The sequence below is a fragment of the Lethenteron reissneri genome, chromosome 69, assembly GCF_015708825.2.
Source record: "Lethenteron reissneri isolate LAM-NWPU_2019-01 chromosome 69, ASM1570882v1, whole genome shotgun sequence".
NCBI classification, from domain to species: domain Eukaryota; kingdom Metazoa; phylum Chordata; class Hyperoartia; order Petromyzontiformes; family Petromyzontidae; genus Lethenteron; species Lethenteron reissneri.
The window spans coordinates 6,653,153-6,722,998 of record NC_083847.1 but is presented as its reverse complement, the minus strand read 5'-3'; the positions used below and the strand labels follow the sequence as shown (position 1 = coordinate 6,722,998).

The 69,846-nt window shown below is 51.1% G+C and overlaps 2 protein-coding genes and 1 pseudogene across 3 annotated transcripts in view; 1 reads left to right on the top strand and 2 right to left on the bottom strand.

The window, feature by feature from the left end:
- Positions 1–32,050: 32,050 nt before the first annotated feature.
- LOC133360666 (craniofacial development protein 2-like) lies at positions 32,051–34,841 on the bottom strand (annotated as a pseudogene).
- A 3,938-nt stretch (positions 34,842–38,779) lies between these two features.
- On the bottom strand, positions 38,780–49,195 carry LOC133360491 (guanylate-binding protein 1-like). Its single transcript, XM_061579252.1, has 10 exons — positions 48,928–49,195; positions 48,243–48,370; positions 46,845–46,954; positions 45,548–45,800; positions 44,755–44,932; positions 44,029–44,309; positions 42,672–42,884; positions 40,556–40,658; positions 39,510–39,613; positions 38,780–38,869 (listed from the first exon to the last, which is right to left on the bottom strand). The coding sequence occupies exons 1-10, from the start codon at positions 49,193–49,195 to the stop codon at positions 38,780–38,782; spliced, it is 1,728 nt and encodes a 575-aa protein (XP_061435236.1).
- A 10,218-nt stretch (positions 49,196–59,413) lies between these two features.
- LOC133360542 (cysteine and histidine-rich domain-containing protein 1-like) overlaps positions 59,414–69,846 on the top strand; it is a 15,181-nt gene continuing 4,748 nt past the window's right edge. For both annotated transcript variants that reach the window (XM_061579331.1, XM_061579330.1), the window contains exons 1-7: positions 59,414–60,299; positions 61,952–62,001; positions 63,121–63,177; positions 63,554–63,726; positions 65,548–65,651; positions 66,898–66,956; positions 69,680–69,750. In XM_061579331.1, coding sequence (XP_061435315.1) covers positions 60,236–60,299; positions 61,952–62,001; positions 63,121–63,177; positions 63,554–63,726; positions 65,548–65,651; positions 66,898–66,956; positions 69,680–69,750 — 578 coding nt within the window. In that variant the 5' untranslated portion in view covers positions 59,414–60,235. The remainder of the gene's footprint in view (positions 60,300–61,951; positions 62,002–63,120; positions 63,178–63,553; positions 63,727–65,547; positions 65,652–66,897; positions 66,957–69,679; positions 69,751–69,846) is intronic.

Sequence of the window (69,846 nt, the reverse complement as noted above, 5' to 3'; positions counted from 1 at the left end):
GAGAAGGGAGGCAGCGTCGAGCTCGGCCTCCCCTCTGATTGCTCAACCCCTCATTAACTGTATGGGGCACGGGAAATAAGCACGTGCCTGTTACTATCTCAGTATGTCATCAATGTAATGTTTGTAAACCCCTTCATTGAAGTCCTTGCCTTCCACACTCCAGGTAACTTATTTCACGTATGTGTATAAAGATACTAACGATAAGTACCCGGCGTTGCCCGGGCGAAAAAGGCAGACACAAACATGGACTTACACACAGACATCGACCCACACACATAGAAACACATCGACTTAGACGAACACACACATATGGTTAAACCCAGGATGGATCGTTAGCAGGCCAGCCTAAATGTGTTTAACCTTTGAAGATGTTCCATTAGGGGAGTGCACGTTTCGCAAGTGTAGTGGTGATAACTACTCGCTGTTCGCAAGCTGTGAGAGAGCGTTTAGTAAACAAGGTTTTCCCGCTCAATCTAACTGTTAGGGTCAAATGGGGTGACGTAGGATCCAAACGCCAGATTGGGAAGGACCAATCGGAGGGGTCCACGAGGTGGCTGGGGATTGGTCAACCCGGCCACGAACAGGTATAAAAGCCGGAGCGCTGAGAGCTCTTGTTAAGTTCTGCTACACGAAGACCCAAGTCGGCTGAAGACAGCTAGGACCCTGGAACAAGCCTTCCAGCCCTTGTCAGGGCTGGGGTTCAGTGTAACCAGTGATCAGGGGAGATAGGTCCTGGATCGGACCCTGGCTCCCAGCCTTCCCGCCCTTGTGAGGGCGAAGGTAGCACAGGCCCTTTTTCCAGTGTTTGTACGGCAATTCGGAATGCGAAGCTGGTAAATGAGCGAAGATCTTAGCTCATATTTGTTTTCCGAAACAATAAGGAGATACATGAGGTAATCTGCGGATGTTTTTGTAAGTACATCGTCAATAAATAATATCTGATGCATAAGACGTCGATCATTAAGAGATGTTAAGTTTCACCCAATGTAGAAATCGCAGTGGTGCATGATCTGTGTCTTTGGTTATATGTGAAATTCTCTCCCCTCTGCCTGTCTCTTGCGAGATAATAAATAGAACAAAGGCCCTCTGTCACCGTTCTCCTCCCATGGCCGCAGCCTCCTGGTTGCCCCCCCCCCCTTTTTGACCTTTGACTGGCTGTTTTCCATCACAGATTAAGTTTTTGTTTGAATTATCTTCCCTTTCTTAGTAGTGTTTGTTTTCTCGAATAAAGACATCCTTCATAGGTATTTTATGGCTACAATGTGTTGTGTAAAAATTTAGGAAGACAAAGGCGGCCAGGGAGGCTCCGATTCTATGGAATACATATAATCTGGTAGCGGGTGGTTTGTGATAAACTCCCTCAGGGCGTGATGACCCTGCCATGCGCGAGTCCCAGGCACAGCTGGCCCGACTGTCAGCACCTGGTAAGGACCCCTGCCAGGGCCACGCGGTTTTCTCACTGCCTTGTGAGTGTCTCGGTAGGGGAGTCAATGCCTGAGGGAGTAAACCCCGACAGAAAATCACGAGTGTGGCCCCTCAGGTGGTTTTGTGATGCACAGCGGCACATTCCCCGCAGCCATTGCAGGCAAACTGGTACCAAACGTTGTGCTACGCACTCGTTTGGACATCACTGGCAAGGCCGAGGGGGGGGGGGATCCTGACACATGGGCAACCCAGGATTTACAGAATAACCTGCCCGGGCTTTGCGCCAACAAGAGGTGCAAAAATGGACACTCCTCGGCCACCTAATCGTGACCAAGAAACACGGATGGCAGCAGTCACGGGTTATAAGCTCATTTTAGATTGGCGTAAAAATGGGCGCCACGGGTTGCCATCGTCGGTGGGAGGGGTCATTGCACCCCAATGGATAGCTACTGCCCGCCTCAAGCTGGGCCAATAAGGTGCTTTCCCGCCACGGCTCACCTGCTCCAATAATGTATAGTAAAGTGATAGTGTATAGTAGTGTGGTAGTGTATAGTAGTGTAGTAGTGTGTAGTAATGTAGTAGTGTGGTAGTTTAGTAATGTATAGTAGAGTGGTAGTGTATAGTAGTGTAGTATTGTATAGAGTAGTAATGTGTAGTAGTGTGGTAGTCGTATAGTAGTGTGGTAGTGTATAGTCGTGTAATAATGTGTAGTAGTGTATAGTCGCGTAATAATGTGTAGTAGTGTATAGTAGAGTGGTAGTGTATAGTTGTGTTGTAGTGTAATACGAGAGTTCACCGACGATCGCCGATCAGTGTGATAGGCTCCGCCGCCTGGGCCATCACCCAATCAGAGGGACGAGCCGAAGTTAGGGGCGGGGCTTAAAGGCTCTGGGGAGTAACCATTTAGAAGGTTCATGAGGGAGAGTGGCTGTAGGCGGGGCTTGGTGACGTAGATCGGGAGATATAAGGGAAAGCGGAAGAGAGCTCGAGGTCAGTGTGTGGAGTCAGTGAGCGGGACCACGTCGCTCGCCTCCGTAACGCCAGCGGCCACGTGGCGGGCCGGAGGCTTCCTCCTTGCAAGCCACTGTCAGCAGAGGTCGCAACCGGGTACCCGATACCCGTACCCTATCGATACCCGTCTACCCGTACCCAGCCGGGTACGGGTACCCGTTTGCGACCCTGGTGCGGCCGGGTACGGGTAGGCCATGAGTCACTGGTGAGTAACCGTTTGTCACTCATTTCCCAACGTCTTGTTTCTTCTCACAATTCAAGTTCCTAGAATCAACCCACCCGCGCCTGCAACATGGCTTCATCCCAGAGGTCACAATCAGGTACCCGATACCCGTACCCTACCCGTACCCAGCCGGGTTTGCGGCCCTGGCGCGGCCGGGTACGGGTAAGGAATCAAAACCCGTTTGCGACCTCTGCCTGTCAGCGGCGGGCGGGAGCGGGAGAGGTCGTGAGCGATCCGGCGCGAACGACAACATCTAACCGCGCGGGAACGGGAGTGCAGCCGTGTCAGAGTGAAGAGCGCAGAGCTGTCCAGCTGTGAATGAATGAATAAACAATAAAGACACAATTTCGATTTAAAGCTTTCGTGACTGCAGGGATTCATCATTCAGACGCTGTCTTTCCGACAGACCTGTTCTTCACCTGAGGACGGCTGCTTGCGTTGTGGCCGAAACGTCGTGAGAATTATTTTATTATGTTTAATTTTTATTATTTTATTATTTCACTTCTACGTGACTTTACCGAAAGAAACAAGAAGAAGAAGACACAAGTTACAGATTGTCGCAGTGGTTTATTACACATTTACACACGATAAGCCACTTGGTGTGCCTCATTTGTGGTCAGGTAGCTTCTGACAAAGCAATACAGAGCTCGAATGGGCCTTACCTGATAATAAATCAGTTAGATATTAAAAATAGTTTTCACGCTTAACATAGGTTAGGTAAAAAAAACAAGTCTTTGAATACACACACTTTTATTTGCACTCTAAAGTGGAAAATACAAAAATTTCACCCGAGAAATTAATACAATTTGATGTGCTGAATAAAATGGCTGCCTTGCTATCGATGTTTACTTTGTGCAAATTAACCCACTTTTATTCAGCACATCAAATTTGATTAATTTCTGGGGTCAAAATAATTGATTTTCCACTAGTTATTTTACCCAGTTTATTTTCTTTACTTATAAATTAATGTTATGCCAATGTTCGATTTTTATCAAAGCCGCGATTCAGTTTGCATTCTTGCGGTGTCCTACTCTGTCTTCACCTTGACCCTGCGGGTGATGAACCACGTGGACATCCGAGGTTAAGCTAATTTCTGGAAGAAAACAAACGGAGTCGGCGCACTTTTTTTTATTTGGTCAACGGATCACGACGAGCCACTGCCAAAGCAACCAACGACGAGCACACAACAAGGAAGATGCGAGCAGCACCTCAAATAGTGTCACCTTCCCTCTGAGAAATACAATGTGCTTCAAAAAAATGTTAACGCTTATATGGGACTATCGTTTTTAATGGAAAAATAACGGACAATGATACACTGTATCGTGATAACAAATGTAATGTTAATCGCTTCAAAAAGTCAAAGTCTCCACTTGTTCGCCATCATTGTCAACAACACGTGCCTGGAATCTTCTCCAGGTGGTCTCCAGAGCCGAGAGGCGAATTTCTTGTGGGTATTGTTGCAAATTCTCAGAAGTGTTAACATTTTTTTGAAGCATCCTGCATAACATCCATATGCAGGTGGTGTCAAGTAAGAACTTGACTCGTGCCGATGGCTCTACACAATCCTTACACACACAGCCCACAGAGGCGTTGTCTGCACGGCAGATCTGCTGCACTGAACTTCAGCAGGGAGGTCAGGACAGAAGCTTCAGCTGGAAGTCTTGGAGAGGGTAGAGGCCTGGGCTGGATCCCCGCTCCTGTCCGCTCCCTCTGGTCCCGCCTACTCACCTACCTACCCACTCACCCACCTACTCAACCAGCCACTTATCTACTCACCCACCCACCTACCTACTCACCCACCCACCTACTCACCCACCTATCTACTTAGCCACCCACCTACCTACCCAAAACTATAGCTCTTTTTCAGAAGCAACCTGGCCACAAATGAGAGCTCAACGAAGTCGCTTATCATCATCAATTGGACATTTATGTCAGCCCAATACTCTAAACGTATGCCGTTTATTCTAAATGTGGAGAAAAAAACTGGTGGACCCGGAGAGAAATCGACGCGACCATGGGAAGTGAGAGAAAGAAAGCACACAAACTCTAGATATTGAGTAACAGGCGTCGTCAGGGTCGGGATCGAACCTACGACGTCCTGCGTACCAGGAGAGGGAGTCAACATCTCCCAGCCACCAGTCGTTGGACTTGTTTGCCATTTGGTCAACGGTTCACGACCTGCCACTGCCAAAGCAAACACCGCGGCGCCCTCTACTTACCCACCCACCCACCTACCCTCTACTTACCCACCCACCTACCCATCCATCGAAGCAGAATCAGATTTTTTTTTTTATTTATCCTTGAAAAGGTAAAGAGACATTTTGTTGTGATTTTGTCTTTGACCAAAATATTTCGAGAGAGCCACATTACACACAGAGCTACCTGTACACCACAAACACATAGCAGGTACCAGCAGACAACAACAACAGTTCCAGACCACACCAAAACAACAACAACAACAGTCCCAGACCACACCAAGACAACAACAATAACAACAGTCCCAGACCACACCAAGACAACAACAACAACAATCCCAGACCACACCAAGACAACAACAACAAGTCCTAGACCACACCAAGACAACAACACACAGCAGTAGTAGTTGCTCAATGCATGGAACATGAAACTGTCGACATTACGTGGGTAAGGATCAAAGAATTACAAATCGCATTTTGCAAATGCGGTTGTATCCTGCACCAAAGTTCCGCTTCAGGATAATAATTTCGTCGAAGGAAGATTTGGCGACATTTACGGATAAGGAATGAGGTCGACCTGATAAACCCTCGGTAGTCATTGCGATGGTCCCCAATTACTCTATGCACCAATTGACTGTAGAGGGATATTTGGGTCCTTGATGGAGTCGAGATGTCCGCTTTTGCCGTGGACGAACGCAAGGATGATGGAGGAGAGGGCGCCACCAATCGTCATCATGGACACTCCAGCGATCTGTGGAACAAAAGGTCCGTGTTCTCAAACTGCAAACTAACTTCAACATCTCCATCGCTGTGCCCAGACAGCACCGACAGACAGAGTTATGCAGACAAACGGAGTGATGCACACAGACACAGGTGATGCACACAGACACAGGTGATGCACACAGACACAGGTGATACACACAGACACAGGTGATGCACACAGAGAGACACAAGTGATGCACACAGAGAGACACAGGTGATGCACACAGACACAGGTGATACACACAGAGAGACACAGGTGATGGACACAGACACAGGTGATGCACAGACACAGGTGATGCACACAGAGAGACACATGTGATGGACACAGACACAGGTGATGCACAGACACAGGTGATGCACACAGAGAGACACAGGTGATGGACACAGACACAGGTGATGCACACAGACACAGGTGATGCACACAGACACAGGCAATGCACACAGACACAGGCGATGCACACACACACAGGTGATGTAGACACACAGACACAGGTGATGCACAGACACTGCAGGGATATCTCAGTTGGAGGAGCGGGGGGGAGGTTGATGATAGGAACGGAGGCGGTGTGTGTTGGGATCACCGTACCCAAGAGTCCGAGATGCACTTCTCGTATAGCAGCACGTTGTTGGTTGCGTTTCCTCCCGCGAGGCACGGCGAGTCGCTGGGGAAGCCGCCTTGGATGCAGCACAACGCCTCCGAGTTGAGCAGCGCCACGGACACCCACGCCATGGAGGCCACGAACGTGAGCGCGCCGTAGTACGCGAGACGCGCCTTCCTGTCGGGGTCACGTGGAGCTCTGCACATCGCGTAGATGGGGGTGGCGAGGGACACGACCAAGATGAAGATGGGACCCATGATGGTGAGCCAGCCGAACGGCACCCCAAAGTTGCAGGGGCAGTCGGTGATTTGGTTGAAGATCTCCTGAAGTCCGATCATGAGCAGAGTGGCCAAGCCGTTGCTCAGAGGAATGCTCTTCTCTATTTTTTCCCAAAATGTGCCCAGGTGCTGACCCATGGTGGACTGGCGAGGCTGTTTGGCCATTGTGGTGGTGGTAATCGTGACGATGCTGATGCTACAACCGATGCTGCTGATGATGGTGATGATGGCGAGTCACCAAGAGGGGTTGCGATGGAGTCCTTCCCGTTGGCGCGGGCTCTTAAATAACAGCCGGCATCATTAATGGTGGTTGGGACGCCCACCCCCCCCACATCGGATTTTCTAGTTCCTCTTTTGAGGTTACGTGGGGAATGCTCGCGGAGCGGCGGGGCGTCAACTGCCGTCACCTTGAACGGGGTCACCGCTCTCGCATGGAGAGCGGTGACCCCTGAAGTGGCCTGGAGATCGTGGGTTCGATACCGACCCAGATGACGCCTGTTGCTGCTGCTGTATATTTGGAGTATGCGTCTCTCTCCCCGTGGTCGCGTGGATTTTTTCTCCGGGTCATCCGTTTTTTCCTTCTCCCACATTTAGTCATCAACGCAGGGCCGTATTATACAATAGGCCACGGTAGGCAGTGTGACTAGGACCTACTCACTCCTCCACTCACCCAGCCACCCACTCACCCAGCCACCCACTCACCCAGCCACCCACTCACCCAGCCACCCACTCACTCCCCCACTCACCCAGCCACCCAGCCACCCACTCACTCAGCCACCCACTGTATATAGCAAGGATAAATACAAAGGGGCAGAGTCGTGCCAATGGTAATCGATTATTTTCATAAGTTGAAAGAGAAATTATCACTCGAGATGAACTTTGAGATTTTCTTTTCATTGCAAAGTTATCAATAACATCTTACAATTTCCTTTTCGCACAATTTCATCAATTATTTTTGCCACTTAATTTGCTGGCTGCTCGTTGCAATTTCTTTGCAGTGGTAGCAATGCGTTGACTCTGTGTGTGAAACATATTGCACCTAAAGAGTCAAATTAACTTTAAGTTTATTTGACGGTGACAGCGAGGTCCTCGGGCCGTAGGTTTTACATCAGAGTTTCCTTCTCCTAGGTAGACGGCCTTCCAAGGCTGAAGAGATCCACCTTCCCTGCTATTTCAAACCACGGCTGGTAGGCCACAGCCGCAGCCCACAGTAACGAAGTGGCGCGCCTTGGTCCCGAACACTTGGCCGTTGGGTCCTAACGAGACCCTTCCGCCCTGGCCGGTGACTCCGTCGTGGGAGTTCATTCGCCCAGTGATGCAGTGTTGACATGATGTCAACACTCACGTCGTTTAGCCCGCCAGCTGAAGCGGTTTACCGGGGTGTGACACTAGGAGCCAAACGTGAGAGATTTAGGAGATGGATGAGGACCAGTGTTTCCGTCCACTCAAAAATTGAGTGCAGCTACCAGAAAACAAAGGTACTACCTCTACCCAGAGCCCCCTACACCCCTAATAACCGGTAATGGAGCGGTATTATCTCAAGTTGTCAGCGGCGTGGAGCACGCGGCCGCTTATGGGAGCAGGGTGCTGTCGCCGGCCGAGCAGCGGTACTGCGTTACACGCCGGGAATTGTTGACCATTGTGGTTTTCGTGCAGCAATACCAGCTTTATCTGTACGGTAGACATTTTTGAGGTGCGCTCCCACCACGCAGCGGTCCAACACGCGCTGCGTGTGGATGAGCCCTCGGGCTAATTATCACGCTGACTTGAAATCCTGCAGGATTTTTTGTTCCGCGTTACGTATCGCAAAGGTTCTCGTCACACCAACTACGATGCCCTGTCGCGATTGCCCGCGGACGGCGGGTGTGCATGCTTTTCGGGCTCTGGTCGTTGTAGACCGGCCGAGTCAACCTCCCCCCCTCTATCTCGTTGCGTCCGCCGCGGACACATTGGACGGGTCGGGGGCGACGTCCCCGCCGCGCGGGATGCAGTAATCGGGTTGGACTACGAGGTGTAGGGGCGCTTGCAGGCGGAAGATGCGTCCTTGCTTAAATTACAACGGCGAGTCAGAGAGGCCACCGGTGAGGCGCCTCGTGAGGCGGGCTGCTCATGCACTGGGACGGTGGATTACACCGGTACGCTATTGTTGTCCCTACCACTCTGCGTAGCAGGGTTGTTTGGGCCGTACATAAACGTCTGTTACATCTGGGTGTGCAAAAACGCTGGCCGCACTCAAATTTGATTTTTATTGGCCGGCCATGGCCTCCGAACGTTGAAAATTTGCTTAAAGGTTGCGTACAATGCGCACGGCGGAAGCCACCGGTGAAATCTTGTTGCCCTCCGCTGCAATCCACTCAGGTGTCGCGAATCAACGATCTGGTTGCCCTCGATATTCTCGGTCCGCCTTCCAACTTCCGCACGAGGCAACAAAAACTTGCTCGCTGGCCTATGGCCTGGCCGCTCCTGAATCAATCGGCTGTAGCTGTGACCGAGGCGTTCCTTAATGGCTATATCATTGATAAGGGTGCTCCTGAGTGGCTTTTGACCGATCAAGGTTAAACATATTATTTTAAACTGCTGCGTGAGGTTTGGGATTTTCTGGGGACAAAGAAGGTGCACACGTCACCATACCATCTGCAGACGGATGGCATGGTCGAACGCTTGAATAGAACGCTGACCTCCATGTTGAGTCACCTGGTCAGCGAGTCACAGCTGGATTGGGACTTGCATGTGAAAGGGTGAGGCACACCCCACCCCTCGCACCCAGCTGCCTTACCGCATTGAAAGCATCTCGAGGGAGAAGCCATAAAAAGTCATTAAATAATAAACTCCTGGGGCAAAGAGGGGTAACGGCGATCTGCAAAATCTCCAGATTGTCAAAGGACCATTAGACATGACCTCCACGGACGTTTTGGACAGTTCACAAACAAATCTCCAGAGCCGTAAAAAAACAGGCACATAGCAGAGACAAACGGGCATTACAACTGGAGTTTTCTTTAACGGTAAAAGTTCGAAACTTAGCAAAAAGAACAAACCGACGTTATAGACTGCAGTCTATATTAGTGTCTTTATTATTAATTGTTTTATTCCACCCTTATTCAACTCATATTGTTTCTTATTGTATCTTTCTATCTATGTGACTTTACCAAGGAATATGAATTCCGGCAGTCAAGAAAGCTTAAGTGAAAACTGAGTTATATCTCCAGCCTCAGGATATCAAAATATAACTCGAGAATGAAAAGCACCGAACCCTGGCGACACGGACTGAGAACAAAGCTTAGCAAAACCCTCGGAATAGTGGTGGTAACAACGACGGACATTACAAATCTTGGTTAAACATAAACCAAATAATAACCACGAGATATTAGACCTAGGGTAACTCAAAAGAGATACAAGAAAATAGGTCAAACACCATCCATAGGCCTTTGTGGCTCGAGAGACAATTATTTTGTGCCTTACGAGGTCAGTTGTAGGTTTTGCAGCGCCTAGAACGACTTAGTAGGCCAATCCTTGAGTGACAATCCTTGCCACAGCAATTGCAAGTGAATGCGGTGGCAGCTCCAGAGGTATTTGTTGCTTGTTCTTTACGTTGCTCCCTCTTGGTCTGCCACGCAGTGTGTCTTTTCTCCTCGCCTCTCCTGAGGCCTGTTTTTACAGCCTGCTGCCAGCTGAGTCGGTCGCTGGCAGTTTTCTCCCAGTCATTTGGGTTGATGTCGCAGCTCTTCATGTCCCGTTTACAGACATCTTTGAAGTGCAGGACTGGGCGACCAGTGACCCGTGTGCCTGATGCCAGCTCGCCGTACAAGACATCCTTGGGTATTCTGCCATCCTGCATGCGGCGCACGTGTCCAAGCCATCTCAGGCGCCTATGACTGAGTAGAGAGTACATGCTGGGAATGTTGGCCAAGTTGAGGACTGAGGTGTTGGGAATGTGATCTTTCCATCTGATACCGAAGATGCGCCTGAGACATCGGAGGTGGAATGTGTTTAGTTGATGTTCTTGATGGGCGTATGTTGTCCAGGACTCAGACCCATAGAGGAGGGTGCTAAGGACGCAGGCCCGGTACACCTGTACTTTGGTGTTGAGCGTTAGAGATTTGTTCTCCCACACTCTTTTGGTCAACCTAAACATACAGTGAGGGAAAAAAGTATTTGATCCCCTGCTGATTTTGTACGTTTGCCCACTGACAAAGAAATGATCAGTCTATAATTTTAATGGTAGGGTTATATGAACAGTGAGAGACAGAATAACAACAACAACATCCAGAAAAAACGCATGTGAATTTTTTTCTAATTGATTTGCATTTTAATGAGGGAAATAAGTATCTGTAACCTGCTGAGGACCACTCGGGCAAAGGTTTTCCCCACGATGCTCAGGAGGGAGATGCCACGGTAGTTATTGCAGTCCCCACGGTCACCCTTGTTTTTAGACAGGGTGATGATGTTGGAGTCACTCATGTCTTGAGGCATTGCTCCTTCTTCTCAGCACTGGCAGATAAGTTCATGGAGTTTTGTGAGGACAGCGGGTTTCGCACATTTCAGTATCTCAGGTGTGATGACTTGCCACTAGCTAGTGAGTTGATGGCGTTGTCAAATTCCTTCAAGGTTGGAACATTGTCCAGTTCGTGTATCGTTGGTATGGGCTTTACAGCAGCAAGGGCAGCTTCTGACACACCGTTGGCTCGTGAGTAGAGCTCTGAGTAGTGTTCTACCCACCTGGCCATTTGCTCTTGTTTATTAGTGATGATGGCCCCTGTGCTGTATTTAAGGAGGGCAGTCCTCCTGATATTTGGACCAAAGGCTGTCTTGATGCCTTCATACATGGCACGGATATTGCCAGTGTCAGAGGCGAGTTGGATCCTACTGCTGAGGTTCACCCAGTAGTTGTTGGTGCAGCGTCTGGCGGTCGTTTGAGCTGCACTGCGGGCAGCTTTCAGAGCCCTTAATGATCCTGTACTTGGGACTTGCTTGTACTTCAGGAGCGCCATGCGCTTGGCTTGGAGGATGGGTTCCAATATAGCCAAGTGTTCCTCAAACCAGCCTGTGTTTTCCGCCTTGTCTGCTTACCGAAGGTATTGATGGCTGCATTGAGATAGCGTCTCTGATGTATGCCCATTTTGTCTCCACGCTTCCATCTGGTGTGTCGTGTAGGGACTGCTCAAGGCTGTGTTGGAATGATTGAGTGAGCTCTGAGAGGGAGGTCTTGGCAGAGTTGAGGCGGTGTATCTTTTTTGGGCGTAGTCTGACCTTGCTGGATACCAGCGAGTGATCAGTGTCACAGACTGCACTGTGGTAGCTGCGTGTGATGAGAACGGAGTTGAGGAGGGCTCGCCGGGTGATGATGAGGTCCAGTCTTTGCCAATTAAGAGATCTTGGATGTCTCCATGATACTTTATGGCAAGGTTTAGTGAGAAAAAATGAGGATGTGATACAGAGATTATGGTATGATCAACGCTCCAGTAGTCTTTGGCTAATGACATTCATCTTTCCAATGCCGTGATAGCCAAGGCATGCGGGCCACGCGTCGTAGTCAGCCCCAATCCTTGCATTGAAGTCTCCCAACAGAAACACGTGCTCAGAGCTGAAGCTCTTCATAGAACTGGTCATGAATCTCCGGAGGTGAGTGGAGTGTTGGGGCGTAGACACTCGGGATATTTACATGGCCAGAAACAGTGAGCAGTCTCAAGAGCAGAATCCGCTCGAGCGCGTAGCACGACGTTTGGTACCAGTTTGCCTGCAATGGCTGCTGGGAATGTGCCGCAGTGCGTCACAGAACCGCCTGAGGGGCCCCACTCCTGATTTTCTGTCGGGGTTTACTCCCTCAGCCATTGACTCTCCCGAGACACTCACAAGGCAGTGAGAAAACCGCGTGGCCCTGGGAGAGGCCCTTACCAGGTGCTGACAGCCGGGCCAGCTGTGCCTGGGACTCGCGTAAGGCAGGGTCGTCACTATCCGCTACCAGATTACATGTAATTACATGGAATCGGAGCCTCCCCGGCCGCCTTTGTCTTCCAAAAATTTGACACAACACATGGTAGCCATAAAATACCTATGAATGGTGTCTCCATTCGAGAAAACAAACGCCGCTAAGAAAGGGAGGAGAATGCAAACAAAAACTTAAACTGTGATGGAAAACAGCCAGCCAAAGGTCACAAAGGGGTGGGGGGGCAACCAGGAGAATGCGGCCATGGAAGAGAACGGTGACAGAGGGCCTTTGTTCTATTTATTATCTCGCAAGAGACGCGCAGAGGGGAGAGAATTTCTCATATAACCAAAGACACAGATCATGCACCACTGCGATCTCTACATTGGGTGAAACTTAACATCTCTTAATGATCGACGTTTTATGCATCAAATATTATTTATTTACGATGTACTTACAAAAAAATCCGCAGATTACCTCATGGATCACCTTATTTTTTCGGAAAACAAATATGAGCTAAGATCTTCGCTCATTTACCAGCTTCGCATTCCGAATTGCCTTACAAATACTGGAGGAAGGGCTTTTGCTATAGATGCCCCCAGGGTCGACGAACGGCGGGGAGCCGCCATCTTGTCGCCTCCACCGCGGGAAGCCGCCATCTTGTGTTGCCTCCACCGTGGGAAGCCGCCATCTTGTTGCCTCCACCGCGGGAAGCCGCCATCTTGTTGCCTCCACCGCGGGAAGCCGCCATCTTGTTGCCTCCTCCGCGGGAAGCCACCATCTTGTTGCCTCCACCGTGGGAAGCCGCCATCTTGTTGCCTCCACCGCGGGAAGCCGCCATCTTGTTGCCTCCTCCGCGGGAAGCCGCCATCTTGTGTTGCCTCCACCGTGGGAAGCCGCCATCTTGTTGCCTCCACCGTGGGAAGCCGCCATCTTGTTGCCTCCACCGTGGGAAGCCGCCATCTTGTCGTTTCCACCGCGGGAAGCCGCCATCTTGTTGCCTCCACCGCGGGAAGCCGCCATCTTGTTGCCTCCACCGCGGGAAGCCGCCATCTTGTTGCCTCCACCGCGGGAAGCCGCCATCTTGTTGCCTCCACCGTGGGAAGCCGCCATCTTGTTGCCTCCACCGCGGGAAGCCGCCATCTTGTTGCCTCCACCGCGGGAAGCCGCCATCTTGTCGCCTCCACCGTGAGAAGCCGCCATCTTGTCGTTTCCACCGCGGGAAGCCGCCATCTTGTCGTTTCGGAGGCAACACAAGTCTCCGTCATCAGGTGGGACCGTCACAGCTAAATTTACTATATCAAGTGAGGAAAAATCCAAGAGTCAAGCTCTTAAATATAAGTTAAGGGGGGAGGAAGGGGGAGGGGGTTATCTGAATGAGCTTCAAATCTAGAATGAATGTGGAAGGCAATGAATGGAACGTGTTGGGGGAGTGGGCGGAGCTAAAAGAGAATAATAGGTGCACATGTTGATGTTTTACCCTATGTTGGTTGACAATCCAAATACAAAAAAGGAGAGGAGAGTGCTGTTAAACGCTGGGGATGTCAACACTCGGTAAAGTAGAATAGTACTTGTCAAATAAGATGGTCCAAATGTGTAGTTAAATCTTTTTTGTATAGTTAATAACATCTTTCCAATGCTATGGGGACCTCATTTGCCAGTAAAAATATGATAATTGGTTCTTTACCCTTCTATCTGGCAACAAAACTGACACCTTTTTGCAAGGAGTCATGTTTGCATAGACCGCAATACCTGCAGTCATAATACAAACAAAAGAACATAACTCTGATAATGTGCACTGTCCTTGAAGTTGATTGGGACCAATCAACTTCAAGGACAGTGCACATTATCAGAGTTATGTCTTTTGTTTGTATTTATGACTGCAGGTATTGCGGTCTATGCAAACATGACTCCTTGCAAAAAGGTGTCAGTTTTGTTGCCAGATAGAAGGGTAAAGAACCAATTATCATCTTTCCAATGATTACTCAGTTTGTACCCATCATCACGGTTGAAATTATGTCTGTGTTTGTATATCTGGATGGCTTCGTGTACAAACCTTTGATGGTAGCCAGAAGGTTTGCAGAGCAAATTGGTCTCGGACAAGACAATCTCATGAGAACCCACAGCGTTGTAGCAATGATCGGCAACGGCGGAAGACTCAATTTTGCCGTGTTTCAGATCTGACTTGTGCTCGCGGACACGATCAGAGATATGACGTTTCGTTTCCCCAATGTAACAATCACCACAGCTGCAACTCAATTTATAGACTCCAGGGTATTGCAAGTCAAAAATGACATCCTTCACAGATGGAATTAGATCACGATTTTATGTACTGTACTGAATCGGACTTGGATCTTATGTTTGTTTAGAATTTTGGAGATCTTTTTGGTCACGCCTGCTATATATGGCAACGTGATAGTTTTGATCGGAGTTTCATGTGGCTGTTTCTGTATGGTGGGAGAAACAGCTTGGCGGATGGTGCGGTCAGAGTATCCGTTCATCCTGAGGGCCCGATGTACATGTCTTAATTCACTGGCCAATGGTAGTTTGCCATCTTTCTCCACTTCCATGGTGAATCTGATGGATGGGTGTCTGGAATTGATGTGGTCCAGGAAATGGTTCAATGCTGGGAGGCCATGTGGCAAAATGACGAAAGTGTCATCCACATACCTCTTCCACAAGGAAGGATGCAGGGTGGACGTCTGGATGGCGTCTGATTCAAACTTTTCCATGAACACATTGGCTATCACTGGTGACAAGGGGGGGCCCATAGGGGTACCCTCATTCTGTTTGTAGAAGGTGCCATTCCAGGTAAAATAAGTGTTGGTGAGGCAATGCCTAACCAGCGCAGGTACAGTGAGGGCAAAAAGTATTTGATCCCCTGCTGATTTTGTACGTTTGCCCACTGACAAAGAAATGAGCAGTCTATAATTTTAATGGTGGGTTTATTTGAACAGTGAGAGACAGAATAACAACAACAAAATGCAGAAAAACGCATGTCAAAAATGTTATAAAATGATTTGCATTTTAATGAGGGAAATAAGTATTTGACCCCTCTGCAAAACATGACTTAGTACTTGGTGGCAAAACCCTTGTTGACAATCCCAGAGGTCAGACGTTTCTTGTAGTTGGCCACCAGGTTTGCACACATCTCAGGAGGGATTTTGTCCCACTCCTCTTTACAGATCTTCTCCAAGTCATTAAGGTTTCGAGGCTGACGTTTGGCAACTCGAACCTTCAGCTCCCTCATTGTACATCTGAATTCAATCCATGTTGGACAAAGTCTTCAATTATTGTTAGGGTGTCGGGTACTGGGACTTTGGTAAACAGAAATACCACATCAAAACTGACGAGGATATCGTCAGGAGAGAGTGTCATGTCCTTGACCATAGAGACCAATAAGTAACACGTAACTGGTATAAATGAACAGTTTTAGCACTAGTATATCGCGCACTGCGCAGATAATAGCGGCACTATGGGAATACCGTTGCTTCGCCCCCAACCAAGCCCCATCTCTCCCTCCCCCCAGCTGCCCCACCCCCAACCCCCAGCCCCAGCTCTCCCGTCGCCGGTAAACAGTGCGCACACTTCAAACATTGTCGTTTAATTGTACAAACATTTCATCTAAAACGTGGTAACATGTGGAATTTTAGTTTGAGTGGTTTATTCAGAAGTGCTTTAGTCAAAGGTAAGTGTTGCATAGTGGATAGTCTTACCATGAAGAAATTTAACGAGTTATGACATCATTCGACCTCCTTTGCCAGTAACAAAATATAATAGGGTTTTTCCCCTTTTTTTCTGGCAACAAAACTGAAATCTTTTAACAAGGATTCTTGTCTGCATTAACCACAATACCTGCAGTCAAATGCAAACAACAAACACACTATGATAATGTATGCATTGTCCTTCAAACTGATTGGTCCACACCAAGGGGCGGCTTTCTTTTGAGCCTCTGGTCGAGCACCGATTGAGAGACTAGAACCGACATGACAGCTTCTTGTCTTTCCTCGTTACTTTATTTCACGTATTTCGCTCAACACTACTCCATCCAACATCGCTCAACGTTCCTCCCGCTCACACCGATCCACGTTTCTCCCCCTCCGCGCTCTCCGCTCGCTGCGTTCCGCCGGCCTCACTCGCTCCCCTTCACTCCTCCGTCGACTCTCCTCTCCACTCTCTCCGCCACAGTTCGGCTGCTCTTTATCGGCTCCGCCGTCCCACTCCGTCGTAGCTACATCAGCTTCTCTTCCCACACTCCAGCCGCTTCCTACTGGCTTCGTCGTCTCACTGTTACCTTACACTTCTCCACTGCTACCCTGCGCTTCTCCACTGCTACCCTGCGCTTCTCCACTGCTACCCTGCACTTCTCTGCTACCCTACACTTCTCCACTGCTACCCTGCGCTTCTCCACTGCTACCCTACGCTTCTCCACTGCTACCCTACGCTTCTCCACTGCTACCCTACGCTTCTCCACTGCTACCCTACGCTTCTCCACTGCTACCCTACGCTTCTCCACTGCTACCCTACGCTTCTCCACTGCTACCCTACACTTCTCCATTGCTACCCTACACTGTTACTAGCTCTGCTGCTCTGACTCTTCCATCCTTTGTCTCCTCCCAGGCGCGAACTCCCGTCTCCTTCGAAAACCCCTGTCTTTATCCCCCAGCCAATTAATTCCCAATTAATCAGGGACATCCCCCGCGACGCCACTCGCCCCCAGCCCTCGCTGCCACGTGGCATGCTTTTCCAGACAATGTGGCGCCACTCTGCGACAACAACACCCTCTCGGCCAATCAGCGCCCTGCACCCTTAATTACTCCCTGCCACCTGCTACCATCTTCAGACATCACGTCACCTCCTTTGGGACAACAACAACGACCAGCCAATCAGCGCCCTGTGTCCTCATTTTCTCCCACTGCACGCCGCGTGTGCGCACACCGACTTCAGCGTGTGACGCATATCTCAAGCACTACACATGTATAATTGTGCACTGTAGCATATGGACGCTGAGTCTTGAGGTATACTTCGAGGTCTAGATGCTAGGACGTCTCGTTCCGGTGTTGTGGTGGAAAGTTGTGGCAATTTCTTTCGTAGGAGACTGAGAACCACTTTCCAGAATGTTTTTTTTTGGATGGGAGTGCCACAAATTGGTGCGATTCTGGAGGGTGAACGTAACCGATGTGAGCTTCCCTGTGACGAATCACGTGCACTCAGCGAATCACTATGCAGAGCCACGTGCATTTCATTATGATGATGATGATCGGATGATGGTGATCAGGGATTGGACCCACAGCCCCCACGTGCACAGTGGAGTATGAGGCACGCCCCACATTTTTATTCGGGGCTATCTTCTGGACCGGTAAGTTGCGTTAAATTAGCTCCAATAACATGCAACCTTTCTGGCAATATACAACTTAGATTTGATATTAATTTAATGTCAACCGACCGACAGGAATTCGGTCATTGTAAGCGACTTTTGAATTTGTGATAATGAAAATGTCGTACAAGATTTTGATATTAAAGTCGATTTCGATACCATCAAGTGGTGGTAATGTCACCACGGCGCCCGTGCCAGGCCCGGTGCACTGAGGCCACGTGAAGTGTCAAAGTCTCACAGATGCCGGGAGGAAGTCACGGGACAGGCCCAGCAGGTGGCACGGGTCGCCTGACGGAGACGAGTGGCCGATGCACCACCAGCGCCCCCTACAGTGCCAAATCGCTACGGTTCATCCGCCCGGCGCTCCGCTCGTCGTTGCCAGTGACGTGCGGTGAGGTCAGTGGTTGGGGAGGCGCTGGCTAGTATCAGAGCCAGATTTACACACATATGAACCCGATAGAGGCAGCTTAAATCCACCATTCAATTGGCAGGTTGCACAATGACTATTGGTTAGGCGGCCGTATGTTTCATATTTCATATCAGCATTCTTTATGACACACGCATACAGGTCAGTTACGTATTCGATTCACGTTTTATATGCGAATGCAGTTCCACTATGTATACTCATTAAACACAAATAAAAATATATATTGCATGGTCTTACCTTTACTTGTAGATGAAGTCCATTCGCCTATCCTTCTGGGCAAATATGTCAGTGACTTTGTTGTAGAAGTCCTCTTTGTTCTCTTTTAGTTTTAAAAGTCTCTCCGTCTCAATAGAGATGATTGCCAGGGATGAAAGTCGTCCTTGATCAGTCCGATTCCGACCGTATATTTTGAGTCGTTTCAAAGCAGAGAACCACGACCTTTCAACGGACGCTGTTGTAGCTGGTATAGTGAGCACCACCAGCCGGAGTAACTTTGTCGCCTCGGGCCAAAAAGCTGAGGAGCTATCCAGGTGATTTGCATTCGTCCCTCACCATTTGTGAACTATACAATCCGATAAGGTCAGCCTTTAGTCTAACAAAGTCAAAGTACCTTGAATATTTTCATAGGCTCTGAAGTTTGGTGTCATCGAAATGTTGTGACATTTAATAAAATTTCGGGCAATCAACCAAACCAAGGAAACTTAGCTCACCGAAATGATCAAAGCTAGCTTTCATTTAAACACTGATATTGTCCACAATGTTGTAAAACATTATTTTCCTCTCTTCTCTGATCGGCTGTTTACTTCGGGCATTGTCGGTCAGGCCAAGAGTGACTGTTCTGCCTCACGGAAAGTGTCTTGCCTCTCGGCAGATGTGGGGCATGTGTACGCAGGAATTTCCTGTTTTTGAACCAGGGGGTGGTCACGTGACCAGGAAGTTGCGATTTTAGATTTCCGCTGAACCACGCGGGCGTCGGCCATTACAGACATAATTCAAGATGGCGGCACACATCGCGGCCCCGTGAAGGCAGCCGCAGTTGTCCGTTGTGGGACTTTGGGAAGCATTGTCTGTAAGTTCGTTTGTGTTCTTATAATATTGGCAATATTGCTATAATGTTATAAGGACCTTAATAATACTGTTATAATGTTTGGACCTTTATAATGCTGTGAAATTGTTACGATGAATGCGGGGCCTAGTTGACAATAAAGCCTGCAGCTTGCCTTGTTGTGACTGTTACCCGTAATCGAGTAAGTGGATTCAAACTTGTAATAACAAAATGTCTCATTCATAAGACAATGTTATGATGCTGTGGTGTTTATTCATTGTGTTGGTGTTTCTGGGTATTAACAGATTCTGTATCTGTGCTGTTTTATTACCAGTTTTACCTCTCGTTCAATTTCAATAAATGACGTTCGGAGTCAGATGTTCACCCTGGCTCTGAGGGTTTTTCAAGTCACAAAATCCCACGTTAGTCCAATCGTTGTCGGTAGTGGAGAACAGAAGGCAGGGGAAGCAGTAAAGTCGATTGTTCGTAGCACGGCCACACAGCCAGTCTTTACGTTGGTACCACTCCATTTGAAACGACCGTGTTATTTTCTGTCCCTTCGTCTGAAGTAGGTCCTTCAGCTCAGGCATTGGTCTTCCATTGTATATCACTCCCTGTTTTGAAAGTCCAATTTTGAGAAATTTTAAGTTTAGATATAACGTTTTCCATTTTTGCAGCCGCTGGAATTTTTTTGCTAGAGCTGCCTAACGTGGAGGGAGAGCGAGCCTCAATTACCTGGGCTCAAGACACGCTCCCCTCAGTGAGGCAGATGAGATAGCTGCCTCACTGAGGGGGGCGTGTCCACACTGAGGGGGGCGTGTCTTCGCTGAGGGGGCGTGTTAGACACGTCCCCCTCAGTGAGGCAGATGTGATAGCTGCCTCCCCTGGTGCTTTTTCATTGCAGTTTTATGACGAGACCAGCGAGCCTAAATATCTTTATACACAGAGTATGGAAGGCGAGGACATGAAATGAAGGGGTCTACAAACATTACATTTGTGACACACAGAGAGATAGTAACAGGCACGCGCTTATTGCCCGCGCTCCATCCAGCTACTGAGGGGTTGCGCAATCAGAGGAGAGGCTGAGCTCGTCGCTGCCTCACCTCTCGTCTCTTCCTGTATTTGCAGCAAAGCTCTGCAAATTTGGTGATTTTGACTAGAAAAATGTATTGAAATCGTACAGAAATGACATTTATAACACAGATCAGTAGAACAATCTTCATATTTATTTTATTATTTACTTTTCGTAACAGCTATTTTCATTGGAGTAAAACAAGTGAGGCTCTGCCTCCCCTGCCCTCCCTGACCACACGTCCCTGTCCTCTGCCCCCTCCGTTGTTGCTGGAGGGCGACTGCCTCCAACCTGACCAGCAGCAGCGTCCTTCACGAATACTGTCAGCGCCGGCCTTCATTCGGGTCCTACTCACTACGAACAGCACTTGCCCCTTTAGCCTGTTACAGGCTACATGGGGGGCCTATATCTCTGTAGGTGCTACTGGCGTTACCTGCACGGACTCTCCGCTATGCGCGGCAATTCACGATTTCATTTAAAGAACCGGTCCAGGTCCCGCCGATCCTGGCCCTATTCGTGTTTTTTTTACTTAATTTCACTCATCAATACTAATCAATACTAATCAATACTAATGTAATGACGATTTGACACACTTCTCTTGAAATGGCACTTTATTGAAAACGTGTTCACTTGACATCAGGTGGAGACCCCACCGCCACAGCCCCGTGTCTCCCGCGCATCTCCCTTTTATACCAACACGAGGCCACGCTCCCTTCTCGATCATTCTCGCCAACTTTGGACATTCGCCGGCAGACTCCACCGTCCTCTTCCGTCACCTGACCACGTCCCTTCTCGATCATTCCCGTAGTCACCAGTCCCTTCACACTCACAGCTGACACCCCTGTCATTACCTCCCGTGGCCACCAGTCCCCTCACACCGCATGCAGGTTCTATTGTCATTACCCAAATGTTGTCCCCTATTTTAAATCTTGAATAGTCGCGCCCAGCCACGAGTGGAGAACGTCTCGTCCAATCAGAGCCGCTGTTGTTGGGGAAGCCCCTGGCCAATGGGAGGCGTGCAAACACCGCCGGTCGTCATGGCGCCGGAGTGGCCCTGTGTTCCCCCCTTCCTTAGCGCGAGACCAACAATTACAACAACAATTATTACTACCGTCGCTAAAATAACTACCTACAGGGCCTACAGGGCCGTACCTATTTGTACTCGTTGTACGAAATTATCAATGGTTGTTAAAGATGCTCCCAGCCATGGGAATGTGGAATTTACACCAGTGGAAATTGATTAGCGCCTCACTGCCGGACGAGGGCCTCCACATGCCCTGCTGGTCAGTGCGGATTGGTAAAGGCGGGTAGCATAGACCTACAGTACAACTGGATATAACCACAACGAGCCCCCGCAGTCCGATGACAACCAGTTTGTGCATGGCCATCCCAGGCACTTTCCAAAGTCACATCTGCTTTGGCTTGACCGACCAGATCGGACGCATTCCAAGTCCCGATCATTTGTTCATAGTCGTTGTGGGTCCTTGTGAAGATGTTCTTAACAGTTAATATCTCGCGGTGGTGAGATGTTAACTACCTCGCCTTGTATGGAGGTTGTTGGTTCCATGGTGACCCTCACACCTGCATGTTTGGAGTTTGCGTGTTCTCCCCGTCGTCGCGTGGATTTTTTCCCCGGGTCATACCGGTTTTCTTCGCCACATTTAGAAACATGTGCTTCGAGTTTTTGGCTGCGATACATTTCCTCACGATAAGCCACTTTGGTTGGCCTCATTTGTGGCCAGGTAACTTCTGAGAAAGCGCTACATAGCTCGAGTGGACCTTACCTGATAACATAAAACAGATACATATTTAAAATAGTTTTCACGTTTGAGATAAATTAGGTAAAAAACAAGTCTTTCAATGCACCCACTTTTATTTGCACTCTAAAGTGGAAAATGTTAAAAAATTCACCCCAGAAATTAATACAATTTGATGTGCTGAATAAAATGGCTGGCTTCTTTTCGATATACTCTTTGGTTCATTCCGTAAAGTCACGTAGGTAGAAAAATAAAACCTACGTGACTTTACCGAGAAAACCAAAGAGTATTGATTCCTGCAGTCACGAGAGATTCAATACATAATTCCTTTCCATATGTTTAATTTAGTTTATGCAATTAACCTACTTTTATTCAGCACATCAAAGTAGATACATTTCTGGGGTCAAAAGAATTGATTTTCCACTTTAGAGTGCAAATAAGTGTGTGCATTGAAAACTACTTTTTTACCAAATTTATTTTCTATACTTATAAATCAATGTTATGCCAATGTCCAATATTATCAGAGCCGCGATTCAGTTTACATTGTTGCGGTGTCCTACTCCGTCTTCACCTTGACCCTGCGGGTGATGAACCACGTGGACATTCAAGGTTAAGCTAATTTTTGAAAGAAAACAAACGAAAGTCGGCGCACTTTTTTTTATTTGGTCAACGGATCACGACGAACCACTGCCCAAGCAAACAACGACGATAATCTTCTCCAGGTGATCTCCAGAGCCCGAGGCGCATGTCTTGTGGGTATTGTTGCAAATTCTCAGAAGTGTTCACTTTCTTTTTAAGCACCCTGTCTAACAGCCATATGCAGGTGGTGTAAAGTGAGAACTTGACTCGTGCCGATGGCTCACTTACCCCTACCTACTCACCCATTTAACTTCCTACTCAGCCACCGATCTAACCCACCTCACTCACCCACCCACCTACATACACACACCCAGCTACCTACCCAACACTATAATATATTTGTATTTGACCAGGTGAGGCCCACCTAGCTATAGAGCTCTTTCTCAGAAGCGACATGGCCACAAATGATAGCTCAACGAATTGGCTTATGATCATCATCACGTGGACATTTATTGCACCCAAATACTCTAAATGCGTGACGTTGATTCTAAATGTGGAGGGAAAAACAGGAGGAACCGCTGAAAAATCGACGCAACCAAAGGGAGAGAGAGATGTACACTCCAAATACACAGTAGGGCGTCGTCAGGGTCGGGATTGAGCCCAGGACCTCCTGCGTACCAGGCGAGAGAGTAAACATCTCCCAGCCACCACAGCTCCCTCTCCTTACCCACCCACCTACCCACCCGTTCAACCAGAATCAGAATCCTTTTTTATCCTTTCAAAATGTAAAGAGACATTTTGTTGTTACCAAAATATTTCGAGAGAGCCACAAACACACACAGCACGTACCAGCAGACAACAACCACACTCCCAGACCACACCAAGACAACAACAAGTCCCAGACCACACCAAGACAACAACACACAGCAGTAATTGTCCCTCAATGCAATGGAACATGGACATGAAACTGTCGATATTATGCGGGTAAGGATCAAAGAGTTACAAATCACATTTCGCTTCAGGGTAAGACGTTTTTTCAAAGGAAGATTTAGCGACGTTTAGGGGTAGGGATCTGAGAAACCCTCGGTAGTCATGGAGATGGTCCAGGAATCCTGTGCTGATCCACTGACTGCAGAGGGACATTTGGGTCCTTAACATTTGGCGCAGACGATTCCAAAGACGATGACGGAGATGAAGCCACCAATCGTAACCACGCACACTGCAGCGATCTGTGGAACGAAAGGGCTGAGATCACAAACCGCAAATTCACTTCTGCACCTCCCTCGTTGTGCCCAGACAACTCCGACAGACACACAGTGATGCAGACAGACACAGGTGATGTAGACACACAGACACAGGTGATGTAGACACACAGACACAGGTGATGTAGACACACAGACACAGGTGATGCACACACACAGACACAGGTGATGTAGACACACAGACACAGGTGATGCACACAGACACACACAGGTGATGCACACAGACACAGGTGATACACAGACACAGGTGATGCACACAGACACACACAGGTGATGTAGACACACAGACACAGGTGATGCACAGACACTGCAGAGATATCTCAGTTGGAGGCGCGGGGGGTGGGGAGGTTGATGATAGGAATAGAGGCGGTGTGTGGGGATCACCGTACCCATGAGTCTGAGGTGCACTTCCCGTATAGCACCGCGTTGACCGTTGCGTTTACTCCCTCGAGGCACGTCGAGTTGCTGGGAAAGCCGCCTTGGATGCAGCAGACCGCCTCCGAGTTGAACAGCGCCACGGACAGCCACGCCACGGAGGCCACGAGCGTGAGCATGAATACGTGCGCGAGATGCTTTCCCTTGAAATATTTGATGGCCGCGTACATGAGGGACCCGAACACGATGCCCATGGGAGCCAGGAGCGTGAGCCAGCCGGCCCTCGCGCTAAAGGTGCAGGGGCAGTCGGTGAAGTAGGTGATGAGCTGCTCAAGCCCGCCCATGAACAGACCGACCAAGCTGTTGCTCACAGGGATGCTCTTCACTATTTTCTTCCAAAACATTTTGGTGCACTCAGCCATGACGGGAATGGTGGTGGTGGTGGTGATCGTGACGATGCTGCTGATGATGGTGATGATGGTGATGGCGAGTCACCAAGAGGAGTTGCGGTGGAGCACTTCCCGTTGGCGCGGGCTCTTAAATTCGTGGTGGTTGGGACGCCCACCCCCGCGTCGGATTTTCAAGTTCCTCTTCTGAGGTTACGTGGGGAATGCACGCATAGCGGTAGGGCGTCAACTGCTGTCACCTTGAACGGGGTCACCGCTCTCGCATGGAGAGCGGTGACCTCTGAGGTGGCCTGGAGATCGTGGGTTCGATACCGACCAAGATGACGCCTGCTGCTGCTGCTGTATATTTGGAGTCTGCGTCTCTCTCCCCGTGGTCGAGTGGATTTTTTCTCCGGGTCCTCCGGTTTTTTCCACCTCCCACATTTCGTCGACAACGCAGGGCCGTATTATGCAATAGGCCACGGTAGGCAGTGTGACTAGGGCCTACTCACTCCCCCACTCACCCAGCCACCCACTCACCCAGCCACCCACTCACCCAGCCACCCACTCACCCAGCCACCCACTCACCCAAGTACCCAGCCACCCAGCACCCACTCACCCAGCCACCCACTCACCCAGCCACCCACTCACCCAGCCACCCACTCACCCAGCCACCCACTCACCCAGCCACCCACTCATCCAGCCACCCACTCACCCAACCACCCACTCACCCAGCCACCCACTCACCCAGCCACCCACTCACCCACTTACCCACTCACCCAGCCACCCACTCACCCAGCCACCCACTTACCCACTTACCCACTCACCCAGCCACCCACTCACCCAGCCACCCACTCACCCACTTACCCACTCACCCAGCCACCCACTCACCCAGCCACCCACTTACCCACTTACCCACTCACCCAGCCACCCACTCACCCAGCCACCCACTCACTCCCCCACTCACCCAGCCACCCACTCACCCAGCCACCCACTCACTCAGCCACCCACTCACCCAGCCACCCACCCACTCACTCCCCCACTCACCCAGCCACCCACTCACCAAGCCACCCACTCACCCAGCCAACCACTCACCCAGCCACCCACTCACCCAGCCACCCACTCACTCCCCCACTCACCCAGCCACCCACTCACCAAGCCACCCACTCACCCAGCCAACCACTCACCCAGCCACCCACTCACCCAGTCACCCACTCACTCCCCCACTCACCCAGCCACCCACTCACCAAGCTACCCACTCACCCAGCCAACCACTCACCCAGCCACCCACTCACCCAGTCACCCACTCAGTCACCCACTCACTCCCCCACTCACTCATCCACCCACTCACTGAGCCACCCACTCACTCCCCCACTCACCCAGCCACCCACTCACCAAGCCGCCCACTCACCCAGCCACCCACTCACTCAGCCACCCACTCACTGAGCCACCCACTCACTCCCCCACTCACCCAGCCGCCCACTCACTCAGCCACCCACTCAATCACCCAGCCACCCACTCACCCAGCCACCCACTCACCCAGCCACCCACTCACTGAGCCACCCACTCACTCCCCCACTCACCCAGCCACCCACTCACCAAGCCGCCCACTCACCCAGCCACCCACTCACTCAGCCACCCACTCACTCAGCCACCCACTCACTGAGCCACCCACTCACTCCCCCACTCACCCAGCCGCCCACTCACTCAGCCACCCACTCAATCACCCAGCCACCCACTCACCCAGCCACCCACTCACCCAGTCACCCACTCACTCCCCCACTCACCCAGCCACTCACTCCCCCACTCACCCAGCCACCCACTCACCAAGCCACCCACTCACCCAGCCAAAGTAACACAAAGTAGTTGAAAACAATACACACGCGAGATGCTTTCCCTTGCAATATTCGATGGCCCAGTATTTGAGGGACACGAACAAGATGCCCATGGGAGCCAGGAGCGTGAACCAGCCGGCCACCACGCTAGAGCTGCAGGGGCAGTCGGTGAAGTAGTTGATGACCGCCTCAAGCACGACCATGAGCAGAGCGACAGGGATGGTCGTCGCTATTTTCTTCCAACATTTTTTGGTGCACTCAACCATGACGGGAATGGTGGTGGTGGTGATCGTGACGATGCTGCTGATGATGGTGATGATGGTGATGGCGAGTCACCAAGAGGGGTTGCGATGGAGCACTTCCCGTTGACGCGGGCTCTTAAATAACAGCCGGCATCATTCGTGGTGGTTGGGACGCCCACACCCCCCCCCGTCGGATTTTCTAGTTCCTCTTCTGAGGTTACGTGGGGAATGCACGCGGAGCGGCGGGGCGTCAACTGCGGTCACCTTCAATGGGGTCACCGCTCTCCAAGTGAGAGCGGTGACCCCTGAGGTGGCCTGGAGATCGTGGATTCGATACCGACCCAGATGACGCCTGCTGCTGCTGCTGTATATTTGGAGTCTGCGTCTTTCTCTCTCTCCCCGTGGTCGCGTGGATTTTTTTTCTCCGGGTCCTTTGGTTTTTCCCCCTCCCACATTTAGTCATCAACGCAGGGCCGTATTATACAATAGGCCACAGTAGGCAGTGTGACGAGGGCCTACTCACTCCCCCGCTCACCCAGCCACCCACTCACCCACTTACCCACTCACCCAGCCACCCACTCACCCACTTACCCACTCACCCAGCCACCCACTCACCCAGCCACCCACTTACCCAGACACCCACTCACCCAGCCACCCACTCACCCAGCCACCCACTCACCCAGCTAACCACTCACCCAGCCAACCACTCACCCAGCCACCCACTCACTCAGCCACCCACTCACCCAACCACCCACTCACCCAGCCACCCACTCACCCAGCCACCCACTCACCCACTCACCCACTTACCCACTCACCCAGCCACCCACTCACCCACTTACCCACTCACCCAGCCACCCACTCACCCACTCACCCAGCCACCCACTCACCCACTCACCCAGCCACCCACTCACCCACTCACCCACTTACCCACTCACCCAGCCACCCACTCACCCACTCACCCACTTACCCACTCACACAGCCACCCACTCACCCAGCCACCCACTCACCCAGCCACCTACTCACCCAGCCACACACTCACTCCCCCACTCACCCAGCCACCCACTCACCCAGCCAAAGTAACACAAAGTAGTTGAAGACATTTTCGCTCAATACTTTTAGGCTTACCTTGATTTTCGTTTCTCAATCCGCTTGTCCTGGCGAGGGTCACAGCGGCAGCGTGTTGAGTAGGACGGCCCAGACCCCCCTTCACCTGGCGACAAACATTACTATACACTATACACTACTACATTACTATACACTATACACTACTATACTATACTATACACTACTATACACTATACACTACTCCACTATACTATATACTACATTACTATACACTATAAACTACTACACTACTATACACTATACACAACTACATTACTATACACTACTATACACTACTATGCACTAGACACTACTACATTACTATACACTCCTACATTACTATACACTACTACATTACTATACACTATACACAACTACATTACTATACACTACTACATTACTATGCACTATTATACACTATACACTACTATACTATAAACTACTATACACTATCTTCTTGGTTCTTTCGGTAAAGTCACGTAGAAGGGAAGTAATAAAATAATAAAAATAAAACATAATAAAACAATTCTCACGACGTTTCGGCCACAACGCAAGCAGCCGTCCTCAGGTGAAGAATGAGACAATGCCAAGCTAGGAGCTTATATATAAGCTGCGTTGGAGGTGGAAGAAAGAGCGCCTTAACAAAAGAATGTGCATATGAAGAGGAATTTAGCATATACATGGAAAATGCGTAGGAGGTGGGCGGGGGGGGTTTCAAAGTCATATTATGCCCATGCATTATGCAGGATCAACAGCACCAAGGGGGGGTGCAGGGATTAGCAGTAACAAAGGAAAGGAATGTTAATGATATGTAGCTGCAGTTACTCAACAACCACGTAGAAAACTAAAGTATAAACTACATAAAAAACTAAAGTATAAATTGCATAGCACCATCAGTATACTTACTATACTCTACACTAAGCTGAGTTACTAACAGCAAGTAATACATTACAATTCTACGTCGTAAAAATTATATAATATGCTTCCATCTAAACTTTATTCTATTGTATCACACGAGCATATACCGTACTATATACTGCCAACATTAAATTATATACTGTATTGCTGTAATCCAACCTATACCTTATACATTTAATATAACACTATGTATTATTCTACCCACCCTAATGTGTGTCGAAATGGTTTATTACGTCCTTCCAATGATTGCTAAGCCAGAATCCATCTTCTCGGTTAAAATTGTCTCTGTGTTTGTATATGTGGATCGCCTCATGAACGAATCTCTCATGATAGCCAGATGGCTTGCAGAGAACCTCTGTCTTGGAGAAGTCAATATCATGTGAGCCCACTGAGTTGTAACAGTGATCTGCCACGGCTGAGGTGTTTGTCCTACCGTGTTTCAGGTCAGCTTTATGTTCACGGATGCGGTCCGAGACATGTCGTTTGGTTTCCCCAATGTAACTGCTACCACAGAGGAAACTTAGTTTGTAGACGCCAGGGTACTGTATGTCTGGAACCACATCTTTTACAGACGGTACCAGATCACGGATTTTATGTACTGTGTTGAATCGGACCTGGATCTTGTGTTTAATCAGGATTTTGGAGATCTTTTTTGTGACCCCAGCAATGTAGGGTAAGGTGATGGTCTTGAAAGGCTCCTCAACAGGATCCTTCTTGATGGTTGGAGTGATGGCTTTGCGGATTGTGTAGTCGGAGTAACCATTAGCCTTAAGAGCTTGGCGTACGTGTTTGAGTTCACTGGAAATGTGTTCATGGTCGGAGATGCATTGGGCTCTATGATATAGAGTCTTGATGAGGGAATTCTTCTGGGATGGATGGTGGTGGGAATCCGGTTTTAGATAAGCATCCGTGTGGGTGGCTTTCCTGTAGACAGAGTGGCTCATTGAACCATCAGGTCTCCTTTTGATTAGGACATCCAAAAAGGGTAGCTTGCCATCATTTTCGACTTCCATGGTGAATCTGATGGCTGGGTGTATGGAATTGATATGGTCGAGAAATTGGTCTAGAGCAGGCCGGCCATGTGGCCAGATGACAAAAGTGTCGTCTACGTACCTCTTCCATAAGGTCGGGCGTAGAGTGGCAGTCTGGATGGCGTCCATCTCAAATTTCTCCATGAAGATGTTGGCTACAACCGGAGATAGGGGGGAGCCCATTGGGGTGCCCTCAATTTGCTTGTAGAAGGTTCCATTCCAGGTGAAGTATGTACATTCCTCTTCATATGCACATTCTTTTGTTAAGGCGCTCTTTCTTCCACCTCCAACGCAGCTTATATATAAGCTCCTAGCTTGGCATTGTCTCATTCTTCACCTGAGGACGGCTGCTTGCGTTGTGGCCGAAACGTCGTGAGAATTGTTTTATTATGTTTTATTTTTATGAATTTATTACTTCCCTTCTACGTGACTTTACAGAAAGAACCAAGAAGATGAATCCCTGCAGTCACGAAAGCTTTAAATCGTTACTATACACTATACACTACTATACACTACTACACTACTATACACAACTACATTACTATACACTATACACTACTACACTACTATACACTACACTATACACTACTATACACTATACATTACTACACTACTACATTACTATACACTATACACTACTATACTACTATACACTATACACTACACACTACTACATTATACACTACTACACTATACACTACATACTACTACACTATAAACTACGATACACTACTATACACTATACACTACTAGGTTACTATACACTACTACACTACTCTATTACTATACACTATACACTACTACACTACTATACACTATAAACTACTACACTACTACATTACTATGCACTACTACATTGCTATACACTACCACACTACTATACACTACCACACATTACTAAACTATACACTACCACATTACTATACGACTATACATTACTTGCGCCCTCTCTTGTTTGTCCATCATAGTTGATGATGACCATGGCACGTTTGTCATTTTGTTGGGTTTTGATGAGTGCGCAGATGGCTGAACAGGCCAATCTGAGCCCGGAATTTTCTGTGGCACACTGGACAGTTCAGGGAGGATGTAGAGCAGCCACACGTCCTTCCTTGGTAGATTTGCGCTGCTGCCTCTTCAAGATAGCACAAGAGATTATCCTCCTCTAACAGAGGACTGCACCATCCTATACTTTTCTTTTCCAGGCAGGTCGGTCCTGTGCTAGGGGTTCCCAGCTTTTCGGGTCGAATCCAAAGCTCTTCAAGGAAGCTTTAAGGGTGTCCTTGTAGCACTTTTTAGGGCCACCTTGTGCTCGCTTGCCATTCTTCAGCTCACCAAAGAAGACTTGTTTTGGAAGTCTCGCGCAGGGCATTCTGGTCACGTGACCAGTCCATCTAAGCTGTTCCTTCGCAAGTAAGGTGTAGATGCTGGGGATAGTGCGCTGTTTTTGAGTTGTACGCCTTTTGGCGTCATCTGGTCCAACACCAATGGAGACTAGGCTCTAAGAAAAGCTGTCTCGGGTGTGGACCAATCAACTTCAAGGACAGTGCATATCATTATCAGAGTTGTTTCTTTTTGTTTGCATTTTGACTGCTTGTGTTGTGGTTATTGCAAACATGATGCCTTGTATAAAGGTGTCAGTTTTTGTACCAGTTGAAAGGGTAAAAACCTATTACTACGATATTGGCCTTGCTGAGGACTTCTGTGTCAGGGATTCTGTCTTGCCACTTGATCCTCAGCAGTTTCCTCAGACAGCTCAAGTGGAGATGATGCAATTTCTTGGCATGGCGCTGGTAAACTGTCCAGGCTTCGCACCCATACAGAAGAGTTGGTAAGACAACAGCCCGGCAGATCTTCAGTTTTGTCTCCTGCTTGATGCCAGTCCTGTCCCATACTGAGTCATGTAGACGTCCAAAGGCTGCACTGGCCTTGACAATCCTGATGTTAACTTAATTATGTGCACAGCGCGAGACAGAGTACTACCAAGGTAAGTAAACTTGTCAACGGCTGAAAGCTTTTGCCCATTCACAAAGATGGTGGGCTCAGTGTAGGGTTTCCCAGGAGCAGGTTGGTATAAGACTTCAGTTTTCTTTGTGCTGATTGTTAGACCGAAGTTGTTGCAGGCTGAGGAGAAGCGGTCCATACTGTCCTGTAGATATTTATTTGAGCCAGCAGCCAGAGCACAGTCATCAGCAAACAAAATTTCTCGGAGAGTGACTTCCTTCACTCATGTTTTGGCTTGCATCCTCCGCAGATTGAATAGCCCACCGTCAAAACGGTAGGTGAAGCTAATCCCGGTGTTGTGATTCTGGAATGAGTCTTGCAGCATGGCAGAAAACACCACGCTGAAGAGCGTTGGCGTGAAAACGCAGCCTTGCTTCACCCCGTTTGTGATTGGGAACGGATCAGAGAGTTATTGCTGGTCTCTGACGCTGGCCATCATACTATCATGGAGATTGCGCACGATGCCAATGAACTGGTCTGGACACCCATACTTGGCCATGATTTTACATAGGCCCTCCCGGCTGACTGTGTCGAATGCTTTTGTTAGATCAATGAAAGCTATATATAGATCAACATTTTATTCTTGGCATTTCTCCTGTAACTGCCGGGCAGTAAATACCATGTCAGTGGTTCTGCGGTCTTTTCTGAAACCACACTGACTCTCAGGTAGCAGACCCTGGTCTAGGTGGACAATTAGGCGGTTCAGAAGGATTCTTGCCAAGATTTTGCCAGAGATTGATAGTATGGAGATGCATATATGGTTGGCGCAGGCCTGCAGATTGCCTTTCCTCTTATAGAGATGGATTATAGAGGCTTCCTTGAACTCCTGGGGAACGGCTTCTAATTTCCACAGAGACTGGAAGAGGTCGGTCAGTTTCTCTACTAAGCGAGGCCATCCAGCCTTGTAAATTTCCGCTGGAATGGCATCGGACCCTGGAACTTTGCCTGATGAGAATAGGCTTATGGTAGTAGGTTTTTGCCCTTTAAAACTGGTACAAAACTGACACCTTCATTCAAGGCATCATGTTTGCAATGACCACAACACAAGTAGTCAAAAAAGCAAACAAAAAGAAGCAACTCTGATAATGATAATAATATGCACTGTCCTTGAAGTTGATTGGTCCACACCCGAGACGGCTTGCTTTAGAGCCTAGTCCCCATTGGTGTTGGACCAGATGACACCAGAAGGCGTACAACTCAAACACAGTGCAATATCAGAGTATTGAGAGCTCGGGGTAAGCATTTACACTATGAGATCTCTTTTACCAGTGGCAAAATATAGTAGTAGGTTTTTACCCTTTAAAACTGGTACAAAACTGACACCTTTATTCAAGGCATCATGTTTGCAATGACCACAACACAAGTAGTCAAAAAAGCAAACAAAAAGAAGCAACTCTGATAATGATAATAATATGCAAACATGATGCCTTGAATAAAGGTGTCAGTTTTGTACCAGTTTAAAAGGGTAAAAACCTACTACTATATTTTGCCACTGGTAAAAGAGATCTCATAGTGAATAGGCTTATGGCTTTGCTGGTTTCCTCAATGGATGGTAGAACAGCAAGGGACTGATTTATTTCAACTTGAGGCAGTCTCGCAAATTGCTTCCTCATGTATGCTCGATGGCTTGTTGAGGACTGCCCTGAAGTGTTCAGCCCACCTTGCAAGTATTTTGTCCTTCTCTGTGAGGAGTGTTGTTCCATCTGTATTCAGGAGAGGTGAAATTCCTGAGTGATGCGGACCATAGACCTGCTTGAGTGCATCATAGAGGCACTTGGTGTTGTGACTGTCAGCGTAGGACTGAATCTCCTCGGCTTTTGCGCACAGCCAGGTGTCTTGCATGACTCCGCTGGACAACCCTGCGAATGTTGAGGAAGGCAGTTTTCTTTAAGCTTGAGCTGCTGTCATTCAGATATGCTTCATGCAGGCGATGTTTGTCGTCAAGGAGTACTCGGATTTCTGCATCGTTATCATCAAACCAATCTTGATGTGTACGTATGGGAACACCGAGTAATTCAAGGGCTGTAGAATGCAGCACGGTCTTGAGAGCAGTCCAGTCTGCCCCAGCGTCTGTATGCTCGAAGCTTAGAGACTCCAGGTCATGGTCTAAAGCCTCAACAAAGGCCAGTCTGGTGTGTTCCTGTTGTAGGCGAGTCACGTTAAGACACTTGACACCTCTATTTCCTTGTGGGCGTCTGGGAGGCTTAATCCGGATGTTAAGTTTGGAGATAATGAGACAATGGTCAGTCCAACATTCAGCACCACACATTGCCTTGGTCACCCTGACCTTGTGCCGGTCGCTCCTCCTCACGATGACTTAGTCAAGCAAGTGCCAGTGGTGTGAACGAGGATGCATCCATTAAGTTTTCTTGTGCTTTGCTAGTTGGAATATCGTGTTGGTGATGAGCAGGTCAAATTCCGAGCATGTTTTCAGCAGCAGAAGACCGTTGCTGTTACATTTTCCAATGCCGTGTGCACCTATGACTTCATTCCATGATTGATTGTCACTTCCAATTCTGGCATTGAAGTCACCAAGTATCAGGAGTTTGTCAGAGCTGTCTGTGGCAGCAATAATGACTTCCAGGTCATTATAAAACTTGGTTTTGATCTCGTTAGAGTTGGTCATGTTAGGGGCATAGGCACTGATGATGGTGGCCTCCTTTTTACCCAATAGGTGGAGTTTTAAGGTCATTAAACGGTCGTTTATCCCCTTGGGTTGGCTTGCCAGTTGGTTGAGCAGGTGGTTTTTTTACAGCAAACCCAACACCAGCATCACGTCTCTCTTGCTGGCCTCGTCCGTTCCAGAAGAATGTGTCACCTGCACCCACTTCAGTCACCTGTCCAGTATTGGCCAGTCGGGTCTCACTAAGGGCAGCAACATTCACATTGTATCTAGCTAGCTCTCTTCCCACGAGGGTGGTGCGTCTCTCAGGTGTTTTTGATCCAGATGTGTCCATCAAAGTGCGCACATTCCAGGCGCCAACAGTGAGTGGTATCACTTTGGTCTTTTTCATTTTATTTGTTTTTTTCGACCGCAAGTATGAGATCCCGCCAGCTGCGGTAGGCTGGCCAGGATGTTTTGATGCAGACAATGTTTAGGGTACCTTTGCTAACCCTGTCCTCACTACGGAGGTGAGCAGTGTGATCCTGAATAGGGCTGCTCAGTCACTCAGGGTGCTGCCGGAATTTACTGCTGCTTTGGTCCAGTGAGCGAACGACCAATATCCTGAGCCGCCTGCGTGAAAGTTTGCAGCTACAGCTTCCAGTATATCCGTGCCTGCTGCTTCGTCGCTCACCCATCGCCACAGGACTTGGATAATGACGATGGCAAAAAGTGCCATGACTTGCGCAGAGAACTTGGATTTAAGTGAGGGTGATTTGCGCGGCGTCAACCTCACTCTCTCGACCATCTGTACCCAGTGGCAAGACGTAGTCAAGACGACTGGAGATGGTCCTGGTTGCAGTGGAAGGTCCAAAGACCCTTTTGGTGGACACGCCCAGGCTCAGACAAGCTGAGTTTTCCGGGTTAGTTAACCACCACCCGGGGTTCGGCGTTGTCAGCTGCTGACTGCACCGACTCACCAGGGATGTTGAGCCTGGTGTGTTGTCAGCTGCTGACTGTAGCGACTCACCAGGGATGTTGAGCCTTGTGTGTTGTCAGCTGCTGACTGTAGCGACTCACCAGGGATGTTGAGCCTGGTGTGTTGTCAGCTGCTGACTGCACCGACTCACCAGGGATGTTGAGCCTGGTGCGTTGTCAGCTGCTGACTGCACCGACTCACCAAGGATGTTGAGCCTGGTGTGTTGTCAGCTGCTGACTGCACCGACTCACCAAGGATGTTGAGCCTGGTGTGTTGTCAGCTGCTGACTGCACCGACTCACCAGGGATGTTGAGCCTGGTGTGTTGTCAGCTGCTGACTGTAGCGACTCACCAGGGATGTTGTCAGCTGCTGACTGTAGCGACTCACCAAGGATGTTGAGCCTGGTGTGTTGTCAGCTGCTGACTGCACCGACTCACCAGGGATGTTGAGCCTGGTGTGTTGTCAGTTGCTGACTGTAGCGACTCACCAGGTATGTTGCATCTGGTGTGCGCCTACGGGAGCAGCTAGAGGGACGGGCCAGCTGGAACAAGGGGTATGACTGTCCCCTTATCCGATACCTGAGGAGGTATGGCCTCCGCGGGACCTATCACTGGTGACCTGCTAGCCTAACATCCTCCAGCTGGGACCTAGAGGAGGCCGACTGACCCGACCACTCGGTCTGGACCACTGGTTTCACCGAGCCCCAGCCCTTATAAGGGCTGTAGAGCTTGGGGTCCAGGGTCCTATCTTCAGCCCGGGCTTCAGTCTTCGTGTGGAGAGATAACTGAGCCAGAGCTCTCAGCGCTCTGGCTTTTATACCGGTTTGTGGCTGGCTCCGTCCAAGCCACGCCCCCTTTCTGGAACCTTCTGGTTGACCCTGGGAGGTGACATCATCCTCTCAGGATCCGTTGTTTGGATCTGCTGTCAGCTGTTTTGACCCACGGTATTTCACCCAGTGAGGTAACGCTGCTGCACCCTGTTGACACCCAGTGGTACTGCAGGTTACTGAATGGCGAGTGACGATCACCTCTACACACACACACGTGAAATAAGTTGCCTGGAGTATGGAAGGCGAGGACATGAAATGAAGGGGTCTACAAACATTACATTGGTGACATACTGAGATAGTAACAGACACGCGCTTATTGCTCGCGAAGCGGAGCTCTGCAGATTCGGCGATTTTTTTACCGATTGAAATCGTACAGAAATGACATTTATAAACAGATGAGTGGCAAAATCTGAATGTTTATTTGATTTTGTTATTCCTTTTTTTTGTAACACCTATTTTCATTGGAGTATGACAGGTGAGGCTCTGCCTCCCCTGACCCCACGTCCCGAAACAAGTACGTACACGCATTACAGACCCACAGACACCGAGCCGTGAGGACCAATAGATACCCACAGATTAGCAGTGGGCTACGTACGGTAGGCCAAAGTCGTTATACATTCCAGCAGTGGATGAATCATGGCCGATCTTCACAGTAGCCAGTGTGAGCTCACCCACGATTAACCACTACACGTGTATAATTGTGCACTGTAGCATCTGGACGCAGAGTCTTGAGGTATACTTCGAGGTCTAGATGCTGGGGCGTCTCGTTCCGGTGTTGTCGTGGAAAGTTGTGGCGATTTCCTTTGGAGACGACCGATAACCACTTTCCAGAATCTTTTTTTTGGATGGGAGTGCTACAATTAGTACGAGTCTTGAGGGTGAACGTATCTGGTGTGAGCTTACCCGTGACGGATCATGTGCACTCAGCGAATCACTACGCAGAGCCACGTGCGTTTCATTATTATGATGATCGGGCGATGGTGATTGGACCCAGAGCCCCCACGTGGAGTATGAGGCACGTCCCAAATATAAATTCGGGGCACTTCTGGACCGGTAAGCTGCATGTTAAATAATTAGCTCCAACAACATGTACCCCCTTTCTGGCAAGATACAACTTAAATTTGATATAAATTTAATGTCAATTGACCAACAGGAACTCTGTCATGTTAAAAAGTATCGAGTTATTTGGTGGAAATGAAAATATTGCACAACTTAAAATATTGAAATCAAATTTAATATCACAATAGTTACCTAAAAATAATTGACAAATGCAGCTGTGGTGTTGCGATGGAGGGCATCTCTGATTGATACCGCAAGTGCAAGACGTTCACTTAGGAGTTGCATTATACGAGTTGTCGTTTTTTTGCAGGAAATCTAAAAATGGCGCCGTACCTCGTGGCGAGTTACGAATTGGATTTACGCTTTCCTGGCAATACGTCAGGAGTTGTGTTAGATGTTCAAACGCCAAACAGAAACCTTTTGCGGGGAATAAAGTTACTGTATCTTCACCACAAGTTTACTGCGTGTGGTTAATACAAAGACGCTCTCATAATTAGAGCGTGCTAATTATAATTGTATATGGCATTGTCTTTGAAACGGATTGGCCTGCACCAGACGGCATCCGTCTTTAGGGCCTAGTCAGTGTCGACCAGAGAACAAAGTAAAAAGGCGAACAATACAAGGGACATTGCACTCAGGGTTATTTATAGCTTGGGGTGAGAAGCTGCAAATGGTAAATTTTATCATTAAGAGTGGAAAGACGGAAACGGCTTAACCGACTGTGCGGTGTGCACACAAATCTGGGAGAGATCGTGTGGGGTGGATGGAGAAAGGAGCGGTTGGTCGGGGAAGATGCAATTCCAAAATACACAGCAGCAGCAGGCATCGTCAGGGGCTGGGAATCTAACCCACGACGTCCTGCGTACCAGGCGAGGGAGTGAACATTTAGCTACACCTACACCCCAGTCAGTCACTCTCAAATTAGATAAGGTACACAAAGTACAAGTTTATTGAAAAGTCTTAAAACGTTACAGCTTTAGGTACGTATGCAATACGAGTTTAACCATCCCCATGTTGACCAACAAGACCCGGTTTCACTTACCCACCCTGTAACTGAACGGGATTAAAGGGGGAATGGTATCACGTACGCATAGTAAGATAAAAACATTACTCAGGAGACGTTCACGTATTATTATTTAAGGAGCCCGGTTCACTTTATCCACACCTACACCCTAGATAACGAGGGGGTGTAGGGGGGGGTAAGCGGGGTTCGTGTAATCATTTTAAAAAGCGTCTCGATACGTGTTCACAGCGGTGAAGTATCCAAGCGGTAAAAGCGTCAAAGTTTCTTTTAAAAAAAGGTGACTAATCTTTAAATGGTTCACTTATCCAACCTAGAGTGAAAAACTACTGATAAGCGATACTACTACATCACCAAGGGAGGGAGACCTATCAGACCCAGATCACTTTTAACGAGTGCTACCCAATCCCATCTATAGCAATGGTCACAGGATGGAGGGAGGATGGTCACAGGATGGGGAGGTCACAGGATGGCGCAGACGTCACGGTCCCTGCCCCTCTTGGGCTCCCTGGAGCCCTTCCAGCCACACTCCAGTGCGTAGCTCTCCAAGCCCTGCACGAGAGAGAGACAGAGGGCAGACGAGACAGGAGGTCCCCCAGGTAGCCGCCACGGGCTGGCTGGACGAGGGGGTAGGCCTTCGCAAGGTAAGGTACAAGTGTAAAAACGACGAGCCTACCGTTACCCTACCACAATACAATCACTCTACCCTACCTTTTACCCTTTAGCAGGCAAGGTAAAAAGCAACGAGCCTACCTCTTACCCTTTGGCATGTCGACACCTTTCCATACTTACGTGTAATCTTTTTTTGTATTTTAAGATTGTTTAATACGGCTAATTAACATTTTACATTTCGCATTTTATAAGGTCTACTTATTCATAATTTTATAGATTTTAGCCCTTTAGTATTACTTATATTTTGTAACGTTAGTATAGTTAGAGTGTACAGTATACCTTTTATACAAGTTAAGATTCCTACTTGTTAAATGTATGCACCGCCCCGCCATAGTGAATTCCTTGTCTGTGCAAACTTACATGGCGATTAAAACCGTTTCTGATTTGATTTACCCGGTAAAAAGGGTACAATTACCTTGCCGAGGCCTAGGAGGAGGGGGTGCAAGTTGCTGTCGGCTAGCAACGATTTCAGCAGCCACACCTTGACCTGCATCTCCCCCACGAACCCTTGCCCACTCACCTCCAGCTTGTGTCTCAGGTTGGAGATGTGCAGCTCCTGCTCGCGGTTTTTCTCCTCCAGACGCCGCTGCCGCTCCGCCATCTCCTTCTCCTCCACCGCTTTTTCTGCGGGGGGAGATGGAGGGGGGGTGGAGGAAGCTCAAAATGCGCTGGCCTGCAGGTCACCCGCTTACCTGGGGGGGACATCTGGAAGTTTATAAAGAACGCTTCACAAGCTCAGGTTTCTCCCGGGTCTAAGAGATTCGGATCTGCTGGCATCACCATCGGCACGAGCCTCCACCTGGGAGAGTTGCCGCGAGATCTCCATTCCGGCTCTCGGTCAACACTACCATCATCAACCCCTACCGGAGACCATCAACCGAACCACAATACCCAGGGCCGCACCTAGGTCGGCTCAGCCTCAAATTTAGTACCTGGGGTGCAGTGGAAAGACATGAACTCTGAAGAGACAAAGGTGCTCCCAAGGGTTTGGTGTTGGCCACTGGGAGCTATTTACTTTTAAAATCTAGGATTGACAAGCTCATTTATTTTCACAACTGCTGTGCGTTGGGTTTGTCACGCGAAATAAATGCACACAAAACACTCAAACAAGACCCGCCATTCACCATCAAGCGGTGGTGACGTCACCACGGCGCCCGTGCCAGACCCGGTGCACTTGGGAGGCCACGTGACGTGTCAAAATCTCACAGATGCAGGCAGGAAGTCACGGGACAGGCCCAGCAGGTGCCACGGATCGACTGACCGAGATGACCGGCCGATGCACCACGTCGCCCCCTACTGTGCAAAACTGCGTTTTATCTGCCGGCAAGTTGCTCATTGTTGCGAGCGCCGCTCTGCCCCCTCAGTTGTTGCTGGAGGGCGACTGCCTCCAACTTGACCAGCAGCATCCTTCACGCGTACTGCCAGTGCCGGCCTTCATTGGTGCGCTACCTTGCTAACAGCACTTGCCCCAAGTCTGTTACAGGTGACACGGTGGTAGTGGGGAGGAGCTTTGTCTTTGTGTGTTAGTGTGACGTCAGAGTTCCGTGTGCTCCCCCCCCCCCTCACTTCGTTTTTCCTCCTCCATGGCAGTAACGATCTTGTCCACAATGAAAATCGCCCGGCCATCCTCCGCCTTCTCGTTCAGGAATAGGGCCAGGATTCTATCCATCTGTGCAGCGTTGACACACACAGCACAAGCCAGGCAAAGAATACTCTTGCACACGCATGGAGCGGCGTGCGTCAGCACTTCGGGAACACACCTCCGATTAGCACACTGCGGAAGGGACGACTCACGGAACCGATAGCGCGTTTGTCTGCGTACGAGCGAAAGTTCGTACAAGAACACGATGTCGCGGCTGACAAAGGTTCAACTTTCAGTGCCTTTCTTTAAACAGGTCCAACGTCTTTGGGTTCATCATACAAATTATTTAAAATGGTCTCAGCCGACTTTGCGCGTCAGTCTTTGGCCGCTGCGTGCTACAAAGGGGGCTCAAATATTCTGACTTGTAACTCCAGGGTCACGTGGCCAAAGGTGCAGCTCCTGCAAGTGCCTTACTTAACCCACTACTCCACCCCCCGACCTCCCAATCAAGTTGCACCAAGAGACATGGAGGGGGGTACACGGTTAGCGATGCTCTGGTACCTACACAGGGAACTCCGTACTAGCCCAAGTGGTGGTATTAGTACACAGCACCGCTTAGCAGAACCTTTGGCCAGTATTAATACACCGAGATTACCCGGCACCAAGACCGGCATTAGGAAGTTCTAACACCAAATTGCAGGCAGTCCCACCTCAGGTCAGCCGTACTCATGGACCAGCTCCCTTGAGAGCTCGCTTGTAGCTCGGCTCGCGCCAAAATACGCGTATTGCATTTGTAATAATAAAATAATAATAAACAGGTCTGTCGGAAAGACAGCGTCTGAATGACGCAGTCTTTCAGACAGACCTGTCCTTCACCCGAGGACGGCTGCTTGCATTGTGGCTGAAACGGCGTGAGAATTGTATTATATTTTGTTTTATTTAAATTATTTTATTATTTCCCTTCTACGCGACTTTACCAAAAGAACCAAGAAGAGGAATCCCTGCAGTCACGAAAGCTTTAAATCGAAATTGCATTTGTAGTTTGCTTTTGGGAGTTCTGGTTTAGCACTGGCGGCGAGACAAGGCCATATGGAACGCTGCAGCTCTGGGTGTGTGTGCCAATCCCGTTTCACTGGCATGTATTAGGAGAGCATGTTCACCACACGTATTGCACGTGGTTAAAGCAGTAACAGTATCCGTCGATTTGAACATCTCTACGCAACTACCGTTTTAGTGCCAGCAACGGTAAAAACCCATTATTTTTCATCCCCCCCCCCCGGTACTACTTTCACACGGTAGATCACTATAAAACACGAGGTCACTCCGTACCGCTTTTCTCTCGTAACTTACCACGCGGTGCTCATGGAACTACGTACTACAGACAAAGATCCCCCGTACAGCCTTAGACTCGGGGCAAGTGCTGTTAGCGAGTAGCAGCCCCTATGAAGACCGGAACGGCACACGAGGGGGAGAGTGATTAGCCCCACGCCCGGCCATCTTCATCTCCCCCCAGTGGCGATGTTTTTTTATTATGAATCACACCCAGCGTATTCATTCGCGGCACAACTCGCAAGGCAAAGACAAAGACCCCCGTGTAGCCTCTAGCACTGGTTGGGGCAAGTGCTCTTAGCAAGCACCTATGAAGGCTGGAACGGTACACTAGGGGGTGGGGGTCGCCAGCCCCACGCCTGACTGCCTTCATCTCCGAGTGGCGATGCTTACATGCTGTACCAGGCACTCATATGGGGCCGAGTTGACCTAGGGGAGGCCCAGGAGCAGTAGAGAATCAATCGCAGAGGTCGCCAACGGGTTTTGATTCCTTACCCGTACCCGGCCGCACCAGGGTCGCAAACGGGTACCCTACCTGATACCCGGCTACCCGTACCCGGGCGGGTATCGGGTAGGGTACGGATACGGGTACCCGATTGCGACCTCTGATCAATAGTCACTGGTGTTGGCCGCGAGCGGGAATCAATCCTCAGAGGTTGCCGGGTTCGTAGCACCAACGGCTACCGAATTTGAGACCCCAGCCCTGACGCACAACCAAAAGCTGCCTCCACCGCCGCGTCCTCGTCTTCGTCACACGGCCTCCCAAGTCACCTCGTCGCCCAGCCCCGGCGTCTCGCTGTACTGGAGCACCAGGTCGTCCACGAGGCTGCGGTAGACAGCGTGGCCTCCCGGCGTGCTGAACGCGTCCTGCTCGTTCTTGAGCTTCACGCCGGCGTACAGCTCCACCAGGCGATGGCGGCACCGCCTCGCGGACGCCTCGTCGGCCTCCTGAAAGATCTCGTGTCGAGCCGCCGAGACGAGACCCTGGGCAGAGGCACAGAAATTGTCGAAGAGCTTTGACGAGCAGCAGCAACGACGACGACGACGTTACTTGCCGTCGTTTCAAATCCGTGAGCGAAGCGAGAAAGCCTCCTACGCGCCGCAGCAGCAGACCGGGTTGGTTGCGGCTCGCGGACGAACGGGTTTCCCTGCCACTTAAGCGGCAGACGCCGCTGTCGCCGGCAGCCATCCAAAAAGGCGGCACAAAGTGGAACCCCGCAGGAGATGGCCGCTTGCCGTCACGTGGCGTGCACAGGACGCCATGTCCAAGCGTGCAGCCGCCGCATGCAGAGCGCCAACCTCAAACGGCGCAGCAGAAAACTCGGGTAGGAAAAAATTAACCCGTAAAAACTAAGTTTTTCACTATAAATCCTTTATATGCGTGGCGGCTAGAGTCCTCTCGTCCTCTGGCGTGAGATGGCTGCCACCTATGGGTCAGATGATTGCCTGCCACCATTAAGCAATTGGTAATTAAATATAATTTATTTTTTCCTAAAAAGTGTAAAATTTAGTTTAAAAAAATGTCACGAAAATAAATTGTCACGCACAACGAGCCTGTGTGCAAAATGTCAGCTCGATTGGATCACGGGAAGTGGATTAAAAAACGACCGAAAGATTTGCACGGTCGTAAGCGTGCAAGCAAGCGAACTTAATATAAAGGATTTTAAAATGGCCGAAGCCGCATACACAGCAGCCAGCGCCAAACCAAGCGGGAGGTTGAACTCTGCTAGCCACACGGTTCACGAGTCCACTCACCCCACCAAATTTCGATTTAAAGCTTTCGTGACTGCTGCTAATCCTGCATGATGCACGGGCATAAGTAGTACTAATCACATACCTGCATTTCCCATAAATATGCTAAATTCATCTTGATATGCAAATTATTTTGTCAAGGCGCCCTTCCCCCCTTCCAACCCAGCTTAAATATACGCTCCAAGCGTGGTGCTGTTTCATTCAGACGCTGTGTCCCCGACAGACCTGTTCTTCACCCGAGGACGGCTGCTTGCGTTGTGGCCGAAACGTCGTGAGAATTATTTTAATTATGTTTTAATTTTATTATTTCCCTTCTACGCGACTTTACTGAAAGAACCAAGAAGATTCACCCCACCAAGTCACTTCCCCCGCTCACCACGAGTCTCATGGCGTACACCCCGTCCTTGTCGAGGAACACGCCGGAGGTGAAGACTTCCAGGGCATCGCCCACCGCCTCGGCGTGCCGCTCGTCCACCTGCGTGACGAGCGGCGGCAGCCGGAGCATCGCCGTGGACAAGCGGCGGCGGTAGGCCGCCAGTGCATCGAGGCACACGGCGCTGTTTTGGACGTCGCAGATCACCGCCGTCGCGGACTCGATGCAGAGCGGGGAGCCGGCGCGCTGGAACTCGCACAGCTGCTCAGCCAGCATCGTGAAAACTGCGGTGGGGAAGAGCCGCAGGTCAGGTGAGCCACAGCGTTCAGCCGCTACTCGGCAAAGTTCAACAACACTAGGAGACATCTCCTTTGCCAGTGGCAAAATATAGTAATAGGTTTTTTTATCCTTTCAACTGGTACAAAAACTGACACCTTTATACAAGGCATCATGTTTGTCGTGCGTCACTGGTGAGTAACCGTTTGGCACTCATTTCGGGTAGGGAACCAGTACCCGGGTACGGCTGGGTACGGGTACCCATTTGCGACCCTGGTGCGGCCGGGTACAGGTTGGCCGCGAGTCGCTGGTGAGTAACCGTTTGTCATTTCGGGTAGGGAACGAGTACCTGTACCCGGCCGGGTACGTATACCCATTTGCGACCCTGGTGCGGCCGGGTACGGGCAAGGAATCAAAACACGTTTGCGACCTCTGCCACCAGGCGTCACTCACGTGGCCCCGTGAGGGCTGCCCCCTGCAGGCGCTTGGTGGTGTTGGCCTGCAGCACGTGGTGGGCGAGCGGGGAGACGGCGTGGTGCAGAGCCACCTCCACCTGGCTCTCCGTCAGGCGCTCAGAGTCCGGCAGTCGGTCCGGCTGCACGGGGATTGGCAGGCCGAAGCAGCAGTGGCGCTGGGGGGAGGGGGGGTGGTGGTTAGGGGAGCTGGAAGTGGTAGCAGCACCTAGACGCAGACAAAGGTTCCCCCCCCCCCCCCCCCCCCGTGTAGCCTCTAGCAGACTGGTCGGAGCGAGCGCCTATGAAGGCTGGAACGGCACACGAGGGGGTGGGTGGCCAGCACCACGCCGGACCGCCTTTGTCTCCCCAGTGGCGATGTTTACACACCAGGTACTCATTTGAGACCGAGTCGACCTAGGGGAGGCCCAGGACCAGTTTTGATCATCGTCACTGGGTGGCGTTGGCGGCAAGCGGGGAAATCGAACGCGAGTCGCCAGGTTCATAGCGCAGCGCTAATAAACACTACCGCACCCCCCACACAGCGTGACCCCACAGAGGTCGCAACCAGGTACCCGATACCCGGCTACCCGTACCCGGCCAGGTACCCGTTTGCGACCCTGGTGCGGCCGGGTACGGGTAGGCCGCGAGTCACTGGTGAGTAACCGTTTGTCACTCATTTCGGGTAGGATACGGGTAGGGAACGGGTACCCATTTGCGACCCTGGTGCAGCCGGGTACGGGTAAGGAATCAAAACCCGTTTGCGACCTCTGCCCCACACACACACCACTCACCCCGATGGGGAAGTGAGCGGCGAAGAGCTCGCGCCTGCGGTTGAAGTCGCGGGTCGAGTCCTCGGTGCCCTCCCTGCGCGCCCGCAGGCCACGTTCCAGAACATCGTTGGAGGAGTTTGGCCGCGGGCGGAAGTCCCAGAGGGCCACAGAGAAGCCCGGCAGGGTCCTGCCCACGCCGTAGCGGTCCACGAAGGCGGGCCGGGGCGGCGAGTAGTCGGGCAGCACCACGAAGCGATGCAGCTCGTCCAGGAACCTCGGGCGCGGACGGGAGGGTCAAGGAGTGCAAGGAGCGTGGGGCAGAGGTCGCAAGCGGGCTTTGATTCCTTACCCGTACCCGGCCGCACCAGGGTCGCGAATGAGTACCCGTTCCCGGCCGGGTACGGGTACCCGTTCCCTACCCGAAATGAGTGACAAACAGTTACTCACCAGTGACTCACGGCTTACCCGTAACCCGGCCACACCAGGGTCGCAAACGGCTACCCGTACCCGGCCGGGTACCCGGGTATCGGGTACCCGGTTGCGACCTCTGGCGTGGGAGCAGCCATTGCAAGGAGCTGGGGCGCAAAGATTGCAAGGATTGCAAGGATTGCAAGGATTGCAAGGATTGCAAGGCAGGGGGACAGATTGCAAGGATTACATAAAGGGGCATATAGCAGCTCCGATGGGCCTGACCTGGCAATTTGTTTTTTAAACAATTTTTTAATCACGAGCTGCGCGTCAACATCACTTTGCCCCGGCGTGGAAGGCTACAACAACATGGGCGGACCAGCGAGAGTGTGTAGCGCACTGCGCTACAAACCTCGGCGATCCGGGTGTTCGATTCCCGCCCACGGCCGGCACCAGGTGACGATTATCTGAACCGTTCTGGGCCTCCCCTAGGTCGACTCGGCATCACGCGAGTACCCGGTGCGTAAAATAAACCATCACCACTGGGGAGAGACAAAGGCGGCCGGGCGGGATTGTTGGCCACCCACCCCCCCCTGCGTGTGCCGTTCTGGCCTTCGTAGGGTGCTACTCGCCAATAGCACTTGGCCCAAAAGTCTGTTATGGAATAAAATAAAGCACGACGTTTCGGGCACAGCACAAGCGTCTGTCAGCTTTTCCCCACCTAAATATAAAACAATAAAAAAAGTCTCGATTTTTTTTAATTGGTTTATATTTATATTATTTTATTATTTCCCTTCTACGTGATTTTACCGAAAGAACCAAGAATATAAATCAAGATTAGTCATATGGCTTGTACGGGGGGATGTTGGTCTGTGTGCGAGCAGCCATGGCGGGCGCACTGCGAGGATACCGCACATGATCCATGGAGTCCTTGCTCGGCGAGTTAGAGGTGCTCCAAACAAACTCGGCGCACAGCAGCATCGCGATGAGGATCAGGTAGTTGTCCAGATCGGGCTCCTCCTGGAAACAACAACAACAACCTGGCATGATACGCGGGGAGCGCAAATGCACCCTCTCCTCAATGGGTGTTGTTACGACACAGTGGCCCGTTCAAAGTAATCGTAATTCACAATTTATATTTATCAAGTGCCCTTGACGACGATGGTTCGAGGGGGCACCGAAAATTATTGATCGCCCTGGTCTCTGCAAATCCCTTCGTGGGTCTTGCCCCCCACCACCGCACCTTGCCACGCTCCCTACAGCGTCGCCTTCACCCTCTGCGCTCTCAATCGACGCCGTCGCCACCTTCTCAGCCCCCATCACCAGAACAAAACCTTCCCCCTCCACATTAAGCGGTCACCTTCCTTCACGCACCAAGTTTTCCTGCTCCTCACCTCAAAACTCACTTGTTTACCCGGCTCACTCCACTACCCCCCCCCCCCCCCCTCTTCATAACCACCACCACGTGATGCACCCCAGGTTAAGAACCACTGGTCTAGACACATCCAGCAGCATCCCAACGCCCAATTCCATTATGACGCTACAGTTACAACTGCCGCCGGCTACCACCTGGTGCTGTCACGTCACTTCCGGTCGCTCGATCGCGTTACCAACCCTTGGCCAATCGGCGTTATGACAACCACACGCGGCGTCGTTAGAGCAGAACGGAACCGGGTTACGGCTGCCTTGGCACACGGCTTCATTTTCTCACGGACATCACTCATTGAATCCACTCGTCATCATTGATCGTCAGAATAATAATTATATGGCTGTCACGCATCAACCGCATTCATTTCAATCCAATCATCATTGACCGTCAATTTCGCCACGAAAGTCACACAAACTCACCACCATTAACATCCGTAGGTTGTGCCGTTGTTAAATTCTGTACAAAGAGCCTTATTTTAAAAAGGCGCTACTTACATGCCTTTAAGGAGAACGACAAGATACGTCGTATGCTATTATTTAATTTATTATTTTATCTTTATACGCAACTTTACCGAAAGAACCAAAGAATAATTCCTGCAGTCACGAAAGCTCCAAATTAAGTTAACGACAAGATAGCCACTTGCACCCCCCAGGTGGCGAGCAAGTGTGGCATCGAACCGAGCGAGTGACGACAGGGACCCAACCCGGGTGATTCGGTGGCTGCGAGCGAGTGACTTAACAGTGAATGCGAGCGACTGAATGACCGAGCGAGCCAATGGCTGTGGAACAAGTGACCAACACAGTGCATTAGCAAGCGACCGTCAGTGGCCAAGCACGTAGATTAGCGAGCGACCTGACAAACCATCCATGCTCCCCTCACCTTGTTAAGACCGTCCAACCGCTCAACGTCCATCACCAAAATGGCTCCGTCAGACGGCACGGGAAAGGGCTTCACCCAGATCCAGATCCCTTTGGTGTTGTGCAGAGAAGCAGGCCCTATCGCGAAGCCTGAAAAAAAGTTTCACTTTTGGCAAACTTCAGCAGCATGAAGGGGGGCGACGGATCTAATGGGAGCCAGACGGCGGGTCCACGTTGCTCTCTAGAGATGAAGGGATTTGGAGACCTGCACCGTAGCAGAAACAGCTTGCACCTTCGCCAATAACGCAGCGGTCTTAAAACGAACGCAAACTGCAAATACAGCGTTCACGACCTACACTCCCATAGGGGTTCAGCATCAATCACCCCCCCCCCACCCTACCCCCCCCCCTTTACCCCCCCTACCCCCCCCCCTCCTTTACCCCCCTACCCCCCCCCTCCTTTACCCCCCTACCCCCCCCTCCTTTACCCCCCTACCCCCCCCTCCTTTACCCCCCTACCCCCCCCTCCTTTACCCCCCTACCCCCCCCTCCTTTACCCCCTACCCCCCCCTCCTTTACCCCCCTACCCCCCCCTCCTTTACCCCCCTACCCCCCCCTCCTTTACCCCCCTACCCCCCCCTCCTTTACCCCCCTACCCCCCCTCCTTACCCCCTACCCCCTCCCCCCCACCACCCCCCCACCCCACACCTGGTTCCTTGACACCCGCGAAGAAGTTGACGAGGAAGTCCTTGCCGCCCCGGTAGTTGCCCCCCACGGCACACACCACGATGGGGGCCGTGACGTCTGCGAGCAGACGGGACGCCTCGGGGCAGACGAAGAGCTTCCCGTGTTCGTCGGGTAGGATGAAGGGGACCAGCTTCGGCGGCAAGTACGTCTCGTCGTTGGGGCTGCCGAGGAGCGTGGGACGAGTCGGAGGGTCCCAGTCCAGACTCCGTCGTGAATGTCCAAACGCCATCGTGGTCAAGGGTTCCCCTCTCGTCCTGTCGGTTCACTCGCTTGCAATGGAATTAGATTATACATCAACCAGCCCCGGTAGTGGTGGTGAGCATGGGTGGGGTGGGTGACTTGGCGCCCCCAATTGTCCCCCGGTGACCAAAGCTGCGAGTTTGTGGTGGCGCCCCCCCCCTCCCCCCTCCATAAAAGATTCCCATGTAACTTCTTGGTTCTTTCGGTAAAGTCGTCACGTAGAAGGGAAATAATAAAAATAATAAAAATAAAACATTATAATTTCGATTTAAAGCTTTCGTGACTACAGGGATTCATCTTCTTGGTTCTTTCGGTAAAGTCACGTATAAGGGAAATAATAAAATAATAAAAATAAACGTAATCAAATAATTCTCACGACGTTTCGGCCACAACGCAAGCAGCCGTCCCCAGGTGAAGAACAGGTCTGTCGGAAAGACAGCGTCTGAATAAATTATTATGTTATATTTTTATTATTTTATTATTTCCCTTCTACGTGACTTTACCGAAAGAACCAAGAAGATGAATCCCTGCAGTCACGAAAGCTTTAAATCGAAATTTTATTATGTTTCAATTTTATTATTTCCCTTCTACGTGATGACTTTACCGAAAGAACCAAGAAGCTCAATCCCTACAGTCACGAAAGCTTTAAATCGAAATTTAGTCCCATTTAACTATTAACATTGTTTTTTTAAGCACGCTGTACACTGCAAAGAGAGAGAAACCTACCAACTGCGGAGCCGTTAGTGGGCTGCGTTTTTTTTTGCAAAAATCAGAGCCACCTCCAGCGCTAAATGTAGCAGAGCGTGGAGCTGTAACGAGGAGGAGGTGATTAGGGCAAGACGACGCCACGATAACTGCTAATACTGGTAGGAACCTCCTGGTTACACCAGCCCACAGGGGATTATTGTGGCTGTCCGTCGTGCAGGGAGAGGCTGGGTGGGCAGAGGCTGGGTGGAGAGGGGCTGGGTGGGGGGGGGGTGGAAGGGGTGGGGGTGGGTGAAGAGAAGCTGGTCACCCCGTGGTGCCCTTATAAAACTCAACGTTTAACCTACTCACGCCGGCTTGTGCCCGGGTGGGGAGGGGCTGTGTAGGGAAGATGGGGCTGGGTGGGGGGTGGGAGGGGAGGGGCTGGGTGGGGGGTGGGAGGGGAGGGGCTGGGTGGGGAGGGTGGGGAGGGGCTGGGTGGGGAGGATGGCGCTGGGTGGGGAGGATGGCGCTGGGTGGGGAGGATGGCGCTGGGTGGGGAGGATGGAGAGGGGCTGGGTGAGGAGTGGGAGGGGAGGGGAGGTTGGGGAGGGGCTGGGTGGGGAGGTGTGAGGGGCTGGTCACCTCGTGGTGCCCTTATAAAACTCAACGTTTAACCTACTCACGCCGGCTTGTGCCCACCCTCAGGTCGGACATATTTGCGGAATACACCACGCCGCCGTTGACCCTGCAGGCCATTGACCAGGACGAACAACCCAACGTTCCTACCAGCTCCTTCCGCAGGAATGTGTTAATAGCAGAGCGTCCGACAAGACCACAGTGCTGGGGGTCAGTGTCTGATTAAGCTAGTGCAAGGCCCCAAATTAAAAAAAATATTAAAACTAATTTTTTACTTCCACAGTAAAGCAATTGAATTTTTTTAATTTGCTACACAGCCAAAAAATACGACAAAGCACTAACCTTAAACACCCAGTCGTCTGCAAAAAGTTGAAGGCGGTACAGTACTATAGTAATAGAGCAAGTGCAGAATCACCGAACCGGAATCGATAGCTTGAAAGCGTTTAGCGTGGGGGGCCCTTGAAAGTGCAGGACCCGTGGCATTTGTAGACACTTTTGCTACGAGGATTATCCGGCACTGCTGGGGGTGACCAACACCAGAGGTCGCAAACGGGTTTTGATTGCGTACCTGTACCCGGCCACACCAGGGTCGAAAATGGGTACCTGTACCCTACCCGATACCCGGCTACCCGTACCCGGCCGGGTATCGGGTAGGCAGAACCGGCCCTAGACATTTGGGGGCCCTAAGCAAAATTTGGTTGGAGGCCCCTTTGAGGTATGATTTTTTTCACCCACTAGCTAGCAGTGACTCTATGGGGCCCTCTGCTGGCCACGGGGCCCTTTGCAATTGCAAGGGTCGCTTAGTGGCTGGGCCGGCTCTGCGGGTAGGGTACGGGTATCGAGTACCCGATTGCGACCTCTGGGATGAAGCCATGTTGCAGGCGCGGGTGGGATGATTCTAGGAACTTGAATTGAGAGAGGAGACAAGACGTTGGGAAATGAGTGACAAATGGCGACTCACCAGTGACTCACGGCCTACCCGTACCCGGCCGCACCAGGGTCGCAAACGGGTACCCGTACCCGGCCGGGTATCAGGGTAGCTGGGTATCGGGTAGGGTACGGGTACCCGTACCCGGCCGGGTACAGGTAGCTGGGTATCGGGTAGGGTACGGGTACCCGTACCCGGCCGGGTACAGGTAGCCGGGTATCGGGTATCCGGTTGCCCACCACCCACCGAGCCAATAGGAATGTCGCCACTACGGCCGCTGAATTGACCTCATGGCAGCAAAGACGTGAAACAGCACCACGTGGTGTGTGGCCACGAGCGGCATTCAAACTCGTAATTATAATATATGGGGACACACACACCCTCCAATATTCAAATAGTCATTCCTCGGTATACGACTGCTTTGGATTGCGTGGAATTTGGTACAAGTCGTGTTTTGACGAGAAAACAAGTATAACCCGTAAGTTTTTCACTATAAATCCTTTGTATGCGTGGCGGCTAGAGTCCTCTCGTCCTCTGGCTTGAGATGGCTGCCACCTATGGGTCAGATGATTGCATTGCACCATTAAGCAATTGGTAACTAAATATAATTTATTTTTGTCCTAAAAAGTGTAACATTTTGGGAAAATTTTTTCACGAACGTTAATTGTCACGCACAACGAGTCTGTGTGGAAAATGTCAGCTCGATTGGATCACGGGAAGTGGGTTAAAAAACGACCGAAAGATTTGCATGGTCCTAAGCAAGCAAGCGAACTTAATATAAAGGATTTTTAAAAGTCTTGGGATACGCCGTCTTGCTTGGGATACGCCGCGCTTGCTAGAACTTGTGTGGGAAGGGATGAGTCACCACGCAGACCCCGTTCACAACTCCTCCCCTTCCTCACAGGCTAGAAACTCCTCTCGGCAAGGTAAAGTGATGGTAAAGTTTATTTTGATTTAAAAAAAAATTTTGTACGAATTTATTTTAATTTATGTATGCATTTTAGTAATACGTAGTGTCTAAATTTTGATACAACCCATTCACGTATAATGTGCCATATAAAATATAATTTCTTATACTCTGGAACGGATTATTTCCCTACCCTTTATTTCTTATGGGAAAAATTCGTTTGGTGTACGTCATTTCCGGTACAAGTCCCACTTTCTGGAACGAATTAAGTTACCACTGTATGCTCAAAATGTCCCCCCGCCCCCAATATATTGATATAAAATAGATTTCTGTTTATATGATTGTGGTTAGGGTTGTACTTTATCAATCCCGAAATGGTAAAAAAAAAAGTAGAAACAGAGCAATATAATACATACACTATTAGACATTGTAAAAATAAATAAATAAAAGTCCATCCCATGTGTTAGCGAATTTTTTTTTTATATTTTAGGCAGAAATTTATTTTCAAATTTAGATATAGTTTTTCCTGGGGAGTGGGGGGGGGGGGGAAGATTTGGTCTGTCCCCCCAATGTTGACTCCATGGCTACGGCCCTCTGGGTAGCAGCACCAACCCGCCACGACACTGGCACCCAGAGCTACACGAATCGATATTCACACGGACGTTAAAATATCGGTTAATATCGGACACCAACTCGACGCCACCGCGTGCCCCTCACCTGCAGACGCCTCTCTCCCACGTGATCAACACCGGTAACAAAGGCACCACGTGGGCGGAGTTCCTTTAATAGGCGGGCAAACCAATCAGCAGCCGCCCCCCCCCCTCCGTACATCCGGCGGAAGTCCTTATTTGGGCAGGCAATTAAATCCAATTCTGAATATCTGAAGCGTGCAGTTCGCCTCTTTATCGTCCATTTCTGATTGGTTGGAGATCCATCGACTCGTGGAGAAACACGTGGACAGAGACACACACTCACACAGAGACACAGACACAAAGAGACAGACTCACACAGAGACGCAGACACACAGAGACACAGGCTCACACAGAGACACAGACACAGAGAGATATAGACTCACACAGAGAGATACAGAGAGAGACACAGACTCGCACAGAGAGACACAGACAGACATAGAGACGCAGACTCACACAGAGACACAGACACAGATAGACAGACTCACACAGCGAGACACAGACATAGAGACATAGACTCGCACAAAGAGACACAGACAGACATAGAGACGCAGACTCACACAGAGAGACACAGACTCACACAGAGAGACACAGAGAGAGGCACAGACTCGCACAGACACAGAGAGAGACATAGACTCACACAGAGAGACACAGCGAGGTACAAACTCACACAAAGAGGCACCGCAGACTCACACAGAGAGACAGACTCACACAGAGAGACAGCGAGATGCAAACTCACACAGAGAGACACCACAGACGCACACAGAGAGACACAGACTCACACAGAGAGACTCACAGAGACAGACTCACACAGAGAGACTCACAGAGACAGACTCACACAGAGAGACTCACAGAGACAGACTCACACAGAGAGACACAGACTCACACAGAGAGACACAGACTCACACAGAGAGACACAGACTCACACAGAGAGACACAGACTCACACAGAGAGACACAGACTCACACAGAGAGACACAGACTCACACAGAGAGACACAGACTCACACAGAGACAGACTCACACAGACAGACACAGACTCACACAGAGAGACACAGACACACAGAGAGACACAGACTCACACAGAGAGACACAGCCTTGCAGAAAGACACTGACTCGCAAAGTGTCCCCAATGAATCACACACAGACACATTGACTCATAAAGACACTCAGACTCGCAGAGACACGTAGACTCACACAGAGAGATACGTAGACTCACACAGAGAGACACGTAGACTCACACAGAGAGACACGTAGACTCACACAGAGAGACACGTAGACTCACACAGAGAGACACGTAGAATCACAGCAACACACAGACTCACACAGAGAGACACAGACTCACACAGAGAGCCACAGACTCACACATAGAGGCACACAGACTCACACAGAGAGACACAGACTCACACAGAGAGACACAGACTCACACAGAGAGACACGTAGACTCACAGCGACACGCAGGCTCCCATCGGGTCCAGTGTTTAATCCGTGGCGATTCTGGGAGTGCATCTTACTATCAACACAAAGAAAAAACCTGGACTGGTTTTTATATTCAGTGTATCATCAGCAGCGCCAGGCTTTGTTTGAAGCAATCCCTGTGAACTGCACGGATGTTTGTAAGTAATAATTGGTTTCAACACGCAGTGTCTCATCAGCAGTCGGGCTTTGTTTGAACCAATCCCTGTGATCTGCACGGATGTTTGTTGGCAAGAATTGGTTTCAACATGCAGTGTCTCATCAGCAGTCGGGCTTTGTTTGAACCAATCCCTGTGATCTGCACGGATGTTTGTTGGCAAGAATTGGTTTCAACATGCAGTGTCTCATCAGCAGTCGGGCTTTGTTTGAACCAATCCCTGTGATCTGCACGGATGTTTGTTGGCAAGAATTGGTTTCAACATGCAGTGTCTCATCAGCAGTCGGGCTTTGTTTGAACCAATCCCTGTGATCTGCACGGATGTTTGTTGGCAAGAATTGGTTTCAACATGCAGTGTCTCATCAGCAGTCGGGCTTTGTTTGAACCAATCCCTGTGATCTGCACGGATGTTTGTTGGCAAGAATTGGTTTCAACACGCAGTGTCTCATCAGCAGTCGGGCTTTGTTTGAAGCAATCCCTGTGATCTGCACGGATGTTTGTAAGTAATAATTGGTTTCAACACGCAGTGTCTCATCAGCAGTCGGGCTTTGTTTGACGTAATCCCGGTGGTCTGCACGGATGTTTGTAAGAAAGGACGCAGTGTCTCATCAGCAGTCAAGCTTTGTTTGAAGAAATCCCTGGTGAACTGCACGGATGTTTATAGGCCAAGGCCCTCTATTGTCAGATGTGGCCTCGTTGTTATTTTTGTTATGCAAAGGAAAATCGGTGCCGTGTGTCGAACAGAGGTCGCAACCGGGTACCCGATACCCGTACCCTACCCGATACCCGGCTACCCGTACCTGGCCGGGTACGGGTACCCGTTTGCGACCCTGGTGCGGCCGGGTACGGGTACGGGTAGGCCATGAGTCACTGGTGAGTCACCGTTTGTCACTCATTTCCCAACGTCTTGTCTCTTCTCACAATTCAAGTTCCTAGAATCAACCCACCCGCGCCTGCAACATGGCTTCATCCCAGAGGTCGCAATCAGGTACCCGATACCTGTACCCTACCCGTACCCGGCCGGGTACGGGTAGGGTACGGGTACGGGCCGGGTACGGGTAGGGTACGGGTACGGCCGGGTACGGGTACCCGTTTGCGACCCTGGTGCGGCCAGGTACGGGTAAGGAATCAAAACCCGTTTGCGACCTCTGGTGTCGAACCAACGCAGAGCGGATGAATAGCAAATACAGGTCGTGCGACTGATGGGATGTGTCAAAAACACACTCAACGCTTCTGATGTTTGTTCTTGTGGAGGCACGGCTACGGCGACGTACGAGACACGGCGTGTGAAAGTAATCAATTGTAAACGTGCGGAATATATTCGGTGATGTCAAGGGGCGTTGATAGATGTTCAGTGTGCTGCGTCTACGGTTAGACGTACGCGATCGGAGCGTAACCGTTTAGTTCGCGAATGCTTTCACGCGTGGCTTTGTGCGTATGTATGTTGAACTTCTTTCGCACCGTACGTAGCCAACCGTGCTAATCTGTGGGTCTCTGTGGGTCGATATGAGTGTCTGTGTCTCTGTGGGTGTCTATGGGTTTGGGTGCCTATAGGTCTCTGTGGGTGTCTATGGGTCTCTGTGGGTCTCTGTGGGTCTGTGTCTCCGTGGGTCTCTGTGGGTCTTTATGGGTCTCTGTGGGTGTCTATGGGTCTGGGTGTCTGTGGGTCTCTGTGGGTCTCTATGGGTCTCTATGGGTCTCTGTGGGTGTCTATGGGTCTGTGTCTCTGTGTGTCTGTTGAACTTTTTTGGCACCACAAACTAAACACAATACAAATACATAATGAACTTAATAAGCACGTAATACTTATGTTTTATGCCAATTATGTAATGTATATAGCCAATAGTTAAACAAACGTCAAAGGTAAATGCAATATGTTGGTGGAAATTAAACTAACCGTGAAGGCTCAAACGATACCAAGACAATATTACGCCACGTGAGGGGTGAAAGTGGCGTCTGATCACTGATTGCTCGCACGCCGGCCATTGTTACGAATTGGTAACCACGTGACCGTGGCACGTGCGCCTCGTGACCGATGCACGTGCTCCTTGTGATTTAATTCGCGATGGGGACTCCGTTTCAGTTTTCAGTTTCATTTATTAGGTATCGCCCTGTGAGCCATTCGGCTCTTGACTCGGGTGCAACCGCAACAAACAAAAAACAAAAACAAGAAAACATCTTAAAGTGACTGCGCTAACAGAAAAATCCAGAAAAAAACTGCTAAAAAATCTTCCAGAAAAAAATCACCGTACACCAACGCTCTGTGCAAAAATCCCAGTGGGATGCAAGTCAAACAACAACAAAAACAACAACCACAAGACAACTTAGATTAAGGCCATCAGTCTAACTCTGTACTACAGCAAACAAACATGGCTAAAACAAAAAAACTTTTCGAAATCACCAAAATAAAGCCATAAGCAATGTAACAGTGATCATAGGAACTGTGACCGAAATTTCACAATAAACGACAAGCATACTCTTAGGTTTTTTCGGTAAAGTCACGTAGGTAAAAAATTATAATGAATAAAAGTAAAATAAAAATAAAATAAAAATCACGACGTTTCAGAGGCAACACAAGCTTCCGTCTTCAGGTGGAACCGTCACAGCACGATAGCTGTATCAAGTAAATGAGAGATTACAAGAAACAGTCCTTGTATATATTGGTTGAGGATGGGAGTATATATACAAGGACTGTTTTCTTGGAATTTCTCTTACTTGATACAGCAATTGTGCTGTGACATAATAAAATAATTCTCACGACGTTTCGGCCACAACGCAAGCAGCCGTCCTCAGGTGAAGAAACAGGTCTGTCGAGAAGACAGCGTCTGACCTGTTTCTTCACCTGAGGACGGCTGCTTGTGTTGTGGCCGAAACGTCGTGTTAATTATTTTATTATGTTTTATTTTTATTATTTTATTACTTCCCTTCTACGTGACTTAACCGAAAGATCCAAGAAGATGTATACACTACACTACTATCCACTACATTATACACTACACTATTATACACTACACTATTATACACTACACTATTATACACTACACTACTATACACTACACTACTATACACTACACTACTATACACAACACTACTATACACTACACTACTATACACTACACTACTATCCACTACACTATACACTACACTATTATACACTACACTATTATACACTACACTATTATACACTACACTATTATACACTACACTACTATACACTACACTATTATACACTACACTACTATACACTACACTACTATACACTACACTACTATACACAACACTACTATACACTACACTACTATACACTACTATCCACTACACTATACACTACACTATTATACACTACACTATTATACACTACACTATTATACACTACACTACTATACACTACACTACTATACACTACACTACTATACACAACACTACTATACACTACACTACTATACACTACACTACTATACACTACACTATACACTACACTATTATACACTACACTACTATACACTACACTACTATACACTACACTATTATACACTACACTACACTACTATACACTACTATACACTACACTATACACTACACTATTATACCAATATAGTATTGGATCCCCTGCTGATTTTTGTACGTTTGCCCACTGACAAAGAAATGATCAGTCTATAATTTTAATGGTAGGTTTATTTGAACAGTGAGAGACAGAATAACAACAACAAAAATCCAGAAAAACGCATGTCAAAAATTGTATAAATAGATTTGCATTTTAATGAGGGAAATACGTACAAAATCAGCAGGGGATAAAATGCTTTTTTCCCTCACTATAGTGTTATGTAGTGTATAGTGTAGTGCATAATAGTGTAGTGTATAATAGTGTAGTGTATAGTGTCAATGGCCTGCAGGGTCAACGGTGGCGTGGTGTATTCCGCAAATATGCCCGACTGTGAGGGTGGGCACAAGCCGGCGTGAGTAGGTTAAACGTTGAGTTTTATAAGGGCACCACGGGGTGACCAACCCCTCCCCACCTAGCCCCACCCCCCACCCAGCCCCACCCTCCCCACCCAGCCCCTCCCCACCCTCCCCACCCAGCCCCTCTCCACCCAGCCCCTCCCCACCCTCCCCCTTCCCACCCAGCCCCTCCTCACCCTACCCAGCCCCACCCTTCCCACCCAGCCCCTCCCCACCCAGCCCCACCCTCCCCACCCTCCCCACCCAGCCCCTACCCACCCAGTCCCATCCTCCCCACCCAGCCCCTCCCCACCCTCCCTACCCAGCCCAGCCCCACCCTCCCCACCCAGCCCCACCCACCCCACCCTCCCCACCCAGCCCCTCCCCACCCTCCCCTCCCCACCCTCCCTCCCCACCCAGCCCCTCCCACCCAGCCCCTCCCTCCCCACTCTCCCTCCCTGCACGACGGACGGACACAATAATCCCGTGTGGGCTGGTCTAACCAGGAGGTTCCTACCCAGTATAACAACGCCCCGCCTATGTGTCCTGACTTCTGGGCCACTCTGTACAACGAGTGAACAGGCTTGTGATGCTCAACCGTTGCGTCTAGCCGCTCGAGGCTTGGGCCTCCTATGCATGTTCCGGGGTGCTCCTAACGGCGCCCCACCCTTCCCCTCTCCACTCGTCGTGTTAAGTGAGCAGCTTTGTCCGCCATCGCGACACGCGCCTCGCATCTAGCCGCTCGCGCGCGGCTCGCCGGCCGCTCATTCAGGTTGCGGGGCCTCCTCCCCCTTGACTGGGAACGTTGTCGTCAAAACCTCCTCCACCACCTCCTCCTCCACCACCTCCTCCACCTCCTCCACCACCTCCTCCACCACCTCCTCCACCTCTTCCTCCTCTAGATCCACCTCCTCTAGATCCTCCTTATCTGGGAGTACGTCAGTCTGGGTCTAGGCTGGGTCAGTGGGGTGGGTGAGTAGGCGTCTTCTGTGTGAGTAGAGGGTGGACAGGGTGAGGGTGAGTAGAGGGTGAGTCTGGGTCAGTGGGGTGGGTGAGTAGGCGTCTGTGTGAGTAGAGGGTGGACAGGGTGAGGGTGAGTAGAGGGTGAGTCTGGGTCAGTGGGGTGGGTGAGTAGGCGTCTGTGTGAGTAGAGGGTGGACAGGGTGAGTCTGGGTCAGGGTGAGTCTGGGTCAGGGTGAGTCTGGGTCAGGGTGAGTAGAGGGTGAGTCTGGGTCAGGGTGAGTCTGGGTCAGGGTGAGTAGAGGGTGAGTCTGGGTCAGGGTGAGTCTGGGTCTAGGAGAGTCTGAGTCAGGGTGAGTAGAGGGTGAGTCTGGGTCAGGGTGAGTCTGGGTCAGGGTGAGTCTTGGTGAGTAGAGGGTGAGTCTGGGTCAGGGTGAGTCTGAGTCTTGGTGAGTAGAGGGTGAGTCTGGGTCAGGGTGAGTAGAGGGTGAGTAGAGGGTGAGTCTGGGTCAGGGTGAGTCAGGGTGAGTCTTGGTGAGTAGAGGGTGAGTCTGGGTCAGGGTGAGTCTGAGTCTTGGTGAGTAGAGGGTGAGTCTGGGTGAGTAGAGGGTGAGTCTGAGTCTGGGTGAGTAGAGGGTGAGTCTGGGTCGCAATGTCTCTGCTGTGCTACAATCGCGGCTGCGGGCAACGCTTTGACGCGGACTCAAACGACGATGGTGAGTGGGGCCAGGCAGGGCTCACTGAGCTGCAGAAGGGAGCCTTGCTGACACGCATGACCATCCACCCACTCACCCACTCACCCACCCACTCACCCACTCATCCACCCACCCACTCACCCACTCACTCACCCACTCACTCACCCACTCACTCACCCACTCACCCACTCACTCACTCACTCACCCACTCACTCACCCACTCACTCACCCACCCACTCACCCACTCATCCACCCACCCACTCACCCACTCATCCACCCACCCACTCACCCACTCACTCACCCACTCACTCACCCACCCACTCACCCACTCACTCACCCACCCACTCACCCACTCATCCACCCACCCACCCACTCACTCACCCACTCACTCACCCACTCACTCACCCACTCACTCAACCACCCACTCACCCACTCACCCACCCACTCACCCAATCAATCACCCACCCACTCACCCACCCACCCACTCACTCACCCACTCATCCACCCACTCACCCACTCATCCACCCACTCACCCACCCACTCAATCACGCACCTACCCATTCAATCACTCGACCATCCACCCACTCACCCACCCACTCACTTGACCATCCACCCATTCAGCCACTCACCCACCCACTCGACCACCCACTCACCCACCCAATCAATCACCCACTCACCCACCCACCCACTCACTCACTCACCCACTCACCCACCCACCCACCCACTCACCCACCCACCCACTCACCCACCCACTCACCCACCAACTCACCCACTCACCCACCCACTCACTCACCCACTCACCCACCCACTCACTCACTCACCCACTCACCCACCCACTCACCCACTCACCCACTCACTCACTCACCCACTCACTCACCCACTCACCCACCCACTCACTCACCCACTCACTCACCCACTCACCCACCCACTCACCCACCCACTCACTCACCCACTCACCCACCCACTCACTCACCCACTCACCCACCCACTCACTCACCCACTCACCCACCCACTCACTCACCCACTCACCCACCCACTCACTCACCCACTCACTCACCCACTCACCCACCCACTCACCCACCCACTCACTCACCCACTCACCCACCCACTCACCCACCCACTCACCCACCCCACCCTCACCCACCCACTCACCCACTCACCCACCCACTCACCCACCCACTCACCTCGCCCACTCACCCACCCACTCACTCGCCCACTCACCCACCCACTCACTCACCCACCCACCCACTCACCCACCCACTCACTTGACCATCCACCCACCCACTGACCCACTCACCCACCCACTGACCCACTCACCCACCCACTCACCCACCCACCCACTCACCCACCCACTCACTTGACCATCCACCCACCCACTGACCCACTCACCCACCCACTCACTCACCCACTCGTCAGGGTCGAGATTGAACCCACGACCTCCTGCACACCAGGCGAGGTAGTCAACATCTCCCTGGCACCGGCCCCGGTAGAGCGGCGTGAGTCCACGGCGCTCACCGTCTCTGTGTCCCTCCTGCACCCCCCTCCCCCTTCCTCTCCCCCCCCCTCTCCCCCCTCCCCCCCCTCTCCCCCCCCTCCTCCCCTCTCCCCCCTCTCCCCCCTCCCTCTCCTCTCCCCTCTCCCCCCTCTCCCTCCTCTCTGCCCCCCCCCCACAGGTTGCTGCGTCCACCACCCGGGGGTCCCGGTGTTCCACGACGCTCTCAAGGTGAGCGGCGGTGGCGGCGTCATCGTCATCATCGTCGTCATCATCGTCGTCGTCATCGTCATCATCGTCATCATTGTCAATATCATCATCATCGTGTGTGCGTCTGTGTGTCTCTGTGTGAGTCTGTGGGTCTCTGTGTGAGTCTGTGGGTCTCTGTGTGAGTCTGTGGGTCTCTGTGTGAGTCTGTGGGTCTCTGTGTGAGTCTGTGGGTCTCTGTGTGAGTCTGTGGGTCTCTGTGTGAGTCTGTGGGTCTCTGTGTGAGTCTGTGGGTCTCTGTGTGAGTCTGTGGGTCTCTGTGTGAGTCTGTGTGTCTCTGTGTGAGTCTGTGGGTCTCTGTGTGAGTCTGTGGGTCTCTGTGTGAGTCTGTGGGTCTCTGTGTGAGTCTGTGTGTCTCTGTGTGAGTCTGTGGGTCTCTGTGTGAGTCTGTGGGTCTCTGTGTGAGTCTGTGGGTCTCTGTGTGAGTCTGTGGCTCTCTGTGTGAGTCTGTGTGTCTCTGTGTGAGTCTGTGGGTCTCTGTGTGAGTCTGTGGGTCTCTGTGTGAGTCTGTGGGTCTCTGTGTGAGTCTGTGGGTCTCTGTGTGAGTCTGTGGGTCTCTGTGTGAGTCTGTGGGTCTCTGTGTGAGTCTGTGATCTCTGTGTGACTCTGTGGGTCTCTGCGTGAGTCTGTGGCTCTCTCTGTGTCTCTGCGTGAGTCTCTGGGTCTCTATGTGAGTCTGTGGTCTCTGTGCGAGTCTGTGTGTCAGGATGGGCAGTTCCTGGGGATTTTTCACGTAGCTCAACCATGCAGCAGCTGGTGCTGCAGCAGTAGCAGCTGGTGCTGCAGCAGTAGCAGCTGCTAAGTCTGGCAGACGGTGAAGAGCTTTGGCAGTGCAAGGTGCGGTGTTGGTGGTGGTGGTGGCAGTGGTGGTGGTGGTGTTGTTGATGGTAGTGGTGGTGGTGATGTTGATGGTAGTTGTGGTGGCGGTGTTGTTGATGGTAGTAGTGGTGTTGATGGTAGTTGTGGTAGTGATGTTGATGGTTTTTGTGGTGGTGGTGATATTGATGGTAGTGGTGGTGGTGATGTTGTTGATGGTAGTGGTCGTGGTGTGTGGCACCGATGCCGTCTGCGCTCTCTGCACAGGGCTGGTCTTGCTGCAAGCGGAGAACCACCGACTTCTCCGACTTCCTCGGCATCCCGGTGAGCAGCACTACCACAGCCGGCGTGAGATGTTGACTACCTCGCCTGGTGCGCAGGAGGTCTGTGTCTCTCTCTCATCATCATCATCACAGTGGCTAGGAGATGTTGACTACCTCGCCTGGTGCGCAGGAGGTCTGTGTCTCTCTCTCATCATCATCACGGTGACTAGGAGATGTTGACTACCTCGCCTGGTACGCAGGAGGTCTGTGTCTCTCATCATCATCACGGTGGCTAGGAGATGTTGACTACCTCGCCTGGTACGCAGGAGGTCGTGGGTTCGATCCCGACCCTGACGATGCCTGCTGCTGTATATTTGGAGTCTGCGTGTCTCTCTCTCATCATCTTAGTCCGCGTCGCCGCTTTCCGTTGTGCCCAGGGCTGCACCAGCGGGCGTCACAGCGACGTGAAGCCGCCCGAAGCCGTGAGACCCGAAGTTCGCAGCGACAAGGAGCGGGAGGCCGGGGAAGCTGGCACGGAGCGGGGAGACGCCGGGCCCACCACCATCCACACGGCCCCTCCCAAACCCATCGAGAGAGTGGAGAGGCCCAGGTGAGTGGGGGGGAGAGGGGGGGGGGAGAGGGGGGAGAGAGGGGGGGAGAGGGGGGGGAGAGGGGAGAGAGAGAAGGGGGAGAGAGAGAGAAGGGGGAGAGAGAGGGGGGGGAGAGAGGGGGGGGAGGAGAGAGGGGGGGGAGAGAGGGGGGGGAGAGAGGGGGGGGAGAGAGGGGGGGGAGGAGAGAGGGGGGGGGAGAGAGGGGGGGGAGAGAGGGGGGGGAGAGAGGGGGGGAGGAGAGAGGGGGGGGGGGAGAGGGGGGAGAGGGGAGAGGGGGGGGAGAGAGGGGGGGGGGGGAGAGGGGGGAGAGAGGGGGGGGAGAGAGGGGGGGGAGAGAGGGGGGGGAGAGAGGGGGGGGGAGGAGAGAGGGGGGGGGAGGAGAGAGGGGGGGGGGAGGAGAGAGGGGGGGGGAGGAGAGAGGGGGGGGGAGGAGAGAGGGGGGGGGAGGAGAGAGGGGGGGGAGGAGAGAGGGGGGGGGAGGAGAGAGGGGGGGGGAGGGAGAGAGGGGGGGGGAGGAGAGAGGGGGGGGGAGGAGAGAGGGGGGGGGAGGAGAGAGGGGGGGGGAGGAGAGAGGGGGGGGGAGGAGAGAGGGGGGGGAGAGAGAGGGGGGAGGGGGAGAGAGAGGGGGAGGGGGAAGAGAGAGGGGGGGGAGAGAGGGGGGGAGGGGGAGAGAGGAGGGGGGGGGGAGAGAGGGGGGGGAGAGAGGGGGGGGGGAGAGAGGGGGGGAGGAGAGAGGGGGGGAGGGGGAGAGAGGGGGGAGGGGGGAGAGAGAGGGGGGGGGAGGAGAGAGAGGGGGGGGGAGAGAGGGGGGGGAGGAGAGAGGGGGGGAGGGGGAGAGAGAGGGGGGGGGGAGAGAGGGGGGGGAGAGAGAGAGAGGGGGGGAGGAGAGAGGGGGGGGGGAGAGAGGGGGGGGAGAGAGGGGGGGGAGAGAGGGGGGGGAGAGAGGGGGGGGAGAGAGGGGGGGGAGAGAGGGGGGGGAGAGAGGGGGGGGAGAGAGGGGGGGGGAGGAGAGAGGGGGGGGGAGGAGAGAGGGGGGGGGAGGAGAGAGGGGGGGGGAGGAGAGAGGGGGGGGGAGGAGAGAGGGGGGGGGAGGAGAGAGGGGGGGGGAGGAGAGAGGGGGGGGGGAGGAGAGAGGGGGGGGGAGGAGAGAGGGGGGGGGAGGAGAGAGGGGGGGGGGAGGAGAGGGGGGGAGAGAGGGGGGAGGGGGAGAGAGAGGGGGGGGGGGAGAGAGAGGGGGGGGGAGAGAGGGGGGGAGGGGGAGGGGAGAGAGGGGGGGGGGAGAGAGGGGGGGGGAGAGAGAGGGGGGGGGGAGAGAGGGGGGGAGGAGAGAGGGGGGGAGGGGGAGAGAGAGGGGGGGGAGAGAGAGGGGGGGGAGAGAGAGGGGGGGGAGAGAGGGGGGGGAGGAGAGAGGGGGGGAGGGGGAGAGAGAGGGGGGGGAGGAGAGAGGAGGGGAGAGAGAGAGAGGGGGGGGGGAGAGAGGGGGGGGAGAGAGAGAGAGGGGGGGAGGAGAGAGGGGGGGGGAGAGAGGGGGGGAGAGAGGGGGGGAGGGGGGAGAGAGAGGGGGGGGGGAAGAGAGAGGGGGGGGAGGAGAGAGAGGGGGGGAGAGAGGGGGGGAGGGGGAGAGAGAGGGGGGGGGGGAAGAGAGAGGGGGGGGAGAGAGGGGGGGAGGGGGAGAGAGAGGGGGGGGAGAGAGAGGGGGGGAGAGAGAGGGGGAGAGAGAGGAGGGGGAGAGAGAGAGAGGGGGGGGGGGGAGAGAGGGGGCACGGGAAAGTAGTCGAAGGCTACGTGGGGGACCTTTGTCTGTGTGCGTGGGCTCGCAGCCCGGACGAGCCGATGGTGGAGCTGCCGATGACGGTGGCGACGTCGCTGAGACGGGCGCTGGAGAAGGTGACGATCGGGGCCAAGGAGACGCAGAAGGTGGAGGGTATGACGCGCACACACACGTACACACACGTACACACACACACGTACACACACACACGTACACACACGTACACACACGTACACACACACACGTACACGCACGTACACACACACACGTACACACACACACGTACACACACACACGCACACACACGTACACACACACACGTACACAAACACACGTACACACACACACGTACACACACGTACACACACACACGTACACACATACACGCACACACACGTACACACACACACGTACACACATACACACACGTACACACACACACGTACACACACGTACACGCACACACACGTACACACATACACACACGTACACACATACACACACGTACACACGTACACACGTACACACGTACACACGTACACACACACAGTACACACACACAGTACACACACACGTACACACGCATACACATATACATACACACACATATACAACAACAACAACAACCGCCATTCGCCACTAAGTGGCGGTGACGTCACCACGATGCTTGTGCCAGGCCAAGTGCACCTTGAGGCCACGTGAAGTGTCGAACGCCCGCTGGCAGGAGGTCACGGGGCAGACCCAGGTGCCACTGGTCGACTGACCGAGATGACCGAGATGACTGGCTGATGCACCACCTGTGCCCCCTACTGTGCCAACTTGCTGTGCTTTAGCCACCCGGCGCTCCGCTCGTTGTTGTGAGCGTCGCTCCTCCGCCCTCCGTTGTTGTTGGAGGGCGACTGCCTCCAATTGCCCAGTAGCGTCCTTCACGAGCCTCCTCCACAGAGGCCGATCTTGACACCGCTGGTACCAGTCATCGGCAAGTCCACTCAGCTCCACGTCCTCCTGTACCACATCACTCCATTTCTTCTCTAGCCCGTGCCGCGCCCGTTTAGCCCCCTCTATGCGGCCAAACAGACACCGCTTGGGCATGCGGTGGCTGGGCATGCGGGCTACATGACCCAGCCAACTGCTCACCATCAACCAGGTGGTGAGCGATTGTGGTGGTGGTGAGCGGTTGTGGTGGTGGTGAGTGGTGGTTGTGGTGAGTGGTTGTGGTGGTGGTGAGTGGTGGTTGTGGTGAGTGGTTGTGGTGGTGGTGAGTGGTGGTTGTGGTGAGTGGTTGTGGTGGTGGTGAGTGGTGGTTGTGGTGAGTGGTTGTGGTGGTGGTGAGCGGTTGTGGTGAGCGGTTGTGGTGGTGGTGGTGAGTGGTTGTGGTGTTGTGTTTTTGCTTCTGCAGAGGTTCAGGATGGCATGGTGCAGCTTGGCACGCTGTGCAAAAACAGCGGCTGCTCAAAGGTAACATAGACACACACACAGACACACATACAAAGATCCCCGTATAGCCTTAACAGACTGTAGGGGCAAGTGCTGTTAGCGAGCACCTATGAAGGCCGGAACGGTACACGAGGGGGTGGGTGGCCAGCACCACGCCCGACCGCCTTTGTCTCCCCAGTGGCGATGTTTACACACCGCACCAGGCACTCATTTGAGGCTGAGTCGACCTAGGGGAGGCCCAGGACCGGTTCAGATAATCGTCACTGGTGTTTGCCATGAGCGGGAATCGAACTCGGGTGGCCAGGTCCGTAGTGCAGCGCGCTAACCGCTACACTACCGCTTCCCATACACAGATACATAGAAATACAGACATACAGACACACAGATATAGACACACAGATACATACACACAGACACAGACACACAGATAGACACACAGACACAGATAAACACACAGACACAGATAAACACACAGACACACAGATAGATAAACACACAGACACACAGATACACAGATATACACACACAGACACACAGATACATACACACAGACACACACACACGGATACACACACAGACACACAGATAGACACACAGACACACAGATAAACACGCAGACACACAGATACATACACACAGACACACACACAGACACACAGATAGACACGTAGACAAAGACACGTACAAATACACACAGACGTCTGCTTTGAACCCGGCATCCCGAGTTCAACTGCTGTCCGTGTCTAACTTTGGAACATCATAGCGGGGAGGGTCTAGATGTTCTTAGGTTTTTTCGGTAAAGTCACGTAGGTAAAAAATTTTATTTAAAAAAGTAAAATAAAAATAAAATAAAAATCACGACGTTTCGGAGGCAACACAAGCTTCCGTCTTCAGGTGGAACCGTCACAGCACGACGGCTGCATCAAGTGAGAGAAATACCAAGAAAACAGTCCTTGTATATATACTGGTTGAGGGTGGGAAGAGCCAAGGTAGGCCCTGGATATTATTTTTGTGAGGTTCGGTGCGGCTGAAGCACGCTGTTTCAGTTTGCCTCCGAAACGTCGTGATTTTTATTTTATTTTTTATTTTACTTTTATTCATTTAAATTTTTTAGCTACGTGACTTTACCGAAAAAAACCTAAGAATATGAATCCTTGCAGTCACGAAAGCTTCAAATCTCGGGCCTAGATGCTCACCATCTGCATTGGGAGTATGAAGGTAGCCGGGCGTGGTGCTGGTAGCCACCCACCCCCTCGTGTGCCACAGTGCCGGCAGCCTTCGTAGATAGATAGATCGTTTATTGTCATTGTCACCAGTACAACGAAATTTAAAATGCTCACCAGTCAGGGCATCATTCATAAATTTAAATTAAATAAAACAAGAAAATAAAAATAAAATTAAATGAAAGATAATCAATTTATACTAAATAAAAAAACAGCCCAAGTATACCCACATAAGGTTACATTTTGTCATTGCACATCTCTATTTCACAATCAATTGTAAACACTATTACTTAATAATTAATTAGCATTATTGAGTGTGGTGATCGCTGTAGGATAAAAGCTCTGTTTGAATCTGTTTGTCCTTGCTGCTACTCATGTTCAAGTTTCAAGTATTAGGTAGAGAGCCCTGTGAGCCATTTGGCTCTTGAATCGGGTGCAACCGCAACAAACAAAAAACAAAAAAATTAACAAAAAACATCTTAAAGTGAATATGTGACTGAGTGCAAACAGAAATCCAAGAAAAGACAGGAAAATATTGCAGAAAAAATCACCGTTACACACCAACGCTGTGTACAAACATCCCAGTGGGATGCAAGTCAAACAACAACAACAACCACAAGACAACTTAGATTAAGGCCATCAGTCTAACTCTGTACTACAACAACACAAACATTGCTAAACCAATACACTTTTAGAAATCACCAAAACAAAGCCATAAAAGTCAAACAACAACAACAACAACCACAAGACAACTTAGATTAAGGCCATCAGTCTAACTCTGTACTACAACAACACAAACATGGCTAAACCAATACACTTTTTGAAATCACCAAAATAAAGCCATAAAAGTCAAACAACAACAACCACAAGACAACTTAGATTAAGGCCATCAGTCTAACTCTGTACTACAACAACACAAACATGGCTAAGCCAATACACTTTTCAAAATCACCAAAATAAAGCTATGAAAGCGATGAAACAGTGCAGATCATAGGAACTGTGACGGAATTTTCACAATAAATGACATTAACAACATGTACTACCACCAAAACCCTGCAGCCATAGCTGGCTGCATGAGTCACTCCACCTTTACTCGCTACTAACAGCACTTGCCCCGACAGTCTGTTGAGGCTACCCGGGGGATCTTTGTCTTTGTAGGTGCTACTCACTACTAACAGCACTTGCCCCGACAGTCTGTTGAGGCTACCCGGGGGATCTTTGTCTTTGTAGGTGCTACTCACTAACAGCACTTGCCCCAACAGTCTGTTGAGGCTACCCGGGGGATCTTTGTCTTTGTAGGTGCTGCTTGCTAACAGCACTTGCCCCAACAGTCTGTTGAGGCTACCCGGGGGATCTTTGTCTTTGTAGGTGCTGCTTGCTAACAGCACTTGCCCCAACAGTCTGTTGAGGCTACACGGGCGGTCTTTGTCTTTGTGTGATCATTGGGGCTGCTACTCGCTACTAACAGCACTTGCCCCGACAGTCTGTTGAGGCTATACGGGGACCTTTGTCTTTGTGTAGTCGTACCAGGGCCCGGAGAGCGACAGGGAGGAGTGCGTCCACCACCCGGGCGGCCCCGTCTTCCACGAGGGGTGAGACACACACACAGTCACACGTACACACACACATACACACACACACTACACACACACACACTACACACACATACACACACACACACACTACAC

Bases quoted from the DNA above. Each gene is read 5' to 3' on its own strand.
- LOC133360491 (XM_061579252.1), bottom strand. From the start codon at position 49,195: ATGGCGTTTGGACATTCACGACGGAGTCTGGACTGGGACCCTCCGACT. The intron at 40,659-42,671 runs GTGACTTGGGAG...AACGCTGCACAG, and splicing joins CGCCGGGGCTGGGCGACGAG to ATGGATAGAATCCTGGCCCT. The intron at 39,614-40,555 runs GTGAGGGGGGGG...CTCCCCCCGCAG, and splicing joins CATGGAGGAGGAAAAACGAA to AAAAAGCGGTGGAGGAGAAG.